This window comes from Telmatherina bonti (genome assembly GCF_933228915.1).
Source record: "Telmatherina bonti genome assembly, chromosome: 23".
NCBI classification, from domain to species: domain Eukaryota; kingdom Metazoa; phylum Chordata; class Actinopteri; order Atheriniformes; family Telmatherinidae; genus Telmatherina; species Telmatherina bonti.
In genome coordinates, this window is record NC_136632.1 from 21447843 (window position 1) to 21509921 (window position 62079).

The 62079-nt window shown below is 40.1% G+C and overlaps 2 protein-coding genes across 2 annotated transcripts; one reads left to right on the forward strand and one right to left on the reverse strand.

Moving 5' to 3' along the window:
• Nucleotides 1-38925: 38925 nt before the first annotated feature.
• Nucleotides 38926-39513, reverse strand: ascl1a (achaete-scute family bHLH transcription factor 1a; the record flags this gene model as incomplete). Its single annotated transcript, XM_079262883.1, has 1 exon — nucleotides 38926-39513. Exon 1 carries the CDS (start codon nucleotides 39505-39507, stop codon nucleotides 38926-38928), a length of 582 nt encoding a protein of 193 aa, XP_079119009.1. The 5' UTR covers nucleotides 39508-39513.
• A 5716-nt stretch (nucleotides 39514-45229) lies between these two features.
• Nucleotides 45230-59927, forward strand: itfg2 (integrin alpha FG-GAP repeat containing 2). The gene is made up of 12 exons (XM_079262923.1): nucleotides 45230-45572; nucleotides 46725-46820; nucleotides 46899-46940; nucleotides 47022-47199; nucleotides 47272-47411; nucleotides 47947-48095; nucleotides 48260-48354; nucleotides 48551-48604; nucleotides 51255-51346; nucleotides 51627-51744; nucleotides 54011-54184; nucleotides 59791-59927. Exons 1-12 carry the CDS (start codon nucleotides 45477-45479, stop codon nucleotides 59856-59858), a joined length of 1302 nt encoding a protein of 433 aa, XP_079119049.1. The 5' UTR covers nucleotides 45230-45476; the 3' UTR covers nucleotides 59859-59927.
• The last annotated feature ends 2152 nt before the right edge of the window (nucleotides 59928-62079 follow it).

Sequence of the window (62079 nt, forward strand, 5' to 3'; positions counted from 1 at the left end):
TATTTGCTCATTCATATGCAATTGTATTTTTAAATAAATTAAATTCAGGCATTTTTCTCTAGTTTATTGTATAAACTGGTCGTATCTGAATGATCTAATGTGACGCACGCTTGCAGACTAAAGTTTTTCCTGAATGCCTTTGATAATTATCTCAGATTGAATCTTTAGGACTCATGCTTAAAATCATCGCCTTGCGTGTCCATAAATTTGAGAGAATCTTGTCACAAAAACAAAAGAAAAAATCCAACATTTCCCATGATGCATCTGAATGCAATTGTTATGAAGAATAAAATAAACTTCTGCAGTTTTATCATTCTGCTTTTTGCTCTTCTGATGAGTGGAAATTATTTGATCAAATCCTATAAAAGAATATGTTTTTATAAAAGAAATCCCCTTTTTTTTTTTCCTCAGACAGAGCAATCCATCTATTTGGATCGATTGAAAGTAATTAAGTGGTTCGGAGATTAAACCAGAGCCCGATAAGATGCTCCTACTCCCCAGCGAGGCTTTGGATAAGACCTTTGTCCATGTTTGCTCATCAGGGATTCATAGGTAGAGTAATCCCTGCCCCTCATATTTGTTTCATGGCTGTTCCTCCTCTGCCCGGTCACTCTGTGCTCACCCTGCAGTTTAGCATTCAGCTGCTTACTAAAGATGTTAGTGTCTAAATGAATGTAGCGATGTGAAGGGCCACAAAGAGCACTAATCTGAACTGACCTCTGCAAATTGTTCCAGGAAAGCTGAGGAAGCTACGGGAGAGATTAAGCTGCAGAAAGACAGAGTTGATGCAGGCAGAGATTAGTCGTGTACTGAGCAAGGATCGTTTTCTCCCCCAGAGGACCACACACTGTCAGCATGGCCATGTCACTATTGTCTCTAAGCCACTGCCACTGTGGACTTGCTGGTTATTGTCTCTGAAATCCTCCAGCGTTTCCTCCAAAACCTGGACCCAAGCCCTTTGATTGGCACTTGTCAGGGGCTGATAGAGAGGGTGACGTGTTGGGAAAGGCTTCGATAAAGGAGGCCTGAAAGGAAAATCCTCTCCCCATGAATAATAATTTGGCAAGGATTTTCCCCTTTTACTCCTCCCCGCTCCTATTCTGCCATTCTTTCAAGCGATAGAGCAGTGAAGGCTCTGGGTGGCATCACTGAATAGCCTCAGCACGCCGATTGTTTCGCTGATGCTCATCCTTTTCTCAAACACGCAAAGAAAAAGATACAAGTCCAACCTTCTTGCCTCTGCCTGGTGCGCTGGGTGTTGATGGGCAGGCGGTGTGTGTTGTGGGCGGTACATCTGTGTGTGTTTTTTTTTTTGTCTCTGGTGGCCTTTCTGAGATCCGCGAGGGGATTTGACTTGGCCGCTTGCAGCCAAATCCAGCTATCTGCTACGCTCAGATGCTGCGGTTGGTATGGAAACCTGCACTGTCTTTTAGATGAGCTCTTGTTTCCAGCTTGAACTGACCAGCAATCACTGCTGTGCATTCATGGATTAGACCTTGTTGGAGGTTAGGATAGGAGGATTTTCAAAGAAAGGAAACAAATCCTGAATAATTTTAAGTCATAGATGCACCCAGATTTAAAGATGCATTACTGAAGCAGAGTGAACTTCAGTTAAGTGTTTCACCTACGGGGTGAATTTTAGCTTAGGTCATCACAGTTTCATCCTCTCAGATGAGGATTTCCACCTTTTCTCTGCTTTGCATGATGTTTTTCATTATTTTTTGTGAGGATTTTTTTAGACCATTTAAAATATATGACGTGTGAAGGGAGCTCTTAAAACATTCCCACACGTGGGGTCTGTTTCTCTTCTATTTTAGTAACTTACACAACATAAACTTACACATTAATTTAGTTTTTAAACATCTGTACCCCCATTGCACATTCAGATATGATTTAACACTAAACATAAAAATATAGTAACAGTAATAAAGACTAAGCCTGGGACTTTCCGGTAGGCCAGAAACTTCATGAACTACATGAAGTAATGAATATATCTTTGTCATCTGCAGGGGACAAGCTTACATGCAATTCTTCAACAACAAACAACAATGGAAAGACTAAGATGATGCTTAGTGTTTATTTGATGTTGATTGGCTAAAAGTTAAAAGCTGATTCAATAACAAGAGCACTAAAGCTTCTGAAAAGAGAAGGCTTTTTACAACAAACTCTGATGTCTCTTTTCTCAGCAGAGCAAAACTAAATAACCAACGATAAAAGATGAGCAGCTCTGATTGTTCTACGTGTTTGTGGTGCTCCCCACAGGAGACAATCAAGTTATATTTCTACAAACTCAGGCTTTTATATAAAGATTTATTTAAGGTCTTTTCTGTTTGGTTTTGCATGAAACTGTTGTTGAAATGAGGAGGTTTGGTATCAGCACCCCTCTTAACCCATAAGAACCCAGCGTGGCAAATATGATACATACAGTTTCTGAGACATTTGGCATCACTTTATGATGTAAACTTTGCACAACACAATCTTATTTTTGTCTTCTGCCCCTTAATAAACACCAGAAAGCTGAATATTACACAAAAAATGTTTTGAACTATCACATGGTGATAAGTGGGAAATATCCATAAAAAGAATTTTGGTACTTTTTTATTTTACATTTTGTTCAAGGGACAAAAACAAACTTTATATTTTAAAAAATGGACATATCTGATCATTGTCCCATCTGTTTTGTCTTTATTGGTTAATATCTAAAGAGATGACATAAAATAATATAAATTAGGGACAGAAACATAAGAAGACATGGAAAACTGCATACATACATATATATATATATATATATATATATATATATATGTATGTATATGTATGTATGTATATATATGTATGTATACATCAAATAGTAGCTAATTAAAGATGTATTAAGTTCAGATTTTGTCTATAAATCAGCATTGATAACAAACAACAGTTCCAACAAAAACACACATAATGGGAATCAACAGCCATCAGTATTACATGTGGTCGGTACATTGTTGGTGTGTTTTATGCCATTACTTAAGACTATTTTGAATAACTATTTATTTCCCTGATAATTAAGGGTAGTTTATTTCATGTGCCTGTGTTTCATGTAACCAGTGGAAACAGTGGAGATTTTCTTTTTTAATCTGTTTTCTAGAATATAAACACTGGTAATGTTGACATATTTACTCTCTGGCTCTCATGGCATGTTAACGGACACCTGATGTATCTAAAACATATTCTCTCTGGGCATTTAAATAGTTTCAGGGATATTTTTTTCCCATCCATGGTGTTTGTAATCAGCTTGATTGGTCTAAAAGGGGGGGAAAAAAACTCGATATTCTTCTCTTTAAGTAGAGTAACGTACAGCTGTGGTGTCTGACATCTTGCTCTTGAGTCGTTGTTAGATCTCCAGTTTAAATAAAAGTAGCCTTAAAAAAAGGCATTTCCTTACAGATGTGGGGCCATTTAAAACATAAACCGGCTTTCCAATGGTACAAGATTTATTCTGAAAGGGCATTGTCACAACAAAACATAATCCAGCAAACACACATTTCTTTTGTTTTCTTTGTGGTATGTTAAGTAAAGCAAATGCTGCATTCATAATCTTGCTAAATAATCCAAGAGGAAGCTGATTATTACCTTAGTGCGTGTTAAATGGTTAATATAATAAATATTGTCATTCTTTCCTTCTTCTCTAATGTTCATTAAATTTTGTGGGGTTTTTTTAAGACTGACTTAAAAAAAAGAACAAGGTATAATAAAAGTAAATGCAGGAATATTTTTACCTTTAATGTAACATGTTCAAAGAAAAGTTTAAAGTTTTAAATGTAAGATTTTCCCCTGAATTTCATCATGTTGTCATGTTGATGGTTCTTGTTGCACGTGAGAAGAAATGATGAATTTGCGGCACGAAGATGGATAAATTCCTCCTCCTGTCGTCTGTTTCGGTGACATTGGGCCTCCAGCAGGACGTGGAGGCGTGTGATTGTGTTCAGCGTGGTGGAAGACGTCCTATCAAATGAGACGTGGCTCCATCAATCTCTGCTGCTGACCTCTGCACGCTCACCAGCGACATAAATGAATTCTTTCTACCTTTTTTGGGAAGCTTAATGAATCTGATGCACATCAGCTACGCGACTGGCCAAGCTCCCTGCTTTTAATGAATAGAAGTGTCTCCAGATGTATCACGTTTTTAATTATCGCTCATGCACTAACAAACGAAGCACTTGGGTTTGCAAAGGTAGCTCGATGAAAAGAGGCTGAAACTAATGGAAACTATTTCAGAAGACAATGTAAGATTTCTTTAAGCTCAAGTCTGCGTTGATGGTGCTCTTTGTTTGAACGTTTCTACACCAAGAAGTGTATTCTGTGGACTTTGTATTGGGAGATAATGGGACTCTTAATTGGCTGGTCGGGGACAAAATGAATGGCTGTTTAAGTTTAAGGGACAGCGTCCGCTTCTTAGTGAGGCTTTGAAAGGACTGAAGGGAAGTGTGACTGTGGCATGTAAGACAACAATGAGATGAGAATAAGCATTTATTAGGAGACTGCTAATAGATTGTAGTGGCTACTTCAGTGTAGATCATCATGAATACAAATGACTTAGAAAAAAAGGTACACACACATTGCTGTTTTTAGGAGGCATGCTAGCTGTTTCCTCTGGGATTTTTTAAGGTATATTATATGTCTTATGTTTTCATTCCAGGTTCACATTCACGTGATGGGGGCCCAACTGATGAGGAGCCCAGTAATACAGGAAATACAGAGGTCTCAGATGAGGAGAGAAGGCCCCAGAGTTGCAAACCCAAAGCTGAAGGGAAAGACAGAAGGATGGAGGAGAAGAAAACAAAGGCGCTGAGCATGCTTTCCAAACTGCAGGACAACACGCCTCGTCCGAGCAAAAGCACCAAAAGCCGCTCCAACTTTGAGGACTGTGAGTTGATGAAGAAGCTTTTATCATTAAGCTGTGTCTAAATTGAGCAAGATCTGCAACATTGATTGGATTTCAGTTCAGTCTCTGTGTTGATTTGTAAATTAGGTAACATGATTGTGTAACAGGGACGTTGCCCCTGCAGAGTTTTCTATGCCCTCGTGCTTCACACACGTCTGAGTCAAATGAAATAGATCTTATTGAAATTGTTACATCCTCCATGAGAAGTGTGAACTTTGTTCTTGCTCTCAATCAAGAACAAAGCAGGAACGAGAAAAAAGTTATTTGTCTGGTCATTTAATAGTTTTATACTGTCTGCAACAGGGCGGGGATTACTGCAGGGAGATGTCTGTGCTTGATGTGCAATGAATCTGATAATTTCATATGTAAAGATAAACTTCATCCACTTCAGGACCAGTTGTGCATGCGGCTGGTCCATGTGTTTAAATGCTACATGTAGTAAAAAGTTTGATGCTTCCTCATCACCTCACTCGGTGTTTTACCAAAGCAAATCAGTTTAACCTGTATGCGGAAGCAGCAACTTTGTGTGTTAATCACCCCAATCAAATAGTCCTTCCAATCACACAATGCTTCTTGGAGACCCACCTGAGAAAAGTTCTGCCAGCCCGATGTGTCGAGAACTGTCTTCAACTACATCCGGAAGAACAAAGTGACGTTGTTTTCTTCTTGGGGCCTGAGAACAAGAAGGTTCTTGCTTCTTGTGGGGTATGTAGCAGGCTTTAGATTAGTTCTGCACAAACCTGTGAGGAAAACATCTAAAAACTGCAGACCCAGGACCTGCCATGCATTCTGGGTTCCAGCTGAATGGCAGCAGGGACTACACACTCAGAGACAGATTTTGGTACATAGGAATGTTAAATAACCAATTTTTCTGTTTCAGCCTTTTATTCTTCGGCCCTTTTATGCAAATTTTTTTATAAACTTTGGCCATAGTGAAGATATTTAAAGACTTTGGGTACACTTTTTGTCATTTGGGCTGGTCAAAAGAGGTTTTTGTCAGCCAGTGAGTAAAGTAATTACTGAAAAGGCTCAGGAAACATATCAAGCAAGACAACTTTATCAAAGAAACAGTCCAACTACATGACTTAAAGCTGGGTTAGGTCATGTTGGGGAGCTAACTCGATGTGAAAGTGGCACCATGTTTAGCTCCTCCCCCTCTGGTTCTGCTCCTTGCGTGATCCATGGCTTTTTTATGCGCAACTTCTTCCACCAATTTTCTCTTTCTTGGCTGTTTAGCAGGAGGAGGCGAATAAACCGAGCCGGGTCGGGAAATCCTTCCTGCATTTTCTCAGCCATGTTTCTTCTTCACTACTTTGTATTTTCATCCTAACACGCTGTTTATATGCAGGGTGTGGCTATCAGGTATGCATTGCGGGAGGGGGACGAGGGGAGCCGGGAGAAGAAGCTACAAAATATAAGAAATGAACAACTTCATTTTGGTCTGAACATTTTGATTGGTCAGAGTTTTTACAGATTTACAGTAAACTGAGGGGTCTAACTATATTTCTTATTGTTCATGATTACAAAATGTATAGACTACTATCAGGACGAGGAACCACTTCACCCAGAGTAAAAAAAATCTCTCTGAACAAGATTACCCCAGCTTTAAACCCATAAAATGTTACAATGACTTCCTTTCTTAAAAATTTTTTTTTTTACCCCTAAAACAACTTTTTTTCTGAAATCCCTGAATAAAATGCAGATTGTTACGCCTGCAGGCCAGCCAGACATGTCAAATTGTGCTGTTTTATATTTAATTTCCTTTCTCTTGCTCAAATCATCATCCTCTAGTTTGTCTGCAATGTAATACCATCCTCTACTATTTATGACATTTAAGTTTGTGCTTTAGTTCTAAAGGGACAACAGATTTATACAGAGCTGATTAAATAAATAAAAATAGAAAATCCAATTGAAAATATTAAGTGTTGCACTTAACTCTTAGCATTCGAACGCTACTAATTGCTTTGTCTGCCAGCCAGTCCTCTTTTCTGCGTCCTATTCACACAATAAACAATGCATGTAAAATGCAAACACCTCAGTGCATTTACTAACACTCGACTCTAAAAAAATCAATTACTGCACTTGATTTTTTTTTTTTAGAATTGCTTTTTCTCTGCAGGCAAGAGTTTCAGCCAGGAGTTCTTCAGTTTCCCTCGAGTGCCTAATTTCTGGCATCCCTGGCTCTGTGAGAGAGCTGAGGCCTGTGGGCCTGACAATAAGCATCCACACCTGAGGTCAAGGCTGAGGGGGCCGGCCCTCTGCGTGGGTCACTTAGGTCAGAGTTGTTCTGTGAGCGCTCGCTCCTCTAAAGTGGACTGATTGGACGGGTTTGTTTAGACGCTAATCAAGCAGGATGGGGAACTCTGCAGCTGGACTCACCATTCTGCTTCAAGGTTATTACTGTTGGGAAGCTTTTGTGTTGTTACAGGAGGATGGACAGTCTGCTTCTGTAACGTTTGTAAAAAAAAAAAAAAAAAAAGTCGACAGAAGGAGGACAGTTTTTGAAGATTCTCTAAAACATGTAGCTTTTTGAGTGGGAAACTCAAATGTCAATGTGAAATCCCAGTGACAACGTGAAACGTGCCGTTATTGGACAGTAAGTTTCAAGTCAGGGGTGTCCAAGTCCGATCCTGGAGATCTACCATCCTGCAACTTTTAGATGCAACCCTTCTCCAACACATCTGAATGGTATGAATGTCTTATTACCAGGCCTCTTCAGAGCTGGGTGACATGTGAATGAGGAAATTCAGTTATTTAATTAAGGCAGTGTTTCTCAATCCAGATCCCCAGGACCCCCTGCTCTGCAAGTTTTAGACATTTTCCACCTGTAAAACCTCTGAGCCAGATTGTTGAACTTCCTCATCAAGTTCTTTGCAGCCTGTTAACGAGTCCTTTATTTCATTCAGGTGTGTGAAAGTAGGGTTAGCTATAAAACATGCAGGACAGGGGGTCCTGAGGGCCCAGAAACACTAGATTCATGTTTGTTGGGGAAAACATGGATCTAAAAGGTACAGCTCTTGACAACCGGACTTGCACAGCTCAAGTCATCTTGTGGCTGCTCAGTCTGCAGCGTCATAGAGCTGGGTGTCCTTTACCGCTGCCACGGCTCATTTTCAGCCCTCAACTTTTTTTACAGAAATACTGTAGATCAGAGGTCACCAAGTCTGGTCCTCAAGAACTACCACCCTGCAGGTTTTAGTGTCTGTAGGACTCTACCTCCCAACCACCAGAAGACAGGCTGACACAAGTTAACTTATCACAACATGAACCAAGAACTGAACAAAGGATCAGGAGGTATCATCTTCCTCAAAAAAGTCCCAATTATGAAGCGATGCTTTTGACAGTCTATGGTTTTAAGCTGGGACTTAGTTGCAGTGATGAACATTTCTTACAGTTTAAGTGCTTTCATCTCTTTATTTCTCAGTTTTTCAAGATGCCTGTAAAGAGAATAAACATTCAAAGTTTATTTAACCTTCTTTTGGCTGAATGAGCTTAAGAAAGGAGGAGGAAAGACAATTCTTAGTACTGAGCATGAAGTAAAGAAGTGAAATTAAAATATATATTCTGATCATTTTTGACTATCATGTAGAAAAGAAGCCATATGTGAACACGATCAGATAGACCACCGTCTTCTCCAGACCTAAGCTCATTAAAAATGGTCTGATGGGGAAAAGTAAAGCTGGTCTGAGGTCAGATGAATATAAATGTGAAATACTTTTGGAAACCATGGATGTCGTATCCAGCAGAAGAAGGAGAGGAACCATCCGGCTCGTTTTCAGCAAACAGTTTAAAAATGTTACATCTCTGATAGTATCAGGTTGTGTTCGAGCTGTAAGCTGTAAACTACAGAGGATTTAGACCAGGATATATGTTTTGTTCAAGTAGGAATGATATTTGTGTTTATGAGATTTTATCAGTATCTATTTTGGTTAGACATAGCTCTAATTGTCTATATTCAAACTTCTCATTACTAAGAATATAACGTTTGTGTGTGAAGATGTGTGTGTGGGTTATTATCCAGAGAAAGACTGCCAGAATTGGCGCTTGTGTCTTATGGGTGTGGTATATTTGCAAAGATCGTCCTTGTACAGTCAGTAATTCATTTCTGCGCCTGAATGTTTGCCGACATCCTTTTGTTCTCCCGTGTTTGTCCTAATGTGCAGTTCGTGTGTATACAAAAGTGTTTGCGTCCTTTCAAGCCGCCGAATGCCTCCCATCCAGACTCTTGTGACTATGGCGCCTCATTAGTCTATGAAAAGGACTAACTGGTTATAATTTGGATTGTCACATCCAACTCTGCCCGCTTGCCAAACGATTCCCAAAATCCCCCTCCACCCATCCCACCAGGCACCCACACACCACTAACTGACAGCGCTGGGCCACCCATCTTCCATTCAACCCTGTGACCTTTCAGGTCATCATCAGTCAGCGAGCGCTGCCATGCGGCTCGTGTTTGAAGTCAGCAGTCATGCTGCAGAGACGAATAAGAGCAAAGACAGGATGCACACAAGTAAAGAGGAGGCAGAATCATATATAAGATGACATGACTCATTTTGAATGTATAACAAAACAATGACTCACAAGTTAGCAGGTGTGTAGCATGAAAAACTTAGATGAGGGCTAAGTGTTGTTTCCAAACAGCAAATCAGCAGAAATAGTAAACATGAAAGGTTGGTGAAAAACAGATGAGGTGTTAGTGTGTGTGTAGGCGTTCAGGAGGACGTGCCTTGTATGCGTTCAGGTACAGTGCCTTTATGTAGACCCCTGTTTGCTCAGCCTTTGGTCTGGAATCATGTATCAGCCCAGGATGACTTAGCAAACAAACAGCTCATCTATTGATGAGCGGCAGCATGGAATATGCCTGTTGTATTCACCGGAGACAGAAAGAGAGGGGGTAGAGGGAGAGAGCACAAAGTAAATCTGTCAAAGAGTCTATTATGTTGTGTCCAAACAGAGAGCACCCTCCACAATGGCCTTATTAATGGCACAATGTCAAGGAGCGGCAGGGCAATAATAGCAGATGATTTTGCTTTGTGAGGTTATCTCTGGAGATCTGCTCTTGCAGTAAAGCAGATGATTTGGACTCTGGGGGTCATATCGGTGAGGGATCTGTGGCCAGAGCTGATTGGTCGTAGGTGTGTTGTGTGTGTGTGTGTGGTAAGCCCATGTTGCGGTTTGTGGTGAAGTCGATGGCGTGCAGCCAGGGATAACAGTATGGCCGCTACGTGTGTCTTTGTTTGTTTTCCTAGCAGAGCTTTAACTCCTCTCAGCACACACGAACACACACTCCTCAGTCTTTTTGGAGAAAGTGAAGGGGTGGAGTTTTGTGTTTGTGCGCTAACAACAATGCCTGCTGGAGAATGCTGCCAAACGTTGTCATCTGCTTTCACAAGTACACCCTCAGAGCAGACCAGCACATGCTGCCAAATTATGTCCTGACAAGATTTTCTCAGATTGCTGTTGCATCACACAGCAGCAGCAGTAAGTATGGGCTCAAAACACCAACATGTTCATCCTTACTGCCCCAAACAACCCAAACTAAAGGATCCCTCGAAACTTGTTTTATGTGTTATTTTTGTTTTGTTTTATGATCATCGTCTTCTGTAATGCAGTTTGGTAAACTTACTTTAACTGCTTTTCTGCAGTTTGAATGAGAGATTTTGTTCATGTTTTCTGGTGTCAAAGCTGGGATCTTTATTGAAGGACTTTATTGGACAGCTTTTGCCTTTGAGAACAACTTGATAATGTGTCCTGGTACCTGATGCATCAAAACAAATGTTGAGCCGCCCTTCATTTCTTTATATTTTGCTTCTATGCAGCCAGATTATCTTGTGGTATTTTAGCTCATTTACTGCCAAAAACATCCTTTGCAGTTTCTGCATATGGGAAGCTGATTTGGCTGTGTGCTCAAAACATCCCAAAAAAGAATTGCATTTATTGGTTTTAAAGATGTGATGGGGTGCATAATGTTTGGGATGGTCAGAACTTATATATAATTTGGATATTTTCTCACCAGAAACAAACAGCTGTTTGCAAATGAATTAAATTGAGAGGTTTTTTTTTGTTTTTTTTTTTACATTAAACGCTTTCCATACACTTATTGATAACTAACTTCATAAACACTGAAGGAATTCTTGTAGAAGGAAACAGCTCATTTTTTACTGTACATGTTTATGTTTTTATTTTTAGTGTCTGTATAACACACCTCACTGCACTTTCTAGATGTTAGATGTTAGAATTAGATGAACAAAGACAAAGTCTTGTTTCTAAAGTCTGTTGCTGATTTAGTGCTGTTCTCTGCTGGACTGCATATTGCTGGACATAGTGTTGTATTTCTGTAGCATTTTGTAGCGTCTTTTTTAATCTGCATCCTGTAACCTCAAAGTTATTTTTTTTTAAAGAAATTAATAAATTATTTATAGGCGTTTCTAAATGCAAACTGTGTGTTGCAAGATTATCACTCAGTTCACCTCATCTGGCAGAACAAAAGCGTTCTCCGCCACATGCACTCCATTGGGACCTTCAATAAAGTGTGAATGTGTGTGTATATATTAGTCCAGTTAATACACAGTTTCAGTTTTAACTGGTAACAGGATCTCTGTTCATTTATCTTTTAATATTAATTCTTTCAGTTTTACAGGCTGAGTTAAATCTGAACAAGATATATTTGCAGCAAGTTGAACCACTTAACTTCTGTGTGTTTCATAGGAAATCCGCATCCCTTATGGTGCTCACAGTTCAACATTGTTGCCACACTGCATCTTGTAAGTAAAACAAATCAAACAAACCAAAGAAATAAGCAAAAGTTAAAGTAGTTTCATTTAATTTTCAGTCTGTAAAGCTGCAAAGTTCCTCCTTCTACACCTCCTGTTGGCCCGCTGCAGTCCAGTGTTTTTTCTGTAACTCTTTAACCAGATAAGATATCTCTACCTCAAAGCGGCGCAGGTTCACAGCATGCAACAATACCTTATTCTAAACTATTGAGAAATGATGGTTTGAAGGTCTGTATCAGCTCTTAAACCTTTCACCTACTTATCTTCTAAAATCACCCTTCATATTTTATGGATTTGTCACGGCATTTAGTCTCTAGACTTTCAGGATCATCTGAAATTTAAAGCATTAAACCCCAAAAAAATCCCACAAACCTTTCCCTTAAACTTTGCGCAGCTATAAACTGGTTTTGACCGTTTATTAATTGACATATGTGAAGCAATTTGCTCTAAATTCCCTCTCCTAATCACATGTAAATGTGGGGCATGCACGCCAACATTCTCCTGCTATTAAAAAAGGGGGTCAGCTTCCCTTTGCTGCTGAATGTGATCTTTGTTAAAGGATTTATGGGACACTATATACAGTGTATGTTGATGAGCTGAAACAAAAGTCTGGGATTAAGCGGGAAAGAGAGCAACAAACAAGTTGACAACATTAAAAAACACAAAGGACCTTTCTGAGAGTGTATATGTGTCAACATTTTTATACACAGTTTAACTTTTATGTAGGTAAACATACAAATTATTTCAAAAGAAACCGTAAAATTAAACCTTTTTTCAATGAGTGTCAATAATAAAACATTAAAACATTTCAAACACTTGCTAACAGATAGACTTGGAGAGAAAGGTAGTATGAATACACCAAGAAGATCTAATCTACTCTCAGTCTTTGCTCTTTGATGATGAGGATTCATCCAACAGTAGATGGCTGCAGGTCCAGGTTCATCTCAAAAGTTCTGTCTAGGAGACTTGGGGCACGTTCACATCAGCTTTTTTTATTCGAATCGCAGTCCGTTTGCTCAGAAAGTCCGCTTCGTTTGGGGAGCTGTGAACGCGCCAAATGAATTCTGATTCGGACCAAAGAAGCAAACTTGGTCCGCCTACAAAAGCAGATCTTGGTCCGTATCAAGTGGACCAAATATAGGAAACAGATTACAAAAGAAGGAAAGTCACTTTTGATGTGACATTGCATTGTGGGTAAAGACATAGGGATCGCGTTAAGCCTCATCTGTTGTTCATACTGCGTCCATTGTTGCAGTGTATTTCTGGAGTATACTTACATAACAGCGATAGTTTAGTGCTCTTTGTTTAACTCGCAACAGAGTTTTCTTCTTCATGTGGGTCTTGTCCTCTCTTTTACTAAATACTAGTGCAGCGCCACCTTTTGTGGGAATGGAGAGATATTATTCTAATGGTTTTGCACATTTGACCAAAGTGCAGCATGAATGCAATCTTGGTCTGAATCAATACACCCTCCTTCGACTGAGCCGAGTCCCCAATCGGAGAGAGTCTAGCTGACTATCCTGATGTGATTGCTCCACTTGTCCACACATTTTATTAAAACACTGCACTTTATGCAGATTTTTTTTTTTCAAGTTGCAACTGTAGAAATAAGGACAAATGCTTTGTCTTTGCACTAGCCTGTTGTTTCAAAATGCTACTTAAACCTGACTCTTTTGCCATGTATTTTGTTATGTACCAATGCAGACCGGTTCATCCCCTTGAGTTAGGGTCTTTTTTCATTCCAGAGTGAAACTTAACAAAAAAACAAACAAAAATTATTCTAAAATATACTGAAAGTGAAAGAAAAAGCAGTCAATGTAAAAAAATAAAAAAAATTTTAAAAAAAAGCCTTTTCAAGACCCCCCAAGACATGGTTGTTCAAGATATGGTTGTTCAAGACATGGTTGAGTTGCAAGGGAACAAAGCCATTCAGCCGAGCCCTAGAAATAGACATAAAATGTTTCCGTTGTTGAAAAAAAAAAAATAGTTTCTGAAAAATAGGGATACCAAAATACAACTGTACAGTACAACAGACTCTTGCCAGTCCCACCTCCTGGTCAGCAGTGTGGACCAGATGTGACTGCTGAGTGGATAATTGTGCCATATTTCAAATTGGTCTGCATCCTCTAAGTAGAACTTCACCGATGATGAGGATGAAGTGTTTCTTCTGGAATCAGTTCACCACCATGAAGATGCATCATCGAGTTTTCTCAGTGACAATGACTCAAACTGGGATATATCACATAGCAGCAGTACGAGCATAACTTTGCTTCTGGACACCTGATGATAAATTTTCGAAATGTAAAGCTTGAAAACGATCAGAATCAGTATAACATGATATTATTATGGATTCGGCTCACCACTACATCCCAAAAAATTAACTTCTGCTGAGATAATACCAAATTCAGATTGAAAACAACGGAGGTGATCTGTTTTTTCTTTTATCTCTGTGGACATCAGCATTGTTTGTGTTTGTGCCTTGAGCCAACCAATCAGCAATCACTTCATTTGCTGCTTTTTTGTGGTTGTTGAAAGAACTTTCCATCCGTATGTGAGATTTTTCTGATTATATCGGCTGCATACAGCAGTAGCAGAATGTTTTTGACAGTACTCGTGTTTTTGCACTAATAAGTATGCATGTGTACATGACTTGTGAAATTGTAGTACATGCCTGGAAAATAAGGTGTAATTTGATTCCTGTTTTAAGATGACTGTAAAAGATTATCAGAAAGTCTGGCTGCTTGGAAGCAAAGTAAAAAGAACAACCTGACATTTCTTTCATATTAAAGTAATAATGTTGATATAATTTACTGTCTTTACTAAACATTTAGATGGAAAAAATGATACACTTTACTTTGCGCTTTGTGAATTTTCTCCTGCAAAACAATTTTTTTCTTTTTGTCTCCAAGTTCAACTTCTTTTGTGTTGATAAGTCTTGAAGACAAAACTAACTAAAGACGTTTACACTACCATCCCCTCTTGATCGTTAGCTTGTAAATGGTCTGTCTCAGTTTGCAGCAAAAGAGCATGAAGGTCTGATTTGCAGTCCTGCCCACCAGCGAGGGAATTATAAATCATACACAGATGAGTAGCACCAGTGGTCAGACGAGCAGTCAGCAGTGTGTTTCATCTGTCAGCTGCGGACATTGAAAGCGATGTCCAAGTGCGTGTTAAATGAGTTGTGACCCACGGCTGTTTGTGAGCTGCAGACCGATGCAGAAGCAGTGACTCTGCATCTGAAAAGGAACAAAACAGAAAAACAAACGCCAGTGAAAGAGTGAACCTCCTTGCTCATCATCATCATGGCCCCATTCTTCCTCTCTCAATTGCAACTGAATCTCCTCGGTCTCATTACAGATTACGGCCTGAGCAGAGTGACTCTCCCCTTTCTCTCGCCTTTCTCCACACAGTCCCTCTCTTGATTAACATTTTCTGCTAGGCTTCACACCAAAAGCCAAACCTGTGCGCTTTAAAGGCAGGGTGGAAGAAAAAGGCATCAAGCGCTGGAGTGGAATCAGATAAGGCTATCAGGCAGGAGGCTTTACTGCCTCGGCTTTGTCCCGCTCCTTCACCCACCCTCACTTCCTCCACCAATCTCTCACTCCACTGCTCCTTTTGTCCATCTGATTCCCCGGCGGAGTGCTCCCCTTAGCCGGGGACCCCCGACCTCCTCCTGCACCGCTGTGCTCTGTATGTTGTAGTTGTATACAGCAGCAGAAAAAGCTGCTGATTTTTAAGGTTTAGAAACGTTAAAACTCAAAGAACAGCTTTGACTTTAGTTTTTATTTATTCATTTATTTATTTATTTATTTCAGACAGGTCAACATTATTTATATATACCCATATATATATATGGGTATATATATATATATATATGAGCTGGTTTGTTAGTGTATAAAATAAAACATTAAAAACCCACAGTGTAAGTATGTTTTTCATGTATCTGTAGTTAAATAGATTTAGTTAAAAACACTTTTGACTTTTACTTGACAATATTTCACAGCAAATATCTCTGCGTTAAATTCCCCCTTATTTCTGTTTGATAAGGCCCAGTCATGCTCTCTACTTGTTTGCGGGGGTGATTCACTATAAACACACACACACACACAATCTTTCTTCAAAATCTCCTGACATCTCTGCAGCTGTTGTCCTCTTCTTCTTCTCTTTTTTGTTCCTTTCGCTGGTCAAATGTGAGCTGTACTGCTCAACTCTGCCCCCCCATGGTTTCTGATGATATTGCTGTGTTTACTGTGTCGAGCAATGGATCAAAAACCACCTCCAAAATGGATCGAAAATGCACGTAAACAACACGGAAGATGGACAAAAGTGTCCGTCTGTCTTCATATCATTGTTCTGCATCCAGCATAAATTAATCTTTTATGTTACTGTTACTAGTTTTGTTGTTTCTTTGTCTTTTTGTAAATTAATTAAAGTTAGGTTCCTAAGAAATCTCCAGAAAATTCCATTGAGTTAAATGAGCTTTCTGGTACAAGAAAAGGGTTTTGTGCTTCTTATTCACAGCCCCTCATACCAGACCCCAAGTAGTCTGTTTACATCTTGTAGTAGATGTATATAATGCAGGATCACCGCCTCTGGACCATCTATGGCCAGTGTCCTGCAGGTTTTAGATGTTTATCCGATGCAGCACACCTTATTCATATTATTTGGTCATTAGGAGGCTTGACAAGCTGTTGGAGAATCATTTCACTTTGATCAGGTATGTTGCAGCAAGGAAACATCTAAAACCTGCAGCACCTGCAACTTTAAAGTTCTGTTTGCTAGAGAGACTTTTTTTTCCTGTGGAAGCCATGACAGGACAATAAAATCATTAATATAATATATTGTGTTATATGTCTTTTATTGTCTTGGTAAGTAACTGTATCTAAACGGGATAATTGATTGTCCAAAATAAACCTTGTTTCATCCTAAAGGGATTTACAAGATCAATAACAGGAGGGCAGCTGGTCCACTAAACCAATCAAAGCAGACGTTCACTGAGAGTCGATGCCACTTGCAGCAGCTGCACTGACTGGTGGGAAAATACCAACATGGATTCTGGAGTCAGTCTTCTTCGTCACTTTAGTATCATTTAACACTTAGAGGAACAAACAAGAAGCTCAACTCTGATGCTCAGAACAATAACCTTTCAATGAATTGGTTAGATTTTTCCAGTGTTTCCAGTAGCATCATCTGTATCAGTTACTTAAAATGGTGCAGCTCATACTACTAATGGGTTAACATAAACATACAACCAGCATGTTTAATATTTTCTGACAACTGCATTAGCTAAATTCATTCAACAAGTACTTTTAATACTTCAAGTATATTTTAAAAGAAAAGGTTTTTAAATGTTTTTAACTCAAGAAAAAGAAGTAATGTGGTCATTTTAGCAGAGTACATTTTATAAATATACTTGTACTTAAGTATGATGTTTGGCTATTTCATTCACACTGAAAACTGGTATTCATTTTGACATTTTCCACTCAGTTGCAGTACAAAGAGGAGTTTCTTCCTAAATTTTTTATATTAATCCCTCCCCTTCATCACGTACCCCTGAAAGTCTGAAAGCAGTCTAATGTGCTCAACACACCCGGAGCGACGAACAGCAGCAGTGTCACGCATCACGCTCTCGGATCACTCGTCTCCAAAGAAATTTAATCGTTTATGATATTGGAGGGAATTTTGCCATTTTCACCGCTGTACATGACTGATAAAGCATGAAGGTTGAAGAGTCGGGAGATTTTGTCCAAATTGACAGGAATCTTGCTGTCAACGCTATTTTACAGAATAAAAATACAACCCTGGGTTTGTTCTACTAAAAAAAAAAAAAAAAAAGGAAACATCCCGGTGAATATGATGACAGACCTCGAAGCTGATCCAGAAAAATTTATGTTCTGCTTGATTGGTCCCTGAAACTGTCACTGATTGGCTGTAGAGTGCAAGTCTGTGTGAGGAGCGAAGTGATTTTTGCCTCATCATGCTTCCATGGTACATAAATGGAGAAGAAATTACGTCAGTCCTTGTGCATCAAGACCATAAATCTGATTAAATTAATATGAACAAATTCATTCATTCATCAGCAGCTTCAAAACCTGCTACCTGGTGTGAGAGTCTCTGCAGACTGGCACAAATACACCGAAGTGTTCAACAAACATCCCTAAAATAAGATGTCCAGCTTTTTTTTTTTTTTTTTTTTTTTTTTTTTTTTATTACCAATTCTATGTTCCTAAATTAGTTTTCCAATCAACTTTTGTACAAAGCAGTCAACCTTGTGGCATTTTGATGTCGAAAAGTGGGCAGAAACACTTGAATAAGTAAACTAGATCTTTTCCCGTTGGCAGTGGAAGCAGCATGTAGAGGCTACTCTGTAACGGGGGGGGGGGGGGATTACAGCATATCCTGCAGGCACAAATTTTATTAATCATATCCTCGTTCATTAGTTTTAGATTGGGCTGCGGGGAACAGCTTCACACACTGAGACTAAGATCGACATATCAAATGTTGTAGATGGGTGAAATTGATCAGTCTCGTCTTTCTTTCCTGTCAGTTTTAAAGTCTGTATTTGAGATGCTACTGAAAGTCAGTTTTAGTAAGTAAAAACTCCGCTACTCCACTCTAGCAACCCTGAGTGAAGGGATGTCAGTAAAAATCTATGTGCTGATCAGTGATGAAGCCAGAAATTCCCTAAAATCCTGCTGTTTGTTGCAGGTGTAAATGCAGATTAAACACTTTAACACACACACAACCCAGATGTTAGCAGGTGTTCACATGTTTTGTTGCTGTTCTGAAAAGGGATTTAATGAGGAGTTGTATGATGGAGAAAACATAACTTTATTCTATATCTGTGATTGTCTGTTGGTACTTTAGCGTGCATCCATCATAATCCAGCAAAAAGATAAGCCCACTACCCTTTCTAGTTAGTTGACAAGCGTAAAACAGCGACTTTTCCTGTTGTCGATGTTCTGATTACTTTCATTTCTTCTTTTGTTGGCTGAAAAATGACACCTCTGAAAGGATTATCTCCCGTTAGACTGGAAGTCTTTATTCTGCAGTGTTTTATTAACTGTTGAACTCTTTTTATGACAAACTTTATCAACACAGCCACTGTTTTTTCAACAACAACCTGAAACCTTGTTAAATAATGGTGGATATAATGAGCATTTCATAACAGCTTTGATTAACCGAAGATCCTAAATGAGCATTGTTTGAAAACAGAAATATAAGATGACACATTGCTTGTTCTAATGCAAAGTTTTAGCCCTATATGTGTGCAGCATGATGTCAGTCATGAAAATGTTGCGACAAAATACTACAATATTCATACCGTCTTCATTCAGCAGCACAAATTTTACATAACTATGCATATTATCTGCTTTAAGATTATGTCATTTATTTTCTATGAAAGATTTCAGAAGTAAATAAGATTTAAAGATTGAATTTAAGTAACACAAAAGATATTCTTTGAAATACAGAAACAGAAACATTGAAGAACACCAACATGTTACTATCAGTAAGTAAATATCATTGAGTCTTATTAAAGATCTGTTTGTATTGTTGAGGTCAACATCGCTCAGCTCCTAGTTCCCCTGCAGATGTTCAGCGAACCTCAGCTCTGAAACGAGGAGAATCCATTCACTGCCTCACACAAGGTGCCATTGCACTTTAGCAGACTGAGCGGCGTGAGGATGCAGCCACCAGGGAGGAGGAGGAGGAGCAGGAGGAGAAGGGGGAGGAGGAGGGCTTTAAATCCCTGCTGCCCGGTCCCATGCAGGCAGAACCGCGGCTGCATGTGTGCTTCGTCATTGAGGATATTTGCAAACAGATGCGATGAAGGCAGCCTGCAGGTTTTTTGATCAATCATGCTTTAACAAGTCAAGTTGACTAGTTGCGAATGTAACGTTTTGCATGTGAATGGCCGAGGCCTGGTTTTGATTAGGCCTAAGCTGATAAATGGTAGACTCAAAACAGGCCCCCCTGCTATTGCAGAGAAACCCCAGAGGTCCAGAGGTTTAAGTCCAGACTGATATCAACTCTGTTCCTCCTCTTTCTTCTCCAAACCAATGAATAGATCCATTATTCAATAGATTCATTCTCATCTCCTAAATTGAAGTGGCAGCAGCTTAAAAGCCCCATTTTCTACCCCCGTTTTTCTCCAAAGTCGGCCTCCCTCCCAAATTTGCCTACTGAAATATTCATGGTTAAGGCTCCTTGTCTAATCTCTGCTTTTATTTGAGACTTTTGAACCAATTCAAGGAAATTAGTTCATGTTTTAATGTTATAATAAAAAAACTAGAGTTTTAAAATAATGAGGTAACAAATGATCACTTTTCTTTCTTTTGCTCTTTGATATCCTGTCGAAATGAATTGAAGATAGCCTCACAAAATCCACAAATTTACTTATAATATACCTTATTTTATGTAACCATGCTGCATCCAAGATTTTAATACAGATAATGGAAACAAACAAAATGTTTAAGATGAATATACATCAGTAAATACCTGTCAGACCTACAGCACGTCTAAGAAATGGGCAAGTAATGAGGCTATTTCAGTGAGCTGATGTCAACCATGAAAGAAAGAAGATCAGATTGTCAGCATGTGACAGAGTTTTGAAACATATTCCCCAAACTAGCATTGGAAGATATTTCTGCCTTTGTGGTGCATGATGTCGTGAACTGATTGATCGTAAGTTGACAACTGTGATCCCTGATCTGTCAGACAGTACAGCATCAGCAACTGATTTATCCCGATCTGACATGACTACATGTACAAGGGATTATTCCAGGAAATCTTTTCTCACACTGCACCACAGAGTTTTATATCACAAATGTATTAATTTACTTCTGCCCAGAGGAACCTGAGATGGCTCTGCACACAGCAGATACATGTCCATTGATCACACGGTGGATTTTTTTTTCCAGATCAAAGCATAAAAAAGGACCATTCGGACAGTTTTTAGTCTAAAGTCCTAAAATCAGGCTTGGTGGTGGCATGAGGGGACATCGGTGAGATTATGTTGTGATAAGAGTTTATTGTCAAAAGCTATGAAAAACCAAAGATTTCATTAAAAGAGTTGAGAAAAGCCTGAAAACAAGCAGCATAACACAAGCTTGCCTGAAGTTACTGAACAGATGTGACATTTACTAGTTAAAGTACTAACCATACATTGTCCAGTTCGTCTTGGTCATGTCATGATCCTGAGAGGACAACGCTCTTCATCCTGTTATAATAGGTTGTTATTTTGAGAAAAGGCAGATTTATTAAGTTGATGTGGAAAAAATAGGGTTAGGATTTTAATGTGTACTTTTAATCAGTAGTTTTAATGTGAAAACAAGCCTCTTAATTTAGTGGTGATGTCCGTATAATGGCATCAAAAATGACTAATCAGAAGCATGGCCACCCTCAGCTTCCATGCAAAACCACGTTGTGCAGACATAACAAAACCTAGCTGAGGAAAATAACACAACTGACCTGCCTGCAGACCTGACATGTACCCGACACAGAGGGTGTAGAAAATTTCAACATATGCTGCAGAGTATCCACTACAGTGAACACCGATTTAAAGGCTGTTTATATATAAAATATATAGAAATGGCCCTGCGATGGACTGGCGACCTGTCCAGGGTGTACCCTGCCTTTCACCCAAAGACTGCTGGGATAGGCTCCAGCTTCCCCTTAATCGGACTAAGTGGTTAGGAAATTAAATGAATGAATGAATATATTGAAATATTTCATATGTACATAAATATTGTAAATAACAAGTTTCCCTTGCTAATAAACAAGAAAAAAGACACAGCTGGATTTTAATACAAAAACACATGAGTATGAATATGCCAGATTGTTTTATAAATATTTTAAAAGATAGATTATAAAAAAGAAAAAGTTAATATTGAAAATAAAGTGAAGTATCACTGTACATATCTGAAGAAATAAATAGATTTTTTTTAAACAATTTAACTTTCACACTAACAAAAAGGTCAGAGTAAAATGTTTCTCTGTGTTTTTCCATTTTTTTAGAAGAATAAACAGAATAAATGTTTTTAGCAAATGGTTGAGATGTTTAAAAGAAGTTAATAATAATGTAACAACAGTTATAACAGTAGTGTTATAACAAACAGGTTAGGTTTTACATACTCAAACCAGTTGGTCAAGATGCATCAGGCAGGTTTATTTCCACAATTTTTTAAAAGAAATTCATCAAAGTCACTGCAAAATAACCTCTACCAAATGGGAGACCAGGACCTTAAAGAGTTTATGGATTGATTAGAGGTTTATAGCAAAAACATTTACAACCGCATGCTGTTGCAGTCCTTAACGCACGTTTACGGAGCAAAGAGAAGAAATTATTCATCGCTTTGTGTTCCTAAATGAGCCACTCAAGTGCTGTGAGAAATAATTGCAGTATTAGAAAGTAGTAAGTTTTACTGTTACATTTTTTATGTTTTAAAGGCCTGAAATGCAAAAATGAATTTTTATTAACAGAATAAATCAAGCCGTTGAAAGAAAAAAAGGAATTTTTTGGATTAATTCTGTCTGCAAATAAAAGTAAATGTATGTATTATAACTTTTATTGTATCTTCCTACTGTTTTATTCTGTTTGGAGAGTATGCATGTTCTCTCCATGCACAGACTCTCTTCATGAGTGGTTGTCTGTTCTGCAGACCTGTCCAGGGTCCACCCTGCCTCACTCCTCGTATTTGCTGAGATAGGCTTCAGCATCCCCGAGAACCTGAATTAGACTATGCAGAGTACAAAAATAAATGAATAGTCAGACATGAGAGGAAGACAGATGCTGTTTTCTTGGATCAGGACCACAGAAACATCTTAAAAGCCTTACACTTCACTTTGACCAGGATTCAGACCCATACACACATCCTCATAAACACTGAGAACAGATGGTGGCCAAAACAACCATTTCAGACCTCTTCTTGGCTTTTTATCTACTAAAACCTCTCTAATTTAGTTTTGCTTCCCTTTATTAGAGTAAATGTTTGCAGATAATGTTCACATGTTGTGATAGAGCCTCAGAGCTACAGATACATCATTCCAAATGGATATCCATCCTGAAAGTGTTTAAGATTTTTAGGCAAAACAAACTCTTTTTTATTGGTGCAATATGCCATCTTCGTTTCTTCTTTACTATCTTAACAAATCTCAAGCGTTCCCTTTCATATGACTCTAAAATGATAAAATTATCAAAATACACCTTGTGGTTGTAGACGTGTACTTTTTCCTAACGGGAGTGCAGTTTTTGAGCTGAGGCCCAACAATCGGCTCATAGAGCTGAAAAGTAGAGCTGAACTCTCCAGCAAGCTACTGCTTTGTAGTTTTGTTAAATTGCAACCTCTTTTTGCTACATATCTTACAAAAGCAACAGATAAAACGGCAGAAAAGCAATAAATATGCACACCATTATATCACACAAATTGAAGAAGGCCGCAGATCTTTTCAAGAATGAAATGTCTTAAATTAAGCTTCTTTTTTAACACAGAAAATGATATTTTGTCTTCTTGTCTGCTGCTTTCCTTCTGTTTCTTCCTCATAATAAGACTCAGCAGCCAAATGCCCCTCTCACGCCCTCCCCTTCACATCCAGGCTCTGGCCAACTGGATGCCCTGTGAACCTCTCGCCCTGTATTGTCCCCCCTCCCTGACCCCAATGCGACCAGAGGAGAGAAATATTGCTCTAATCCACTCTGCAGACACACACATGCACACACTGAGCTATAATGTTGTTACTGTTGCAGAATATAACCGAAGATACGAGAAGATTTCCAACCTCACCATCTGTTGAGCTAAAATTCTGCATCCCCAAATCTCTCAACTTCTCTTCTTTTGTTTTCTTCTCTTTCCAGTCGACTTTTTGGCAAAGTACTGCATTTTCAGTCAGGAGAAGCTGGCTGAGTACAAAAGAGCTTTTGAAGCAGTAAGTGAAAAGGGATTTAAACCCTTTGTGTTCTCTTCCAGGAGATTCTGTTTCACTGTTATGTGTTACACTCCCTGTCAGAAGTAAGGTGATTCTTTCCTCCAACACTTCAACATTTGGCCTGCAAATAACCAGAAAACACTTGTTATTCACAGCATTCACTTTAATGAGTTTGTGATCAGTCAGCTCTGAAAACAAGCGAGTGTAAACATCAGAGAGGCTAGAAGCAAAACATTTTGATGTTCTTGAATAAAAATTATTTTTTAAAAAGTTAGTTATTTTAAGGGCTGTGACGACATGCATTTTTCCCCATTTGATTTGAATTTTTTTGGGTGCTGATTCAATTTAAATTGTGATTCTCACTATTCTTTGATATTGCTGATTTTTATAGATAAAAAACTAAAAAAAAATAAATAAATAAAAGTGTTTTTTTTTTTTAATTTACTTGTCATTTTTCATCTTTCTGCTGTTATAATGCCCAAGAAAAGTTAAAAGATCCATAAAATCAATAAAAAATTATACAAATTTTAAAATGGATTATTTTTATTTATTTGAAAAAAAAAAAGATTTTTAACAAAATCGATTTTAAAAATTGTGAAGCAAAAAATCCAGACTTTCGATTTTTCAATTCAATTTTCCCACCCCTAGTTATTTTCTTCTGTGCCATCAAACTACCACATCTCTCGCTACATAGGCTTTAAGTTAAAATGAAACTTAAAGATCAGGGTTTTTCTTTATAGTTTTTGGCATTTTTGCTTCTTCAGTTTTTTAAGATAAAGCTACCAGATCTGCAAAAGTGATGAAAATGAGGATGTTTTTTGCAGGAGGACAACGATGGAGACGGGTACATCTCCTGCCTGCAGGTCCTCCTCGCTCTCAAGACCATTATCCCTCCTGAGTTGCTGTCTGATGAAGAGGAGATCTACGTCTACAGGGTAGATCTGACCTGCATCCAGATACATTCAAGCACATTCACCACTGTAATGTGACCGTCCTTTTTCAGATCTTGGAGATGGTGGACTTCAGAGTGACAGATGGGCTCGTGGACCTGAGGCTGTTTGCTGTTATTGCAAGTCTGGCGCAGAAAATAGCTTCTATGGAGTAAGTGACCAATAGCAGACACAACCCCCAGTGAAGCCAGAGGAGGAGTCAGTGACCTGCCATAAATTATAAGTGTGTGTACCCAACCGCGTTCCACTGATTTTAGCCACCATGTGTGGGACTGTCATTGATCATCAGCCACTTGTTTCTTTTCTGAAACATATTTTCAGCTCTAGTATGAATGTAGTTGTGATGACGACATATTCAGCCCCACAGCTCTGGTAAACATATCTGGTAAACACTAAAATATAGCCAGAGTTACTCATGTCTTAATTCAGACATAAACCAAGTACAAATCTGCATAACATATTACACCAACTAGGAACCAAACACTTCCTGAGCAATTTATTATCAGGGAGTATCAGGGTGGAGCACATTCAGAACTGGCTTTTTTTCCATTTTAACATCTTTCTTCATGAGAATACAAATTACAATGAACAAAAACAGAGAAAGACTCACATTCACATTTAAGTTCACAGATATGTAACCAGTAAATTAAAGTTGTCTCATACCAAGGCGACAAATAAAACAATCCTTGCGTACCCTTTTAAGCCTGACATAGCAGACGAGAACATCATAATACGCTTCACCAGGCAATCATAGCTACAACATTAACCCTCTGGTAAGAGTTGTAGAAATGTCCAAGCCCATATATTGGGAAGGGTTCCCATGTTTTATGAAAAATATGATCTTTGCTATGTAATTTATGTGTTAAATGATCCATTTCAATACACTGTATTAAGTAAAGTATTACTTAAAGCAGGGGTGCCCAAACTTTTTGCCTCCAAGGGCCAAACTGAAAATGATCCAAACACTGCAGCTTTAAGGATGAAACACAAGTAAATGTATAAACTTATTGTAATTATTGTTCAATGGATAATACAGTGTATTTTTTTCTTATCAGTGCAAATTAAATGTTATGTAAAAAGTCAATATGGCAATAGAACAAAAAAGTCATTAGAGGGGCAAGAAACAATAATTACAGCCACTAATCTGCTACCAAGTGCAACATGTCAACAACAAATACCAGTGCATGTTGAACAAGGCAAGTTGCTGATACTTAGTGGGACACATGAAGCTGATCTTTGGACATCACCAGTCTCTCCATGTTGGGTTGCACCTGGCTCCCTGACAAGGTGAGGATGTCATGGGTCCCTCTGAGCCGGGACTCATTGAGGTTCTTGACACAGAGCTTGATGAGTCTTTTCATCGAGTTTTACTATGAACAACGACTAGCAAAGTGCTGGTAGGCCGATTTTGGCCCGCGGGCCCCACTTTGGGCACCGCTGACTTAAAGTATTACTCTTTGCCATTGAGCCTTTGAGGGAACTTTATCTGCGATCCAGATCAAAGTAATACATTTCCTTGCACAAAAAGTGAGTTTCTGATGTAGATTTCTCTTCAAGTTGTCAGTAATGCACTGGTCTGAACCATAGACTGGATATAAAGAGATGGACGGAGTCTCCGTGACAGTTGTCATGAAGGTAAACCTGACCTATTAAACTTTAAAAGGATGAATGTACCAGGCTGTAAACATGTTTATTTCTGCTGTGAAGTTGGTCATTTTAACATGGGAGTCTATGGGGATTTACTCTGTTTTGCAGCCCCTAGTGGATGAAGGGGGAACTGCAGTTTTATGCACTTCCGCATAGGCTTCACTTTTAACCACCGGAAGTTGCCGCTTGGTCTGAACTGGCTTAATAGATTGAATGGCATTTATTCAACAAGGTGTTGGAAAGATTTCTCAGAGATTTGGCTCCATATTGACATGAAGCATCACACAGTTCCTGCACATCCTGTTTCACCACATCACATGGCTGCTCTGTTGGACTGAGATCAGGTGACTGTGGAGGTTATTGGAGGACAGGGAACTCATTGTCCTGTTCAGAAAGCAGCTGGAGGTGTTTTGATCTTTGTGACATGGTGCATTTTCCTGCTGGAAGCATCCATCAGAAGATGCTACGCTGTGGAAAGGGATGGTCAGGAATACTCTGGTAGACTGTGGTGTCTAAATTCTGCTAAATTGGTACTAAGGTGCCCACAGTGAACCAGTAAAATATCCCCCACACCATTATACCACCAGCTTAAACTGCTGATACAAGGCAGGATGGATGTTTTCATGTTCCCACCTATTTGCTCCCATCTACCTTCACTCCCTAATCCAGACCTACACTCCCTCTCGAATGCTACGTTCCACCAGTGAAAGACGCCTTGTGTTACCACCAATATGTGTGACTAAATCACTAGCCAGACTCTTTTCCTCTGTTGTGCCACGATGGTGGAATAACCTCCCAAACTCTGTCTGCTCTGCAGAGTCCTTGTCTACTTTTAAGAACAAGCTGAAGACTCAGCTCTTCAAGGAGCACTTCAACACTTAGTTTAGCTGTATTTAGTGGAAAGTTGGAGAACTAGCCCAGTTCTTTGCAACAAACTTTATGGTATTAATTCTTTGTACTGTAACATCGGTGATATTATGGGGTGGGAAGGGAGTAAACAAAAAAAAAAAAAAAAGGGAAATAAAAGGCTGTAGCACTTCATGGAAGGATCTGTGTCCAACTGGACAGTCCACTAGCATCTTCCTACGATGTTCTCGACTGTTTGATTTCGTGCTTGTGTTGTTCTCACTCATATGTAAGTCGCTTTGGATAAAAGTGTAAGCTAAATGACTGTAGAATAGAATAGAATAGAATAATTCTGATTCTACTCTCTGAATGCTGCAGACCAGGCAACATGTAAGACCTTCTTTATTTCTCTTCTCTTATTCTGTGTTTCTGTGTTATTTTCCTTCTATATTAACTCTTGAAGACCTAACCAATGAAAACATGGTAGAAAATACCAACTTTTTCTATGTGAACTCTTTTTGTTCCTTTAACAAAATATAAAATTGTTTCTGCTTCCTGTTATCTGTCAATGGGCAGATTACAATTGTGTTCAACAGGACTTGGGGCAAAGTTTTCACTATTAAGTCATGCAAAATATCACAAAAACTATGTATCAAATATGTCATGTTGGGTTAAGTGCAATATGGACAGCAAAGTTGCATGGCCATGGATGTTTGTTTACTTTAGGGACCAGCTGTCCGCAACACGCCGGTGTTTCCTCATGAGAGGTCTGCTGAGGAAAAGGAGAAAGGGAAACCATGCTGGAGCAGAACGCCAAACCAGGAGAAAGAAATACATACCTGTTCTCCCCTCTATTATCACGTGATCCCTTCCCAGCAACGTGGATGAGCTAACTGATGGAGTGTTGGATGTGTATCATCGTGATGTTTACAGAGACATGGCTGACTTCTACTACACTGGATGGTGTTAGGGTCAGACAGAAAGTGGGAAAGTGATAAGAGAAGAGGTGGAGGGCTGGCAGTGCATGTTAAATTATGTAACTCTGGGCATATCACTGAGGGCAAGAGCAACTCTGCTGAGTTGACATTAAGATGTTAGCTGTAAGCATGCAGCTTTATTGCTTGACACAGGATGTTATTGCAGCATCCTCCACTCTGTCACAAGCAGCCTGCAGACACATCACCTTCAGGCTCTCTTTTTCATTTCTAGCGACTCCAGTCATGCCCCCTCATCCTCCACTCTCCCCACCTTCACTCTGGATGTTACAAGCTGGAAAAGCAAAAACAGACTAGACTTGTTATTTGCCAGTTCCAACCATAGACTGTATATAAAGAAATGAACGGAGTGGTTAAAAAAATGAATGAATGAATTGGTTTTTAATTCATTTATTTGATGCCATTTCTACATGTTGCACATCTGCACCTTTGATTGTGACAGTAAATGTAGGATTTGTACTTTCTTTTAAAATTTTACTAAATGAGTCTATTAACTTATTAACTTTTAATTACATCTTATTTGATTATTGTACATTTTTGTTGTATTTTCTACTCTTATTTTAATATTTTACTACCAAACTAACTCTGCATGCTACTTGCTACTGTAACACCTGAACTTCTCAGTATAAAGGAAAAATTCTGTCTCATCATATCATAAATTTAATTTGTTCTGCTGCCAGACTGTTGGTGAGACAGAATGAATCTTTTGGGAAAATGTTTTTATTGTTTTCTCTCATCCAATAATTGAAATGAACCTTCTATACAAGTGCTCAGCTAAGAATAATCAACAAGTCATTTCCCCATTTGCACATTACATTTCTCAGAATATTTTCATCTGTTTTCATTAGAAATTAAACTCTTATGTTTTGATATTTTGTATGTAAAGATGTTTCCTCTGCAGTTTGTTCAGCAGTTTTTTTTTACGTTATTGACAGCAGTGAGTGCAGTTATTCATATTTGCAGTCTCTAAAAGCCAGACCCTTTTTTCCCTCTGAGTTTAGAAGTCCATCATACAGCTGCTAATGTATGTAGCGTACAGCAAATGGATGTGATCGTAATAACCTGCCTCAGGGTTTGTTAGATACCAGTGATAACAGCAGGATTGATTTGTCCATCATCTGTTTGACAAAGTCTGTTTTCTGACTTAGAAAGACCGCTTCCCTGATCAGAACAGTTGAAGCTGTTTTGCTGATGAATCGACATTGAAAGTAACCGACGATTGAACCCCCCCTCTGGCAGAGTTTGTCCTCAGCCTTGTTGTGTCTCACCCATATGCTGCAAATTCCCACACACAGCGTTTATTATTATTTTTTTCCCTCCTGCCCTGAGGTCTATCGCTTCCTGCAGACAGAAGTGAGTGGAGTCAAGCCCACTCCGGAGGTCCCCGAGGGTCAAGGCCTGCACCCGAAGCCCTCACCCCGCAGTGAGAGCTCCCTCTCAGTGAGGACAGGGCCAGGGTCATGGGTCCTCTGATTTACGGCCAGTTCTTTGTGTTGTGCATTAGAGGAGGCCTGTAGACTGACTGCTGCGCTGGCCCAGAAAGACCAGGGTGTCTGCTCTGTATAGAGGCAATTATACTAATGATAATGAATGTCCATATTAAACCTCTTTGCACAAAACTCCTGTTTGCAATTTCAATAATAAGAGGAGAGGAGATCAGCATTCATAATGCCACCTCCTAAACAAGGAGAAAACAATGGCATCCCTCTCTCATCTCATCCCTACTGAACTAAACTGATCCTCTTACCTGTTTCAGTTAATCCTGTTGTCTCTAATCCGCAGTTTAGAAATGAGCTGCAACAGTAGTTACACAATCAGCCTTTCTGATCATGGAAGGCTTAGAGATCTGAGGAGGTGCATCCCTCGTTTTTAGATGTTTCTTGCAGTTTCGCCACTTGCTAATTGCGCAACTTTAACTGTCTATCCCTCGTGTTTCTCATCTCTGCAGCTCTCTTGTTGTCTCCCTTTCACCCTCGATGCTGTGCTGATTTGGCCCTTGACACAGCCCATCTGTCCCTGTGCAGCATTGTGCTCCTCACACTGCGCCACATTCCCTCAGGGCACCTCACGTGGCGCATTGTGCTCCTCACACTGCGCCACATTCCCTCAGGGCACCTCACGTGGTCTGCCAGTCAGCATGCAGCCAAACTGGATCTCCAAATAGCATCAGTCTCGTCCCTCATAGCTGGTTCTGGTTACTGTAGATCTGCTGGTGAGTCAGTGAGGGGCTCGTTTGGGAGATGGCATGAGGCTGCAGGACTTGGACTAGCTCCAATCATCCAAACAATCTTTTACAATTCTTCCAACTCCTCTGTGGGGACACTGAGGTGCAATCTCTCCAATAAGTCCTGGGTCTCCACAAAAACCACCAAAGAAACTCTCCCTATATAAAGTGTCCGCTCCAAAAAATCCCATCTCTGAAATCAACTAAAAAAAACTAGGTCAAGGATGTGTTTGCATCCCTTCACCCTGCATCACCAAGACCGCCAAAATCCTGGCCATTGCGTAACCGAGAAGTCTGCTGTTTTTGTCCCAGCGGGGTGCCGATAGAGGGTGGACAAAAGAAAATGGGTTAGGCTGCTATTATCCTCCCTGCAGTCCATCACCGGTCCCCCAGACTCTTGTTGGTAACGCGAGCCATTATCACGCCAGTACACCAGCATTTGGACTCTTTTAATGCAAACCAAGTGCAATTAATGATCATTAGCTGCTCTGTCTCGTCTCATCCCCATCAAGCTCTTGCCTTATGTGGTTGGAGGACAAGAGCCAATCACAGCCTTAGGAGCACTCAGGCGTGCATTGCACTCGATGGCCTAGTGCTTGTTCATTCTTCCCTCTAACAGGCCATTGAGTGCTGAGCGAGGAGGGGCTCATTAACACCGGGCGCTCGTTAGAGAAAGGACGACCGTCGCTGTGCCACACGCTGGACAGGAGTGGTTTGTCCCCACACAATCCGTCCTGTCCACCTCTAATTATCTTAGTGGACCTACATTTCGCTGGTCCGCGAGTGCTCACATTGTACCAGAGTGTGCCCAGACCGCCTATTCCCCTCCCCATGTATCCCGCTCACCCCAGTTTACCCTGCCACAACCCCCCCCCACACACACACACACACCCACCGTCCCCAAAAGCAGAGCAGTTTTATCCGTTACTGTGGCGGGATGTCCCCGTGTGCCCACGCATTGTTTGTCAGCTAGGCCACTGTGAGCAACCACAATGGGCTCAGAACACTTTACCATCACGTCTCTGCAAACACAACCTCGCATGGGACGGACCCGCCAAAAATCCCCCGCCACGCCGCGTGCGACACATCTCAAACAACCTTTTTTTTTTTTTACTTAAAATGTTCTTTACTACTCTACCAGGAGCGTCTCGAAGTTTAAAGAAAACAATTTTACTCTGAATTTGAACTCATTTAATCTCAGTTTGAATCATTGACCAAGAGTCTGAAATCTACGCGCTCACTTTAATGTCTTTTCTGCTTTCTTAACTACATGTTTTCATGTTTAGGCTCATGTTTGTGTTTTTGTCTGTCTCCCAGTGAGTTTATGCGGTCACTAATCAGCGACATGGACTTCCGCTCGCTTGAAGTGAGGCTCTTCAAAGCAAAGGTATAAGACGCCCCACCACATGTTTGTGCTCTTGAACTTGTTTACACAAGGAACACTTGATTACCTCAACACAACATCAGATTAACTCTGGCTTTAGTTGCATTCATGCCACAAATGCCATCTCCGCCTCTCCTTCGACGCTTCCCAGGTATAATTTTGATGAAACAAATACGAGGCAAACTCTTTGAAGTGTGATTCCAAAGCATGCTTTAGACATTAAGCTTTTTTTTTCTTCAAGAGGGGCACTCAGCCCTCGTGCATGGAAATGAGGAAAGCAAGCCGGAGAGAGAAAGAGAGGGGTGCTTTTCCCTTTTCATAGATTAGCACGGCCTTAATCTCATTAAAGTGCCCAGCAGTGAACATGCCGTCCACTCCGCCCAGCCCTGTAATCAGCCCGAGACACACGGCTCATCTCAGATGGACCGGGACTGGCCTACCAGCTGGCCGCTCACAAGCAAGCCCGGCCCTCAATCATGCACTGAAGTGCAGAGCGGCTGAAAGGCAGGAGGAACATGAAAGCCTGTGGGTGTGGAAACTGAGCTCCTGGCCAGGTAGGGGAGGCTTTGTAATTACAGAGCTGTTAGGGATAGGGTTGTTAACTGGAGAGGCTGTTTGGGAGGGAGTGGGCTAATTGTCAGAAGGATTATTCAACGTTCCCCTCCTTCTATCTCCCCTCCCTCCCCCTCAACAATTATTACCTACACTGCATTAACTGTGCAAACAGGTGCATTCAAACAACACTGGTAATCTGAAGCTGAACGGCACAATAATACACAGTCACCAAACATACTCCCACACAGGAGCTCTGAGAGCAAGTCCAGAGCCAGTTTTCCCTGTTTGAAGTTGGTCTGAGTCCAGACCAGCGAACGCTCGGGTCAGGAAGTTGTGATTTCAGAAGTTCTTCCTGATCATATCTGCTCCGGGAGGGAAAACCGTCGCTGCTTTCCACATGAGAAAACCTCAAAAGAAAAGAATATTGTGAGAAAAAAAATGTAAAAATCCTCATTTTGACTCCTTCAGCAACTGTTCCTGTTCCTCCTGGAGGAGCAGCAAGGAGACACAGGAGCTCAGCAGGGCTTCATCAGCAGCGAGCAGCTGCTGCTGGAGCTGAAGGCCGGGGGGATCCATCTGGAGCAGGAGGCCGCCATCAGACTGGAGCTGCAGCACATTCCTCCGCTGGACCTGCTGGACTTCCTGGCCTACCTGCCGCTCTTCATGCTCATTCACAAGTCGGTCATCTCCAACCCGCTTGATGACTCCCACCACCTCTGACCTTCCCAGTTATCACAACCTTCATTTTGTGGAAAGAAAGCAGCAAATATTATAAAGTTAACCCTAACCCACTGTGGTGAGACTTCCTCGTGAATTATAACTTTGGAAAAGATTTTAAATTCCTCCCCCAGCTGATTCACCTCCTGTCTGGTTGCTCATGAGACTTAAGAAGGTCGCACCATCAGAGGTCTTCATCATGAGTTTCAGCTACATTGTTGTGAATGACCAAATCAAACAGCAGAGGAAGGTTTTAGGCTTTCCACCATCCTCTTCTTCATGAGCATTTGTGGTGAAACTAACTTCAGTGATATGTGAAAAGTGGAGGAGGTCGTTTCAGAAGATCCACCGACATGTAGTTTATTGATGTAGAAACTGAACTTAAGCTGCTTCTGTTTTGTCAACCAGGTATAATTTTGCAAATAAAAGCAGTGCAATTCTTTCAGTCTGATTCATTCTGTTTCACTTCCACATAATCCAGTTCAGTGTGACTATTTGTACAATACCATATATAAAAAGTTGACTTACTTTGCAGTAGGACTGGGCGATATGATCAAAATCTCATATCCCGATATAGCTCATTTTATTTCCCCATAACGATATAAAATTCTTTGTGTAATTTTGTTTCAGTCATCTGTTGTGTGTCAGATGTGATTGGCAACAGCAGCAGTGATCTTCCATCTGCAGGAACTATGGCTGTATGACGTTTCACTGGTAAATACCTGTTGGAGCGTTTGGGTCTGGAGTTTTTTATGAGCGCTTTTGCCACTTGACGCTGCTTTTGTAGCTTTTGCTCATTGACTATTCTTTCATCTGTCATGTTTATCCTAATTCTTGTGCAGGTGATAAAATGAGTTAGTTGTGTCAGAGTCTGTTGTTGGGACTGTGTCTGTTGTCAGTTCCACGTCGGTCTTTTTATATCCAAACCTCTTTTATGAACAAGCTCATTGGTTTTGGTTGGCTAGTCATCTTTTAGTAAATTATACTGCTCTGAAACGCGTCTGCTACCGATTTTCTCCATGTTTGTTTATATATTGCGGCGTGGATGTCGTAAAGCACATCTTGATGTAAAATACTGCAGTAAAGCACCTTATCATAGCGTAAACTACGGAGCCTTTTATGAAATGATTGACATTTTCTATCGTCCAAATGATATATATTGTCATATCGCCAAGCCCTACCTTGCAACAAACTACTGTAGCAGCAGGTAACAGTTGAGGGAAAAACTCCTTTTAACAGGAAGAAACCTCATAGAAAAGCAGATTAAATAGGTCAACAAAAGCACATCATGCTTGGGATGCCACACTCCTTCACGTATAAGAATATTTAACAGGTAAAAAAGATTTTCACTGAGAAAATCATTTGCAGTAATAAACATGAAGCATAAACGAAAGCGAACAATGGAGAAGAAATAAACAGAAGCTTCTGGAGTTGTCACACCAAAGGTTAGCATGTTAGCCAGAGCGGCAAGACTCGCTTCATTTCCAGATAAAAGTATTAAACAAAGAATGAAGCAGCTATTCCCTCACTCATTGATGAGTGTTTTAATCTGTCTTATATTATTATATTATTTTTATTCTGTGTTTTAAACTTAGAAGATAATAAAACCTAAAATCTTCATTGAAAAAATTACAAATGATTTAAAGAATCTCTAAAATCTGTTTTAAACAATGACAGTAAAAGACAATACAAAGTAGTGAGACAAATATCTGACTATTTACAATCACAAATGAGTTAGAAAGAAAACCAGCCTGCACTGGTGGAACAACAGATTTATACTTTCACCAATGAGACAAGATGATTGGTAATGTATGACTTCGAGAAACCCTGTTAATAGGTAAAGGCCTTGAGTAAATCATCACCAGCTTGCCTAAATAAAGATTATATCCATGTTGCCTCTTGATGTTGTTAAAGTGAAATAAGTTGCAGACACAGTAAAGCAGTGCTACCAAAATCCCTTGAGTTGCAGAGTGCAATGGTTCGCTTTGAACCCTTCAGTTAACAGAAAATAATATTAAAACAACGAATCGACTGGTGGAAACGGTTTTGTAGTTGATGTCAGATCACACATAAGAAACACCTTCAACAAAAGCTGCCAAGAATGTTGGACTTTCAGTCCGGTTCGGGCTACAGATGTCAGATATTATCAACATACCAATATTATTTGTTGATATCAAACTTATAATACTGTATCGGAAGTTATTGGTATTGGTTTTTTTTACTTTTTTAACGACACATTTATACAACATGGATACATTATGAATGAACTCTTCAGCTACGTCTCCTCTAACTCGAAGCGACAAAATATGAGAGATGTCAGGTTTCACACAACAACAGCACAACTTGCTCCAAAAATATCAGTATCGGCTGATATCGGTATCAGAAATTACAAGTTGGACAGAATCGGTAAATCAGATATCAGTAAAGCCGATACTGATCATCCCAAGTTAGGGCTGAAAATCAGTATCATATTAAAGCACTGCTGAAGTGAAGTACTTCATGGGCTCTGAAGTATTATTAAAAATCACTTTTAATGAATAAATCTCATTGTTGTACCCATAAACAGCAGTTAAAACGATCCCATCCAGCCACAAAATAAAACACAAGGAATCCCGCTGCAGTCTATAATAAATCATGTAAACGCTCCTCAGAGCTAGTTTGTAGCAGGAAGTTTCAATCTTATTTTGGCATCATGACATAAAATTATGTTCTGTTTTGCTTCATTTCCAGAAAATTGTTTACTTTTTGAGGAGTTTCTTTGGACACAAGCTGGTATATCAGTACAAAACTGTTGTGCTGATTCCAAAGTTGTATTCATGTAAGTTTTCTGATGCAACAAGTACTTCTTGTTCAAAAACATAAATATATAAAGAAGCAGCATCAGTTCCATACAACATAGTCACCACTGATGAATGATATTCAGCCAGAAACTCCGCTAACATGGCTGGAGCCATTGTTTTGCCTCAGCTTTGCCAATTAGACATGGCTGTGCTCTCCTGCTTTTCGTGCATGCTTGACATCCCGCCAAACAGGGAAACATAATGGACTCTGACAGGCAGCAGAGCCACGCTGTTAGATCAGCCACGTCTTGCAAGCAGCACACGTCATCATGTAGTTCACACACATGCAAAAAACTGTCAGAGCGACTCTTTAGATGTTCGACCATATCGCTGATAAAACTTGGACCGATGTCTGTCTTCACTCTTCTTCTGCACTTTGTTTTCCCTCAGTGTCCTTCCTTTTCTCTTTGTGCACCTCAGGAGTCTGAACAGGCATCAGGCAGGTAACGCAACCTGCTTACAGACTGTTTCTCCACCATGTTTCTGCTGGTTCCAATGTAAAGATGGTCTTCCTCGTGGCTTTATTGCCGTCTATAAAGTACTGGATCACAGGAAGTTAAAATCACAAAATGTTTTTACTTTATTCAGTTTTGTTTCAGTGTTTGATAATTTATTTTTAAACAGAAATGTAGTTTTAGTGTCCTGAAACCATGAATTTCTTCCTTTGTTGTCATAAAATCTGCAGCAACTCTTGTTGCAAGTATGTCAACTTATTCAGTAAATCAGCATAAAATATTTTCTGCTCATTCTCCAGAAGAATTTGTCATTTTAATAAATGTGTCATGGCATCTACAAGCTAAACTCTGTAAGGCTGCAGGATGCTCATTATTCTCCTCTCCCTCATCTGTTGCTTTTTATTTGTCTGTTTCAAAGTGTCGTCATTATTGAGCTTTTGTTGTCTTTTGTTTTCATTAACATTGCCTTATTAATAAAGAAATTTGAGAAAATCTGAGCAATATTCATACATGTTGGAATAACTTGGAATTTTCTTTCGGGGGGGGGGGTGTAAAGGAAAAAGTTTTTATGTTCAAACATGGTTTAAATAAACAGGAACTTCATCATTTGTCACATCATAAAATACATATAAAATACATCTTTTTTTTTAATCTGTTTTAAAAGACTGTTTTGAAGAGTTGAAGGTGGAAACTTTTTGTCTAAGTTTCCCTTTCTCTCAAATATTGCTTGGAAAATTGAGATGTGAAAGAAGAGATTTAAAGCATTTTACAATGAGTCCTAAACGCAACTCTTTGTAAATGAACATATGAGAGAATATCTCATTCAGATTGTCTTTAATAATCCTTTAATATGTTTTTTTTTTTTTTTGGACAATGACAGAGGTACATCCATTTCTGAGCCACAGACAGTTAATTCTCTCTCCTTTCCAGGTGGTGGGTGTGTTGTGTGTTCAGCGGCATGCTGCCGTCAGGTGGCACACGCCGTCAGCCCTGTGGCTTGTCTGGACCACCACGCAGACCCCATCCACTCATTAAAGCAGACACGCGTCCTGCCTGCACCCTCCCGCCCTACCTGTTAAAGCGCACATTTACATTTCACCTCCAATCTGCGGCTCATCACAGTCTAGCCCCTCATTTAAACAACACCAGAGGAGGAAAAACGCTTTTTCTGTCTCTCTTTTCACCTAATGACTTTGAATTTGAAGCTAGATCCATTTCAAGACCCCAATTTTCGAGCTCTCTCCTCCTTTTGGTCCCTTTAAGATTGTGCGCATCGCTTAACGCTGCAAATAACCAACAGAAATAAGAAGTTTATAGCATGTTATGTATTGAAAACACAAAAAATTAAGTTCATACCTCTGACGGAAAGTTTTTTTTTTTTTTTTTTAAATCGAGGTAAATCCCGCCTTTTACGCACGTTTTTTTTTTATTTGAGTCTGTCCTGTTGTCACTCATACAAAGGAAAACTATTGGACGATGAAAGTTTCAGTGATAAAAACCTGATATAAATCTTAATGATCTACTTTTCTCAGACTTTTCTTTATCTTTTTTTTTTTTTTTTTTTTTAATGAGAAGGTACATAAAACGTGCGTAACTGCGCGTAAAAGTTACTTTTTTCTCATAACAAAGCCCGCAGTCCTGATTCTGGAACGTTCTTCTCCCTTCATAATCCTCTCCTTTACTTGCTCTTGTAGTCATCACCCCCCTCCCCAACACACACACACATACACACAGAGAAATAAGCCAGGATTCAGCAGTAGTAGTAATTCTCATTTTATTCTTGGACTAGAGTGTAGAAAATATGGTTAAGTCTTCTTTTCAACATCTCATGTGGAGGGCTGGCAGTATAAGGCTGCAATGCGTGGCTATTGCACTCTGTTTGGACAATAGCTGCATAACGTTTTGATCATTGTGACATGAAAAAAATGCAATAACACGCTTCTGCTATTAAATAAGACACGTTGGTGCTATATAGAATAAAACATCGGGAGTGTCAAACTCCTCCAAACCTCATGAACACAAAGAGCCAGAGAATAATAGACTACACGTCTACACAGGCAAGAGGTAATAGAAGCAAATTCGCAATATATAGACAAAAATATATACAAAAAGGCTGTGTACAAAACATCTATAAATCTCTTACATACAAAAATATCTTAATATATTTTTTAAAAAAGCGTTTGATATAGAATTTTATAGAATAATCCGTGACTTGGAAGCATTTTCTGAACTGGACGTCTGAGAGGTTTTATTTTAACCAAAGAGTTGGTGTTGTGTGACTGGGTTAGCATAGGTAAAGAGCGACGTGTTAAATAATGTTTTCAGTGTGCCACCAAAGAGCCTGAATTCACTTTAGGGTGTTTGTTTATCTTGGACAAAATGCAGAGGAGAGGGATTCCCACGCTGTCAGGAGATCCGTCTTCCTTTAATCCTTTGGTGCTGATCTTGGGCCTGATTTCCCTCCTAAGTGTTCGGGACTTTAAGGCCTTGTCAGCCAGTCAGGGTGGACTGGGTGTTGAGGACGCATCTTGGTCCAGGACTTCCAGCCACCTCTGGACCATCCCAAGCGCAGGACAACAGTTTGAGGTGTTTATTCTTTTTTTTTTCCTGTGATGAGATTTAAAAATGTTAAATCACAAGTTCTGGATGAATGATGATTAATCTGGATGAACTGGGTTTTACCTCAGAGATGCTCAGAACCAGTTGGTAAAGTCCAGCAGTTCCTGTTCCTCTGGACTGAGCGGGTCGTAGGAGCCCTCATCCGATGAGTATGAGGACACCGGAGAACCTGCCATGGAGTTCATGTCCGCGGAGTATCCCTGCGACATGGTGGGCGACAGGACGCCGGACTGAAACGCCGCGCTCACCGCGTCGTGCTCGTCCAGCAGCTGCTGCAGGGCGCGGATGTACTCCACAGCGGAGCGCAGCGTTTCCACTTTGCTCATCTTCTTGTTGGCGGCGCCATTGGGAACGTGCTCCCGCAGGGTGGCGAAGCCGTTGTTGACCAGCTTCACCCGGTTGCGCTCCCTTTCGTTCCTCCTGGCGACCGCGTGCGGCTGCTGCTGCGGCAACGTGTAGCCGAAGCCGGCGAAGTTCAGCCTCCGCTTGCAGCGGAGCAGCTCCGGGGAGGAGGAGCGCTGTCTCTTGGCTTGTTTGGACGGTGACCTCCCGCTGGACTGGCTGCTGCCGCTGGGGCTCAGCTGGACGCTCTGCGCCGCCGCGGAGAAGAAGCAGGCGGGTGGAATCAGCTGCTGCTGGCTGATGTTAATGTCCATTTTGGCTGTAAAGGTCCTTTCCCAATGGAAAAATTTAAAAAAAAACCAAAAAAAAAAAAAAACCGCACAAACTTATGAAGAATCACCAAGTCTCCAGGCGGTGCGTCCCGCTCGTGCCGTTCACGTGGAGTGGCCGCTTGTTACGCACTTGTTTTCGTGTAGGTGGGTGTGTGGGGGGGGGCAGTCCTCTTGGCTGCTGCCTCGCGCGTTTCTCAAAGCTCGAATGAGTCCTCGAAGAAAGACGCCACTGCTTTTCAATCCATTTGGACGCGGGGCTGGCCACGCCCACTGGTCGCGTGGATACACCTTGGGCTGCTGCGCCGGTACCGGTGCGATGCGCGCGCCGGACGCGTGCCACTTGAAGCACTAAACAAATAGTGATGAGTTGTTGTTTTTTTCTGCCTGCGTGCTGGTGTGTGACGCAGAAACTTTGCGCTGATTTAATCCCAACAAACAAGAGACACTTCGTTTCCACGCGAGTTGCTTGTAAAACTTTTTAACATTTTTTTGTAACATTTCTCATAGAATGAATTAACTATCTAGGTAACAGGAGATTTTACAGCTAAATCTAAAAAGTTAAGCTCAGTAGCAACAAATATTTGCACATCTGTTTGTTTTTTCATGACAGAAAACTCCGAAATAAATCTCTTAGTTTATTCATTGAACAACAACTCTTGTGAGTGTGGAAACCCTCCACACATCCACTCCTGTGTGGTGCTGAAAGACAGCGACACCCTTCATGTTTTAGTCCTCAGAGCTGCGCGTTAAATCAGCTGCTTGCTGTCATTTCAGCTCCAACAGTTTTTATTGTCAGCAGTACAGACGCGCCGGAGTGCCGCTCGTTTCAAGGAACTATTGTCCATCACAAGCCGAATTTTCCACTTGGAAAACCGAGCACATCATCAGCCGCACAGGCGCAAAATGTGCATGAGGGCCCCTCAGACTGCGCGCCGGAGAGGCTTTTGTGAATGATTGGACACACCCGGTGTGGTTACAGTAGCGCGGATGCGGTGTGTTCTGTCGATTACTGTCGCTTTCAGAGACAGTGAAAGTCTTTCAGCAAAGAACAAAACCCCCAAAAAAGAAAGAAAAAGAGAGGACCAAACTGTTTTAGATGCGCTTCGGTGTTTTCTTAACCCGTTTGTTTGCGGGGAAATTGTTTTGTGTGCATGTCCCCTCGCCCTCGTTTGTTTCTGAGCGCGTGCGTATACGTGCCTGGTGGACGGGGTTGTAATAAATAGTGCCATTTTTTTTTCTTCTGTGTTAGCAAAGGCATTCAAAATCAAGCTTTCATTGAAGACTCTTCTCGTTCCCCACCCCCGCACACACACACACACACACACACACCACCTATACTTTCTTTTCTTTTCTCCCTCCTTTTTTGGCCCCATGCAAGAGAGTTAGTTTTTTTTTGTTTTTTTTTAAGAGGCGTGGGTCCTATTCAGCGTCCTCCCCTCCCTCCGCGCACCTCCCAGTTATCGGCAGGCTTACTGAAACCTATCCATGCCCTGTCACTGCGCTTCCAGGGTCCAATTAGCGCTTTGTGAGGACTCTCTCTCCGGCCTCTGCATCTCTTCCAGAGGCTGGAGGCGCGGGGGGGGGGTGTTGCTTTACTCGAGGGGGCTTTCCAGTCAAAGCTGGGTGTAATAATTAATATGACATCTGGGCGCTCTAGTTCCCATTTTACAACTTTTTGATGTTTTTCTCCTTTCTTTGGTTGAACTCGCAGTGGGAGAGATAATAAAACAAAAAAACTTATAAGCTCGTATAACTATTGTGAGAGTTGGAGGGATTATCTTCTCATTTGTTTCTCCTTTAAAACAGTTTGCTTGTGCTGTTTTTACTGAACACATGAGCACAGAAGTTCTGCCAAAGTTAAAATATCTCAGACTGTAAACTCCACCAGATTAAACTTAAAGTTTCAGAGGAACAGGAATATAAACAGAAATGAGTTTGATTGAAGTTTTAATGTCTAAGAGAAAAATAGTGATAGAGGAATTATGTGCCTTTTGTGTTTTTCTTCAGGACAAGCTGTAATAGAATATCGCCCTCTAGAGGACACTCGTGGTATTTACAGTTTGAGGTGAAATGATTGTCAGTTAAAGAAAAGAAAATCTAATTTAGTCATAAAAATAAAGGCCAGATCTGAGGAAAAAAAGTCTGAGACTTAGTGGGAAAAACGCTTCTGTGGTCAAATTTATCAAGTCTGAATTATTTTTTAGAAACCACAGACGCCATCTCCTGCAGACTAAACAGTAGAGGGACCGTTCGCCCTATAACTGGAGATTTAATAACCCTGCATCTCTGATGGCATGGGGTTGCGTTGGTGACTGTGATTTTTAATATATATATTTTTTAAAGTACTATCAATGCTTAAAAAAATGCATTGAAATTTTAGTGCAGTGGTGTCCAAAGTTGGTCTTCGAGGGCCGCTGTCCTGCAAGTTTTCTATGTATCCCTGTTCCAACACACCTGGCTTCCATTAAAAGGATCCAACACAAATAAAGTCCTGCAGTGATTGATTAGTTTGAGTCAGGTGTGTTGGAGCAGGGATACATGGAAAACCTGCAGGATTGTGGCTCTCGAGGACTGGAGCTGGGCCCCGCTGTTGTGGTGCAACATCTGGTCCCATGCAGATGTGTCTTTCAGAGAAGGCCTTCCATATTTCAGTAAGACAGTGATAATCCACATTCTGCATCAATTGCAACAGCATGACTTTGCAAGTGAAGAGTCCTTTCTCCACGAGAAATGGAAAGCCTGGTAATAAAAGCTTGGGATTTATCAGAATTCAGAATTCTGCATCGGACAAGAATGGGACAACATTGTACTCCAGCAAGTCTCCTCACTTCCCAGACAGCTGTTGAAAGTAGAGACGATGCAACACAGTGGTAAATGCCACCCTGTTTTAGACTTGTTGCTGCCATCAAATTCAACATAAGCCAATATTTTTCATGAAATGTTAACATGTTTCACCTTCAACATCTGACATGTTGTTTGGATTCATGAGGTCTAGAATATTGCATTCATACCTTCTAGTATATACCAACTTTCTTGGAATTGGATTGAAAGACTTGAAGTTGTTTATTTTTATTTCCTTCAGTCAAGTTTGTTCAGTAACCTTAGTGGATTAGTTTTATGATCAATGGCTTTGTAGTTCAGCAACTTTTTCTCTTTTTCTCTGTTTATCACACACGCACACACACACACACACACACACACACACACACACACATATATATATATATATATATATACATATATATATATATATATATATATATATATATATATATATATATATATATATATATATATATATATATATATATATATATATATATATATATATATATATATATATATATACATATACATATGTTGCCAATAAAAAAGAGGAACTTGGAGTTATGGTCCGTTATGGTCCATGGTCCTCAGGGCCCACTATCCTTCAAGTATAGATGTTTCACTGCTTCAACACACCTGGAATTACATAAAATGAATCTCTGCAGCAGTATTCTTTTGAACCATGCTGAAGTTAGTAAACTAAGTTTAAACCAGGAAAGAATAAGAACAATGAAAAAATGTAGGTTCGCACAGTAGAAATAGCTCCTGATGTGTTTTATTCACCAAGCAAAGAAGTAGTGACGTTTTGGGCCACAGCCCTTCAACATGAATATTTTGTTATAAATTCTTTTCTTTGACCCTGTCATAGTATTTACTGTGGATATTTTTGTTTTCTTTTTCTTGTTTATCCTTACCTAAACACCAGATCATGTTAACTGTGGTGCATTGTCTCTATCCACACTCCACGTATTGTATCTGTCATTATGACTGTTTATATCTGATGTTTTTGTCATGCAGTATCAATGAAATTGTGCATATGTTTAATATTTTATTCATAATGTATTCCTCCTGATTCATTTAAACTAGGACTATTTGTTTTTCCTTGCTTTTTGGTGTACATACATATGTATACATGTTGATTGCCCTTATCTGATTGGTTAGGCAGTTAAACAGAAACGACCTAAGAAGGTTCATCACTCTGAGGAAGCGCTGTGGCCCAAAATGTCACTATTTCTTTGCTTGTTGAATAAAACACATCAGGTGCTGTTTCTAGTGTGCAGACTATACACTGCTCAAAGAAAAATAATGTAAACACCTAAACAACACAATGTAACTCCAAGTCAATTCCACATGCTGTTGTACAAATGGAATAGACAACAGGTGGAAATTATAGGCAATTGGCAAGTCACACCAAATAAAGGAGTGGTTCTGCAGGTGGTGACCACAGACCACTTCTCAGTTCTGATGCTTTCTGGATGATGTTTTGGTCACTTTTGAATGCTGGCGGTGCTTTCACTCTAGTGGTAGCATGAGACGGAGTCTACAACCCACACAAGGGGCTCAGGTAGTGCAGCTCATCCAGGATGGCACATCAATGCGAGTTGTGGCAAGAAGGTTTGCTGTGTCTGTCAGCGTAGTGACCAGAGCATGGAGGCGCTACCAGGAGACAGGCCAGTACATCAGGAGACGTGGAGGAGGCCCTGGGGACATCTGGGACATCATGTCTCACTCTATCCACCAACGCCAAGTTGCACCACAGACTGTCCAGGAGTTGGCGGATGCTTTACTCCAGGTCTGGGATGAGATCCCTCAGGAGAACATCTGCCGCCTCATCAGGAGCATGCCCAGCATGACCTCATTGTAGGGAGGTCATACAGGCACACGGAGGCCACACACACCACTGAGCCTCATTTTGACTTTTGTAAAGGACATTACATCACAGTTGAATCAGCCTGTAGTGTGTTTTTCCACTTTAATTTTGAGCATAACTCCAAATCCAAACCTCCATGGGTTGATACATTTGATTTTCATTGATCATTTTTGTCTGATTTTTGTTGTCAGCACATTCAACTATGGAAAGAACAAAGTATTTGAAAGGAATATTTCATTCATTCAGATCTATAACATATTACTTTAGTGTTGCCTTTATGTTTTTTGAGCAGTGTACATTTTTTCCATAAAACAGTGTCTGCAGGACAGTGGATTTTCTATACCAGGGATCCCTGATCTTAATAAGTGCTACAGTCCGGCTCAAAGGCAGCAGCAATAAGGGAGGCAGGCACAACGTGGTTTACGACAAAGTAAACTTTATTTAAAAAACATAAAATGTGTGAAAATCTATATCAGTAATAAAAATCGTGTATGGATGCATAGGAATGTATATGTGACATAACCAAACCATCAGCTGCACAGAACCAAGTGATTTCCCAGCCTGGGAGACACACTGAGTTCAGGCTGGTGGGAATCTTAAAGAGTGATGGAGCAAACCAGGCCCAGGTATGGCTCATGCCACTGGTAAGGACGGCATCTACAAACACTGAAACAGAAATTAGCGCTGGGGACCGTCACAATAAGTAAACGCATAAATAAAAATAATTATTCACATCTGCACTATGCGGCCGCTAGACGTCAGTATTTCACACAGCAAGACTTAATAAGTTCAGGGAATGGCGATATTACATGACCTGAGTAACACGATCTCCTTGCCCAAAAAACTAAACATATTATGCATTTATTAATATATGAGAGTAGAAAGTTGGATATAGACATCTGAGCTTTACAATTGGTTACTAAAAGATTTGGAGTTTGCGGATCAGACTTTCTGACTATGCAGAGCTTCCGTAGAGTTTTGGTCACGTGGTTTTGTTGACTAGGAAGAGGATTCTTTGTGGAGTTGGTAGCAGTGTAGAAATTAATCCTTAAATGACATTAATACAGAGTTTGAGTTGGAATGGCAAAGTTAATTCTTAAATGAGCTAGTTAATAAAGATTAGCTTTGTTTTGTATCTGCCAAGTAATGGTTAATTTAAGCTTAGTTTGGTAGAACAGACGGTAGGTAAACTAGCTGTCAACCAGTTTCTCTCATGTTTGGGTGTCTTAGCGGAGTTTAGGTATAACCAGCAGCCATGAGGTCTTTAAACTATGTCCAGCGGGTCAGTCTGGATTTTACAGGAACTATGTTTCCTCACGCCATCTGTTTGGGAGACGCAGACAACGACTCGGTAATTAACTTCACCTGTTAAGTTGTTGTTAGCCCGCACGTGCTTCACTTCACTTTAAATCACAAACACTTATGCTCTGACTTGGCTCTATCTATCTATCTATCTATCTATCTATCTATCTATCTATCGTTGTGCTCATATGTACTCATACCCTTTCATTAAAGAAAAGGCTGACTTTACAACTGTCACTAACTGGAGACTTAAAGGAAAATTAACTAAAAATTAGCAAAAATATAATTTAGTAAAATAAAACCCTGTTTTTTCTTTGGTTTTTTTTTTTTGTTTTTGTTTTTGTTTTTTTTTTTTTTAATTTAATTGAGTTGAAGAAAGAAAGGAAAAAAAAAAACAAACCAAACAAACAAATTGGTCCTGGACAAATGAGAGACTTTTCTGTTGAACAGTGGGACAAAATACCTGTCAACAGGTGCAGAAGTCTGACTGAGAGGAACAGAAAACACCTGACTGTAGTGGAAACATTAAAGGATTGTTCAACAAAATATTAGTTTATGAGTGATGTAATGTGTAATAAATTATCTTATTTGTTTGCTTTAAAAAAAAAAAAGAAAAGAAAAAAAAGTCTATTGAACCAGAATTAGAAAATAATGTACTGATTTTCATAAAAATTTTTATTTATTATTTCTTTTGTCAATTTCAGCTTATTTTACAGGCAGCTGTTTTTTTTTTTCATTCTTTAATGTAAGGGTATGAATAAATATGAGCACAATTGTATGTATGTATGTATATATGTGTGTGTGTGTGTGTGTGTGTGTATATATATATATATATAAAATGACCTGCGTTCTTCTGTTTACTGCACCTTTTCTTTTGCAAGAATGAAATATAATATATTCAGTATTTTCTTCAGCTCTTCTTATTTACTGTATAGATAAAGAAATCTACAAAAAAAAAGTGAGATGAGCTTTCAAATGTGCAACTTTAATAAATGAACTGGTCTGAATTTTGATTTTACTGTCACATATTTTATACAAAGACTATCTATCTATCTATCTATCTATCTATCTATCTATATTCTTAAAAAACTCATGGGAAGTTTTCAATATTTTGGTTTATTAATGATTATTTGTTATAGTGCAGTGAATTGCCATCTAATTGCATTAAAATTAAAGTCCTGCCTGTCTTCATCCACTGTAGCTGAATGAGCTAATTGTAGGAGACACCAGTGGAAAGCTTCTTGTCTACAAGAATGATGATTCCAAACCCTGGATCACAAGAACTTGTGTGGGCATGGTCAGTACAGAATCAGAACACCCCTGATTTCAGAGGGAATTTAATCACCTGCTTATACAACATGTTTTAATTTTCCAGCTGACCTGTGTTGCCGTTGGAGACGTGTGCAACAAAGGAAAGGTGAGGAAAGAGAAGTCATCAACAGCTGAATGTTATAAAGCTTTCTGGGTGATGTGACAGTTTTTCCATTGTGTTAACCAGAACCTTGTGGTCGCTGTGGGTGCAGAGGGATGGTTTCACCTCTTTGATTTGACAGCAACCAGTGCAAGTAAATCAGATTCATCAAGCCAACATGAATTTCAACCACCTGATGACCAGAGGCCGTTCTTCACCCAACATATCCCTGCCAACACTAAAGTCCTCCTCATTAGTGATATAGGTACAGTCCTGCTTCATTTTTGCAAATTGCACATATAAGTTTGATTATAAGTTTGAGCATGCATGTGTACAGATGGAGATGGGCGCTGTGAGCTGGTGGTGGGATACACAGACCGAGTGGTGCGAGCTTTCCGTTGGGAAGAGCCATCTGAAAGTTCAAATGGAGGACTGGGTCAGCTGGTTCTGCTAAAGAAATGGCTTCTGGACGGTCAGGTGTGTACTTTTGTTGTGCAGTTTTTATCACAAAATGAGTTTTGATTTTGGAGTTTTTAATTTTCTTAAACATCAATATTGCACAGAAGTGCTATGATTACATTATAATGAGATAGTTGATGAAAATTTTTATGCAGTATTATTTAGTGCATTATACAGCAACACATCGAGGAATCATATGAGTGGAAATCCGCTATCATTTGGCATATTAGCTCACAGTTCTTTATCAGGTGAACATCAAGTTCAACAATATGAAAATGAAGGACAACTTGACCGTTACTCAAATTATAGAAGAAAAAGGAAAGTCGAGTAGACTTAACTATATATTTTTTATGTAAAGGAAATAGAAATTTTAAACCTTTGTATTACCTCTGAACTTGTGTGATCTGTAAGAAAAAAAACACCAAAATAAAGTTGTTCCACTTTTTGATGTAGAATTTCAGCTGAAGTTGCACCCATCCTGAACCCAGAGTGACTCAGTCTAAACGAACTGTAGAGTTTTAGGTGTGTGATGATGATGTTTGCGGTTCTGCAGGTGGACAGTCTGTCTGTGAACCCGGGTCCAGAAGGTTTACCGGAGCTGATGGTGTCTCAGCCGGGATGTGGCTACGCCATCCTGCTCTGCACATGGACTCAACAGGACTCCACTGACTCTGACGAGGACGCCCCCGCCACTCCGGGGAGGTAAAACCCACCATGTCTTGATTAAACTGTTTGCTGCGTCAGCGTTTCCCAGTCCTGGTCTTTGTGTTCCACAGTCCTACATGTTTTAGATTGTCTGTACTCTCTTGGTGAGGCGATCTCTTAATCTTCATGGGAGCTACATGCTGACATGCGTGTGTTTACAGTGAGGGGCCTTCCAGAGATGTAATTCTTCATCTGACCACCGGGCGGATACACAACAAGAACGTTTCCACACATCTCATTGGAAGCATTAGCAAAGGTAAAAATAATAATAATAAAATAAAAGAATAGTTGGTAGTTTCCTCTTTATTTTCCATAATGTTTGATCAGCGTGACGGTGTAAATAGTATTAAAATACAGTTTGTATGGTGTTTAAAAGCATCCAAATCGTCTCAAAGTTTAGGTTGAACACGTTGTTAAGATGATAATTTAAGACAAGATATGTTTTTTTTTAGGCTCAAAAGAAGAATCCTCTAAATGTGGTCTGTTTGCTCTCTGTACTTTAGATGGTAAGTCAAGAGGTTTTTACTCCTTACTAACCAGTATAACCTTTTAATACCAGTATAATTAAGTAAAAGTTCAAACCAGTTATTCAAAACAATATTTGAATGGTTTTATTTATTGATTTGGTCTCTAATTAAGAAACAAATGAATGGAAAAACCTTGATTTGTTGGTGATTAAAGAGAAAAATGTCTTTCACAGGAAAAACACAATTTTAGCCTTTTTGAAAAAGGCTAAAATTTTGAAAAAATTTTTGAAAAAATGTAATTGCACATATTAAATAACATCTGTTTCAATCAAACACTATTACTTTCCTAATAATAATCTTACAAGAGTTTTAATGTCAGATACCTCCAAATTTATTCGTAGCTTCTATATAAATTTACCAACCAATAAAAATAACCCATGAACTTTACATTATTACTGTTTTGGATTTGCGTTGATTGAGCATAGGAGAGGTAAATAATCCCACAGGACTTGTATTGTCTCCAATAAGCTGATCCCTCTGCTGGTGGGAGGCAACTGGAAAACAACATGGTCCAGTTGGATTACTATTAGTCTGTCTAGTGGTGAAATATGTAAGAAAATTAGGTGTGTGCGTGTGTGTGTGTGTGCGTGCGTGCGTGCGTAGGTGGAGGGTCTTGGTGCTCGGGGAACGCTGCTGGTCACTGGGGTGCGGCCTGGCTGCCGCTCGGTGGCGGTCTGGTGATCCCGGCCCTCCGTCGGTGTGGGCTGGGCCCTCTGCCTGCGGGGTGGGGGATTGCTTCCGGGCTCTTGGGGCCCGCGCTCTGTCTGCCCTGGGTGGCCGGTGCCCGGCGGGGCCGGTCCTTGCTGGTCCGGGCCTGCTGGGGCCTGTTCCCCCTGACTGGGGAGGACTCTGGCTTGGACCCCCCTCTGCCGCCTCCTGGGTCAGTACATGGCTGGCTCCGGGGTGGGACGGTTGGGGTCTGCGCCTGGGGGTGGCTGCCGATGGCCCGGGTCTCGGGGGTACTCCTGGCGTGCCTCTTGCCTTTGTGTGGGAGGGGTCACACTGGCATGATCACCTTTTCCGGAACACGTTCCACTCTGCATGTTCTGCATGTGACACAGTCACCGAGTCGTCTGCAGTTTTATTCACTAACAGCAGCTGGTTTTCTCATTTCTGTTTGTTTCTCATTTATATTTAACTTTTTAGATTCATAGTTTAGTTACTATGATCTAAAGTTGGCTTGTATGTGTATGTATATGTGTTAATACTGGCGAGTGCGTACGTGTTTGTACATATGTATGTATGTATGTATGTGTGTGTGTGTGTGTGTGTGTGTGCGTGCGCATAGAGGTGTGTGTGTATATGTATGTATGTGTATATGTATGTGTACATATGTATATATATGTGTATATATAAATATAAATAAATATATATATATATATATATTTATTTATATATTATATACATATATATATATGTATGTATATATGTATATGTGTGTATATATATATTTATATATATGTATATATATGTATGTGTGTGTGTATACATGTGTGTGTATATGTATGTGTATGTATGCGTGGGTGGGCGGTTGGGGTCTGCGCCTGGTGGTGGCTGCCGATATGTGTGTGTGTGTGTGTGTGTGTGTGTGTATATATATATATATATATATGTGTGTGTATATGTATGTGTGTATATGTATACATCTGTAGGTTGTTTTTTTTCTTTTTGTTTTTGGGTTATTTTTTAGGGTTTTTTTTCTCTCCCTTTTCTCTCCCTTTATCTCTTTCACTTTTCCTATGAGGTGTTTTTTCTCCTTTCTCTTTCTGTCTTTCGTCTGTCCTCTCTGGTCCAGCAGTACAAACTCTACAATTCAAACAATAATACAAAATAAATATAGAAATAAAATAAAAATTCAGAAAGTCAAGGTGATCATTATATCTATAAAGCTTCCCTTAGCAGAGAAAATTTGCTCAGCAGAACACAGCATACAGACCATCATTCTGCTTGCCTAAATGCTGGACAAGACAAAAAAAAAAAAAAAATTAGGTTTTCATCTGGACACAGCAAGGTCATTTGTGGCTGGATCGTAGCCGTTTAGCCTCGCTCTATAAAGTGACTATTAGTTTATTGGTTTCTTTAATTTACTGCACATCTTTTTAAACCAGCCTAACCTTTTCTTGACAAAGTCTATTTTATCTGCATCCTGTATTAAATAATGTAACCTAAATAAACGGGATATTTTCACAACCACAAAGGCTAAATGCTTCATCTTGGTCAAAAGAAAGCTGAAACGTGAGATCACTTCAAAAGTGTCAGAATCAAGATGTGTGTTACTGTGTCGGAGGAAATTCACCTGGAACACTGTAAAAACTGGTTTTCTCCTTCTGGAAGGAAAAAACAGATGATTTTCTGTGAAGACCAGAGGATGGAAGTCCAGTAGATCTAGGTAGTTTTATATGCGACACGTTGGGATTGCTGTTCTGTGTGTGCAGAAATCCTCTGTGCTGCACTTATCCATGCTGCTTCTTGTGCAGAGTCAAGAAGAAGTTGAAGTTTTCTTCCAAAATTTAATTAGTTTGCGGGATTGATGTGCTTCCTGGATGAAAAAAAGGCTGATTGTCTTTTTCACATCTGTACATTTAAGTTGAGGCTCACTTGTTTATTTCTCTGGCCTGCTGGTTAAAAGGAACCCTGAAGCTGATGGACAGTTCGGAGCAGCTGCTGTGGTCGGTGCAGGTGGACCATCAGCTTTTTGCCCTGCAGAAGCTTGACGTCACTGTGAGTCTGTCTGGGAATTTGTGACATTTCAAAACTTGTAGTTGGTTTTGCTTTTAAATCAACTTTTATTATTCTTACAGAGTTAAAATGAAAGTTTTCTCTCTTTTTTCAGCCGGTTTCCGACAGCCTGTAAAATAATAACCTCATATGATAAATATATTTGAGAAATGTTGCTTCAGTCTTCAGCTTCTTCCACTTCATTTGTCAACGTATCAACTCTGTGTCATGCGTTTGTGTCAACCGCTGGGGCAACACTTTTTACATGTGTGTTTGTTGCCAGGGAGACGGCAGAGAGGAAGTGGTGGCGTGCGCCTGGGATGGTCAAACCTACATTATTGACCACAATCGGACGGTGGTCCGCTTTCACTTCGATGAGAACGTCAACGCCTTCTGTGCTGGTAAGAAGCATGTCACCACATTAACATCTACGATTTTGTCCTGCAAGCTTCTCAGTTGTTCCCAAATACCTCTGCAGTCATTTACAATCCACTTTAATGTTGGTATTGATTGATAGAATAGAATAGACTTTGTCATTGTTCACAAGTTTCAACAAAATTGCAAGTTAAGTGCCAATCTGCACCATGAATAAAAAGAAAAAGGAAAAATACCATGAAAATGACTAAAACAGTTTAAAGCGGTGAGGTTCAAAAGGCTAAAAGGGTTTTTCAATAAATTGAGAATGCAGCTGAATGAAAACAGTTTGTTGAGCAGAAATGTGCATTATTGAGGTTTTTGCACCATCTGACGTGGCTGAGACACGTGAGCCCTAACAGAAGTTACTAAACAATGCAGCTGATGAAGGAGAGAATGAGCGGGTCAGATTTTGGGGTTCATGTTCGAAAAGACACAATAAAATGAGCAACTTATAAATGGGATTAACCTGCAGGCATTTTTCACATTGTCCCCATACCATAAGAGATGAAGGCATCTGAACTCCCTTCCTTAGTCTACAGGACACAGCTTCCATGCTTTTCTGAAAGAACTTCAGATTTTTATTCATCTGACCACAGAAGAGTTTCCACTTGGTGACGGCATGTGGTTTAGGATTGTGTTCAGTGTGGCTTCTTTACATGATGAAGCTTTAACCTTCTGTGTTCAAACAAAGAGATTCCCAGAGGTGTTTCTGAGCACATGGAGTGACTTTTTGTGAAGAAAGACATAGTTTGTTTGGTTTTTTTTTAAGTAGTTCTGCCTGAGGATCCATCTAGTTTTGACCTTTGGCTTTGTCCCAAGCACACAGAGATTTATCCTGATTCTCTTAATCTTTTGATTAATATTATACACTGTAAATTGTAAAACTGTAAACTTTTAGAAATTTGGAAATGTTTTATGAGTTTTAGCAGCAGATTATCACAGATTGATGAAAATCATCTTTCATTAATTGCATGTTTGTTTGTTTGTTTTTTTAAAAAGATTGAGGAAAAGTTAATAAATAAAGACTTAAAGGAGACTGTATTTTGAAATATTTCATATCCAGCTCTAGTTTTATATTGGACTGTCATTTCTTGGCTTCTGGCTCATAAAATAAATCCATTGACTTTCACTGTTGGGGAGAAGACATATTCTCCTGTGCTTACATAGAGTAAATGCTGCAGCAGGTCGATAAAATAGATCCTGAGGAATTTCTTTTGTCCTACAACTCAATTCTGTCTTCATTTGTTTTGAGATTTTTTCCCTCTAAACATTGCTGTTATTGCCCTTCAGACACTTTGACTTATATGAAAAGAAACACGCTCCTTCCTTTCACATTGCATCTCTTAAATCTCTGCAGCGTTCGTGCATCTGCTTAGCAGAAACAAACACTGTGCAGCAGAACAGCAAGCAGCTGAAGAGACACATATTTCCCTCAGGATTCTCTTGGAAATGAAAATCATTCATCAGAAGTCCCGAAACCCAATTTAGATCATGACAGTGTTTCCCTGAAGCTGCAGGATGTGTTCTTAAGCAACTCGTTGCTCAAACATTCCTGATTTCCAATCATACAAACAAGGTTGTAATTTGTTTCCACGACTCACAAGTGGCCAAACAAATTAGTTTTACTGGTTTAACTGTGTTTGCTCTGCGATGTGTTTCATAAAAGTCAATGACAAAAATCTCTTCTGCGTTCTGATTCAAAAATTTCACTTGGAGATTTGAAGAGTTTTAGATTCATATGAGACTTTGAGAACGTATTGTGGCGTAGTTATAAATGTTTTGAGACCTTCCTTGGGTCGTTCAGGTGATGAAACTTTCAGACCAACGGACAGGTGGAGGATCAGCTGGTTATAAATAAATTCAGACTTTTCCCACTAGATGGCAGCGTTTACCTTCAGTCCATTTGAATTTCTGAGCAGTGTTTCAGTGAGCCACATTTCATCTGGTAGCTAATGTGACAGTAGGTTGATTAGATGGAGACACCATGTTTAAGCTTCCTGATTCCATCCAGGTTGGTTTCTTTACTCCCACTGTGTGTAAAACATTCGAGTCCTTCCCTCCACCATCACTCTGCCTGCTTTGTGTGGACAGAAAATCAGATTAGATACTCTGTTCATGGGGAGACCAGTTGAACTTCAGCAGCCTGGCAGAATGAGACTGCTGATGTATTTATTTGGATTAATGTGAAATCACAGCGCTGCCCACCATATGTTGAATAATATATGCATTTTTGTCTCTGTATGATTGCAGGTCAGTACACATGTAAGGAGGGTAAAAACAGCCCCTGCTTGGTGTACGTCAGCTTTAATCAGAAAATCTACATCTACTGGAAGGTCGAGCTGGAGCGCATGGAGTCCACCAACCTGCTGCGAGTTCTGGAGGAGAAGCCAGAGTTTAAAAACCACCTGAAGACGCTCGGGGTCGGTGAGTACACATCAGCTTGAGGTCAGCTGTTGGGTAGCTGATTCAGCTTGGACTGGAGCATCCGTCTTTAAATTCCAACCAGCACCTCCTCAGTTTGAGGCTGTAATTAAACTGGTGACAAACCGGGACTGTTTGTAGTCAATATTTCCTTCATCATGTTGTAATTTAGACCCTGACCTGAACGCTAATGAGCACACAGGAGAGAAATTATCCCCACATTTTACTTTTGGTAAAACCTTTCTCTCTTTTCCTTAAGCAATCATTGCTAATTTAAAAAAAAAAAGATCTTATTTGGATGAGAGGACCAACGTTCTTCTCTCATCTGTGAATATGAAGATAAAGCTGGAAAATATTTAGCAAATAACGACAGCTTGTTTCAGGCTGCACAGCTAAGTTTTTTCATTCACTGTAGCAGCGCTTATAAATGTCAAAGGAAAGTCTCAGCTTATTCTGTCTGTCTTTAAGTGGCAGGTTATAGTTCACAATGTTTGCAAAAATCAACATCTTATGTCCAGAACGCGATCGTAAGGGCACAAAGCTGACTTATGTAGGACCAAATACAACATGTCTCAACCTAAAGCTCTCCAAAGAACTGCCCTCCTGAACCTATACAGCTCACCAAATCCCTCTGGGAAGGTATTTAATCAGCATTCAGACACTCATCGTGTCACTTTGCTGTAGTTTAAGTTATTTATCAGTGTGATCCTTGATTAGTACACCCGGTTGGATGTTTTATTTCAGTGCTCAGCTCTGGGCTGTAAGAGTGGACACAGCTCACTTTGTGTCGTATTTACATTCTGCACCATTTTGCTATTTAATCCCAAATATATCACATATGATACCCAAGTTTCCGACACCTTGGTTGTATAGAAATGAATCCTGTCGAATGTAGTTTTGCCTGCAGACTGGTTCCTCCTGGGTTGGGAATTAAGTCCTGTTAAAAGTGGTAGAGTTCAAGTACTTCGGGGTCTTGTTCACAAGTAAGGGAAGGATGGAGCGGTAGATTGACAGGTGTATCGGTGCAGCGTCTGCAGTAAAGTGGACTCTACCTCCGTCTGTCGTAGTGAAGAAGAATCAAATCGCAAAGCTCTCAATTTATCATTAATTCCCCATTCCATGTTGTGATTGTCTGGATATGTGCTTTTTTTGTTGTTGTTGAATGTCTGGACTGTCCTGTAAGGGCAGTACAGAGAAACTTCCTATTTTTCCTCCTCCAACCCATGTTTACCTCATGTTGTTTCTTTCCACTCTGCCTGTAAGGTGCACCGCTAAGTGGCTGCTGGAGGTCTGCCCGATCCAGTTTATGTATGTTTTGTCTAATCTTGGACAGGTTGTACTGGAACAGAATTTCTCCACTGTGAGATTAATACATTTCATTCATTCCTACCCTCATTCATGCTCACCATCTGTGGGTGGAAACTAACAACATCATGAATACAAGCAGCCAAGATGATTTTCTTCTCCAGGGTTGATGGATTTTTCCATAGAGGTAGTGTGAGTCATCCAAGAGACTCACTGTAGAAACGCTCGTCCTCCACATTGAGAGGAACCAGATGAGGTGACTCAGGCATCTGGTCAGGATGCCCTCTGGACACCTCCCTGGGGAGGTTTTCTGGGCAAGTCCCACCAGCAGTAGCCATTAGGCAAAACCCAGGACACACTGGAGGAACTAGGTCTCTCTGGGAACGCCTCGGGATCCCCTGAGGGAGACTGAATAAGTGACCAAGGAGATGGAAGTCTGGGTCTTTCCTTCGGCCGCTGCCGCTGTGACCCTTTCTCAGATAAGCAGTAGATGAGGAATAGATTTTGTTTAATTATCTAATAACAAAATCTGCTTTTTCCTCTCCTATGTCAGGCTTTACAGAGTCAGTTTGGAGTCTGTGAAACAACCACAGCTGCTTTTGTTTAATCAGTCTACATGAAATGAAACAGTCGTGTTTATCAGAAACGTTGGTCCACAGAGCAAAACCTTTTCTTCTTGTTGGCGTAGCTCCCAGTGGTCTCAGATAGGAGGAAATCCTAGTTACTGGACCTAACCTGAGCTCTTTCTGCCAGTTTGTTGATAATCACCTTGCTACTGGATTTTTATTGCCTCGCATTAGCAGGTGCAACTGGATTTAAAAAAAAGCCTAAATCTGCATATAGATTTTAGTTTAATAAGTTTATAATTAACCCAGTATGTTTATTTAATTGAATTGAACCTAATCTAACTATGACCATAGTTAGTAGATGACTGAAGGTTGTATGAATAAACAATATTCAGTCATCTCCGTAGTGTTTGTATAACTTAGGAAAAGAAAGAGATCATAAAAAGCCTGTAGATGTGTGTGACTTCCACTCAGGCAGCAGTGTCTTGACATGATTGATAACAATCCTGCAGCAATGCATGATGCACGTGACGTGACCACGTCAGAGGACATTATAAACTTGCTGTAGAGTCGACTGTTGTCACCACAGGTCCGGCGCCACAGCAGCTGGAAACCACTTTTGTGACGACAAATCTGCTCACACATCCCACAATGTCCTGTTGACGTGTCTTTTAATGAACATGAAAGACTTTATATTTATTTTCATTAAATTTCTCCTTTATTTAACCAGATAAAACTTAATTCAGGTTAAGAATCTTTTGATCTGGATTAAACTTCAGGAAAGAACTGAAAGAATAATCCTAATGGACATGATTATCATCCAGTAATATTTACATCCTCTAATCTATATGTAAGATCTTTAGCATGGTTTCAGACTGCTATGCTTATGCTAAACTTACCCATATTCTAAGATAAGCTAAGAAGCTACTGGATTTAGTTATAAGAAATAAACTTCAGCCATCTCATAGTCTGCATACATGTGTCAACCTAAGGAAGAGTTCATCAGAGAAATAAATTCAGTGTGTCAGTGTGTGTCAGGTTCCTGATTATTCAATTATTTATCTTTTCATGTCCCTTCATGCAGGTCATAGTCTTTTTTCCAGACCATCCTCGTGACAGTCGCAATATTTAACTTACGTCAGTACTTGGTTAATAATTGTGCTTGATGGTTGTTTGTTTCCTGTTAATTTCCTTTTCTTAATTACCTTTCATAGTAGAACATTAATCTTGTTGCTGTTTCATTACATTGTCTGTCTGTTTGCTGTCATGTAAAAAGCGTTTTATGAGTCGAGATAAAAGAGATTTTAATGGCAAATTGTTTCATAATCTGCAAGGATGACTGACCCGTCAGTCACATCTGTCAGAGGGTGGAAACCAGTGTTAGATGAAACTCAAAAACATGATCAGTAAAACTTACTGAGTCTCATGATTGCAGATTTAAATGTGAGTTTCTGACTTCTACATCTCATTATTTAACCTCCAATCATGCTGTGTAAATCTCTCATAATGAAGTCTTGGGTCTAAAATGAATCAAATCAGGGACATATATATATAATTTAATATTGGTTTGATTATTTTTGTAAATACAGAATTGATAACACCAAGAGGAAAAGAGCAAATTATAAAAAGGGGGAAAGGTGAGCTCCGGTCAGTGGACGTTAACTGGCTGTCGCTGACCTCCTAGAAATGTCAGCAGAAGCTCTCAGGGAATAACCAGGTTATTCCCTGAGAGCTTTTCTTTTTTCTCACTTTAATAACTGCCCTTTAGCAAAGCCGTGGGCAGTTTGCTTAATAAACTCAGCTGCTCCTACGCGGTCATTTTTAATTTGTGATGGAGGATCTCCATCATCGGCCCGTTTACAGCTGAGGAGATAAATGGCTGCAGTACTGAAAAGGTAAGCAGATTTTTTCCGCACTGGATGATCTTTTTCTGCTTCCAGAAATCCATTTTCAGCCATTGTTTACCTTAGCCAGAGGTAAATATCAATAGACTCTCACTTATTAACTCCTTTGAGTTTGCTTCACAGTCAACACTGGAGGCTAATCATTACCCAGGCAGTATGTGTTTTTGTTAGGACAGTGCCGTGTCAGGTTTCTCGTACACAAAGCACATTTTTATAGAACAGAAATTTCCACGCCTTGAGAAATCACCTCAAAAGAGGCAATAAGTTATTTAAATTGGTCGCACAGTCAGAGTTCAGCAGTTCTGCTCAATTAAACTGGAATAGCATAATAAATAAAGGCCTGTTGATGTTAAAGATCATATTAAGTGATACTCTGCTGGTCAGATTAGTTAAATGTTGCCATGTTTAGGGAAAATCTAGACGACATGACACGTTAATTCATGTTATCTCACATTGGGGGTGTTCGGACTGCTTCACTGGATTCTGCTTTAATCTTGTTGATTTATTTTGCTCCTCTTAATTTTTTATTGTTCAGTTTTGTGCCTTTGCTTATTGTCAGGTTGTCCCAGTGGGTAAGAATAAAGCTCTTTGAACAAAATGTTTTTCCCTCCTCATAAACATTTGGAATGTTTTTATGTTTATTTGCAAGTGTAAGATCTTTATCATTGATCAAAAACTCCTCACCTCAAAGCAAGTGGAACCCAGTCGTTGTCTAAAAGAGGTGCATGAAGTAAAAATGGCATTTTTGCTTTGAATAAGCTGCATTGAACAGGCATTAAAATGGGATTTATATTTAAAGCTCTGCCAAGTGGAGGGGATCAAAAACCGGAGTAGCACTTCTGTCAGAGGGAATGAAATAAGTTGCTAATATTGCCGGTATGTTGAGGTTTGTGGAAGACAGCTCACCATCACACACCTGTTATACCGCTTCCACACTATATTCTCACCGACCACTTTATTAGGTACAGTAATTCATAGCTGTTTAATCAACCAATCACTTTACAGCATCTCTACACATTTAGCCATGTCGACAGGGTCTGGGTGACTTGCTGAAGTTCAAACCGAATGTTACAAAGAGGATGAAAGGGGAATGAAGTGATTTTTGAATGCGGCATGTTGTTGGTCTGAGTGTATCAGAAACTGCGGATCTTGTGGGATTTTTACACACAAACATCTCGAGAGTTTACATAGAAGGATCTGAAAAACAAACTATCATCATGCAGCAGTTTTCTATGCTAAAATGTCTTGTTGATGCCAGAAGTCAAAGGAGAATGGACATGTTGTAGCTGAAAGAGAGGCAACAGGAAGTTGGATCTAACCAAGGCATACAGAATAGCATCTCCAAACACACAAGATGTCCAACGTTTAAGAAGATGGCTTGCAGCAGCAGCATAAGATCTCACTAAGTCCCACTCCTGTTTGGGATGTGGTGGAACGGGACATTCTTATCATGGATGTGCAGCAACTGTGTGATGTTTCATGTCTATATGGAGCAAAATCTCTGAGGAATGTTTCCAAGACCTTGATGAATACATGCCATGAAGAAATAAAGCAGATATTGAATGTAGAAGGAGGTTCAGCCCAATATTAGCAACGTGGACCTCATAAAGTGGTCAGTGAGTGTATGTTTAAAAAAAGAAAAATCTTGTTCACTGTAAATGAGACACCAGATCTGATGTGTTGAGAATCAGTAAAAATGGACAAATATTAACTTGCATTGTAAGTTTATTTATTTAAAACCTGCTTGGCTGGCATGACATTATATATTTGTAGCCACACAGCAAGTTTTTTTCAGCAGCAACATTTATTGTCACATTGTGTTTTGTCTCCACAGATGCAGAGGATTCGGCAGCAATGAGAGACCTGGTGGCAAATGTTCTCTACCACGATGCACAGACGTAACGTAGAGACATATGTCGCTACACTGTCTTCTCTGTTTACCCACTTAATGTAAATACTCCACTAATAAACACTGACAGTTTGTCCCCCATTCTGCTGGCCATGTTATTTGTATTCTCTGCAGAAAGAGGTGACTGGTTCAGGTTTGTGAGCTGTCAGCTGTAATCTCCGACCTACACACTACCTCTGTCATTGGTATTCTGCCTTCCCAGGCTGCTTTTAACAATGCAGGGGGAGGATTAAAGCGTAAGGCGCTGTGCTGGGGAAGCACTGCCCTGTTTAACCTGCTGATTTCAGCAGTGACTGATCAGCAGAGGCATTGTGCTGCTGTCAGTCAGCGTTGACAAGTTGCTGAAAGGAGCTCCTCATCAAACAGTGTGTCTTCCCTTTTTATCTCATACAGCTATAGACTTTACTTTTATGTTTTGGATCCTCTGAGATATGAAGCCCTGCAGATTTTACATAATGCAAAATCTGTTATGTAATGAAATCGGTATAGTTCACCAGCTGAGCAGCAAAGTGATTGCAGGGAATGACGAGTTGAAGATTCAAGGGAATCACCCACTGGTTCCCATGGGAGGATCCTATAACCGCCTATGCCTGCTGCCTCTATCTTCCTCATGCATTATGAATGAGCTGTGTGTTTGTGCTGGTGGAACTCGGGGTAAGGCTCAGGTATCCTGATAAGCCTCAGCCTCTCATCTATCCTGAGCCCTTTAGAGACATGCACAAGCCATCAGCTTCGCATTTTACCTTCAGTTAATTTTATCAGGAGATTCCCCATCAGTTACAGTTTATTCCATACGTTTCACTACATCTGTCAGCATCTGGACTCCGAAAGGTTTGATTGAACTGGTCTGCAACCAGTTCTCTGCAAAAGGGTTGCAGAGAACTGGATTTAGACTTCACCTGTCAGTTTGGTAGCAACCAATAACTTAATAGCTGCCAGTAACGTTATAATTTTAGCCTTTTTTAATGTAACAAAGCCAGTGTTGTAATACAATTATTACATTATTGGCACAAAAACTTAATTACATTATTGGATAATTATTATTTTATTGGCTTTTATTACATTTAAAAAGACCGATGTTTTTACTTTATTAGCAGGTATTACATTATTGTTTGTTCCAAGTTTTAGGAAACTATTTCTGCCTGACGTGATGATAGAAAGAGACTTTCACCAAATCATGAGCAGACTCCATCCATCCATCTTCTGCCGCTTATCCGGGGCCAGCAGCAGCCTAAGCAGGGAAGCCCAGACTTACCTCTCCCTAGCCACATTTGCCAACTCTGCGGGGGGGATCCAGAGGCGTTCCCAGGCCAGCCGAGAGATATAATCCCTCCAGCGTGTCCTGGGTCTTCCCCGGGGTCTCCTCCCAGAGGGACGTACCTGGAACACCTCACCAGGGAGGTCCAGGAAGCATCCTGACCAGATGCCCGAGCCACCTCAACTGGTTCCTCTCGATGCGGAGGAGCAGCGGCTCTACTCTGAGCCCCTCCCGGATGACCGAGCTCCTCACCCTATCTCTAAGGGTGAGCCCGGCCACCCTGCGGAGGAAACTCATTTCAGCCGCCTGTATACGAGATCTTGTTACAGCTCATGACCATAGGTGAGGGTAGGAACATAGATCAGCTGGTAAATTGAGAGCTTCGCCTTCTGGCTCAGCTCCTTCTTCACCACGACAGACTGGTGCAGAGTCCGCATTACTGCAGATGCCGCACCGATCCGCCTGTTGATCTCACGCTCCATCCTTCCTTTACTCGTGAATAAGACCTCCTCCACTTGAGGCTGGACCTGACTCCTGACCCGGAGAGGGCAATCCACCCTACTCCAGCTGAGGACCATGGTCTCAGATTTGGACGAGCAAACTCATCTAGTCCAAAATATGACCAAAATCTCATATCCCGTTATAGCTCATTTTATATTAACGATATAAAATTGTTTTTGTAATTTTGTGTCAGTCATCAGTTATTTTTCAGATGTACTTGGCAACAGCAGCAGTGATCTCCTTCCATCTGCGGGAACTATGGCCGTATGGCGTTTCACGGGTAAATGCCAGTTGAAGCGCTTGCGTGTAGAGTTTATTATGAGTGCTTTTGCCACTTGACGCTGCTTTTGCTGCTTTTGCTGCGTTTGCTCGTTGACTCTATTCTTTATTTTATATTCTTTGTCCTAATTCTTTTGCAAGTGCTAAAATGAGTTACCGGTAGTTGTGTCGGAGTC

Excerpts from the sequence above, each read along its gene's own strand:
- itfg2 (XM_079262923.1), top strand. The coding sequence starts at position 45,477 with ATGAGGTCTTTAAACTATGTCCAGCGGGTCAGTCTGGATTTTACAGGA. Across the intron at positions 46,941-47,021 it reads ACGTGTGCAACAAAGGAAAG|AACCTTGTGGTCGCTGTGGG; the intron begins GTGAGGAAAGAG and ends TGTGTTAACCAG. Across the intron at positions 51,347-51,626 it reads TGCAGAAGCTTGACGTCACT|GGAGACGGCAGAGAGGAAGT; the intron begins GTGAGTCTGTCT and ends GTTTGTTGCCAG.